The sequence below is a fragment of the Canis lupus genome, chromosome 5 (assembly GCF_003254725.2).
Source record: "Canis lupus dingo isolate Sandy chromosome 5, ASM325472v2, whole genome shotgun sequence".
Taxonomy (NCBI): domain Eukaryota; kingdom Metazoa; phylum Chordata; class Mammalia; order Carnivora; family Canidae; genus Canis; species Canis lupus.
In genome coordinates, this window is record NC_064247.1 from 10,132,982 (window position 1) to 10,205,070 (window position 72,089).

At 36.6% G+C, this 72,089-nt stretch overlaps 5 protein-coding genes across 5 annotated transcripts; all 5 read left to right on the forward strand.

Annotated features, from left to right (window-relative positions):
* Positions 1-6,605: 6,605 nt before the first annotated feature.
* On the forward strand, positions 6,606-7,538 carry LOC112671141 (olfactory receptor 145-like). The gene has a single exon (XM_025465127.2). The coding sequence runs from the start codon at positions 6,606-6,608 to the stop codon at positions 7,536-7,538; it is 933 nt and encodes a 310-aa protein (XP_025320912.1).
* Positions 7,539-22,268: 14,730 nt separating this feature from the next.
* LOC112671499 (olfactory receptor 145-like) lies at positions 22,269-23,202 on the forward strand. The gene is given in 2 exon segments (XM_049109821.1): positions 22,269-22,583; positions 22,585-23,202. Coding segments are annotated over 2 exon segments (933 nt in total).
* A 7,333-nt stretch (positions 23,203-30,535) lies between these two features.
* LOC112671498 (olfactory receptor 145-like) lies at positions 30,536-31,471 on the forward strand. Its single transcript, XM_025465771.3, has one exon. The coding sequence runs from the start codon at positions 30,536-30,538 to the stop codon at positions 31,469-31,471; it is 936 nt and encodes a 311-aa protein (XP_025321556.3).
* A 23,296-nt stretch (positions 31,472-54,767) lies between these two features.
* LOC112671501 (olfactory receptor 8D2) lies at positions 54,768-55,693 on the forward strand. The gene is given in 2 exon segments (XM_025465773.1): positions 54,768-55,068; positions 55,071-55,693. Coding segments are annotated over 2 exon segments (924 nt in total).
* A 10,117-nt stretch (positions 55,694-65,810) lies between these two features.
* Positions 65,811-66,743, forward strand: LOC112671502 (olfactory receptor 8D1). The gene has a single exon (XM_025465774.3). It carries the CDS (start codon positions 65,817-65,819, stop codon positions 66,741-66,743), a length of 927 nt encoding a protein of 308 aa, XP_025321559.1. The 5' UTR covers positions 65,811-65,816.
* The last annotated feature ends 5,346 nt before the right edge of the window (positions 66,744-72,089 follow it).

The window sequence follows — 72,089 nt, forward strand, 5'->3', positions numbered from 1 at the left end:
TGTTATATGTCACTATGTCTAGATAAATTTGGAAGAAAAAAATTCAAATTCTTGTTACATTGACATAAGGGTAAGTGAAAGGAGAATGCAAAATAATTACCAAATTTTTCTTCCAGCATATTAAAATGTATATTTTTTTCAGGTTTAAAGTGAAACTAACATATATACATACATACATATATATATGGTTTGCCTATATATGGTTTCCTATACATGGTTTCCATATATATATATATATATCAAGGATCTTAATTTGCTTTTAAAAATACTCATATGTGGAATTTAAGAAGCAAAACAAATGAGCATGGAGGGAAAAAGAGAAGAAAACCAAGAAACAGGTTTTTAAGTATAGAAAACAAACTGTTAGTTATCAAAGGGGAGGTGAATGGGAGATGGTTTAAATAGGTGATAGGGATTAAGGAGTGTACTTGCTGCGATGAGCACCAGGTGTCTTATAGAAGTGTTGAATTGCTAAATTGTACACCTGAAACTAAATTTACACTATATGTTAACCTACTAGAAATTAAATAAAAACTTGGAAAGAAAAAAGAAAATAAATATTCCTAAAGCCTTCTTGGGATATTCCTTATAGCATTTTTTTTTCTTTTAAATTGATTCAAATATTGTCTAAGACAAAAGTCCCCATCAGAGGGAGCTGTTTACTTAGATTATCGCTGAAACATTAATTTCCAATTGGTAGGGACCTCCTTGGACCACATAACTCTATACCTTAATTCTTAGAGAGAAATAAAACAAATTAATATTTCACACTGTTACGGTTTTGATACAGAAGAAAATTCTTACTTTTAGGATAGTTGTGATTGTAAGAAGGCTTTCCCCTGAAGACCCAAGTGTTCCTTCTCACTTTTACATTCTAAATTGTGTGGAAAATTTATGAATTAGAAAATCTCAGAGGCAACATATTTTTCCTAGAAGTGTCATGATAGGACAGTTGATGCTCAAAATAGAGTAAATCCTAGATTTCTGCACTTCTCTTTGTTTTTTTTTTTTTAAGATTTTATTTATTTATTCATGAGAGACACAGAGAGAGAGGCAGAGACACAGGCAGAGGGAGAAGCAGGCTCCCTGTGGGGATCCTGATGTGGGATTGATCCCAGGATTCCAGGATCACGACCTGAGGCAAAGGCAAATGTTCAACCACTCAGCCACCCAGGTGCCCCAATTGCACTTCTCTTTGAATAATACATATACTGTCACAGTGTGGGATTTGCTAGGACATGTTTTTGAGCTCTATTGTCCAGAGACCCAATTGTTCATTTCCTTTACACCCCAGATTTTTATACTTTTTATCTGCTCAGAAATTTCATATTATGACAAGTTTTGAGTACAGGAAAGAGTAGCTTCTAATCATGGCCACTTATTTTGAGCAGGGGATAGGCATTAAATGTACTGGTCACACAAGTCATGGATTAGCAGGTCCCTTTTCTGGTTCTTCATTTTTACCAGATTCCAAGAGGAAAAATAAAGTCAAGCTAGTCAGCTCTTAATCATAGCTTCCATTTGCAGTTTTATATTTGTACTTCGAGATGGGGAGTTTTGTTTTTTATAAAGATGCCCACAAAGAGAATGAGGTGTCTCCTTTAATACCACACACAGTAGTCATGTTTTCTAGCAAGATTTCTAACCTCATTTCATATAATTAATAATCTATTTTTTACCTTGGTCCATTTCCAAATAGTTGCATCTTGAATCCCCTAATTTTGTGAGTATAGAAGTTTCAAAATCATATGTGGTATGTTGGAAAGATCCTAAACATGGACTTTCAATGTAGATCTTTATTATAGATATAGAGAATGAAGAAAGACCTTTAAAAGACCTGTTATAGACTGAATGTTTGTGGCTTCCTCAAATTCCTGTGCTGAAACTCACCCCTTCGTGTGATGGTATTAGGAGGTGAGAACTCTGGTAGATGATTGGGTCATGAAGGTAGAGCCTTCATAAATGGGATCGGTGCCCTTATAAAAGACATATCAGAAAGTTCGCTTTTCTCTTTGATCATGTGAGGACAGAGCAAGAAGACAAGCAGTGTATGAACCAAGAAGAGAGAACTCATCAGAGATGAAAATAAATTTCTCTTGTTTATAAGCCACCAATCCATGGATTTGTTATAGCAGCCCAAACAGGCTAACACATACCTACATGGTCTTTTCCATCCTTCTCCCTTTAGAGTTGGCATTAAGGAAGGCACTTGATGTAATGAGCACTGGATATTACACGCAACTGATGAATCACTAAATTCTACTCCTGAAACTGATAATATAGTGTATGTTAACTAAATTGAATTTAAATAAAAAATAAAAATAAAAATCCATAATTGTGGTAGGCAAAAGTCATTGTTTCGTGTTTGGAGCTATTTCTTATTTTGAGTCATTTCTTCTTTCTCAAATTTACACATTTGGAGAAATTCAATCTGATTACTTTTTTTAATACTAAGAGAATTCTCTCAACATAAGTAAAGAATGATGCCCTTCTCCCCTTTCTTCCTTACTAAGTGTGTATGTAAATACATGCTTTGCATTCTTCAGATGAATAAGAATTCAGAATTCTTCAGGAATGCTCTAATTTTCTCTCCTTGTAGTGTTTCTGTCTGTATTTAATATCAGAGTAAAGCTGGCCTCATAGAATGGATTTGAAAATTTACCCTGTTCTTTAGTTTTATGGGATGGTTGAGAAGGACTGGTGTTAATTCTTCTTTAAGTATTTGGTAGACTTATGCTTGAAGCTTGGATTTTGATTGTTGGGAGGTTTTAGATGATTGAGTTCATCATGATTCCAGTTACAGTTCTGTTCAGAATTTCTGTGTATTCAAGATTTATTTTTGGTAGGTGGTATGTTTCTAGGAATTTATTCATTTCATCTAGATTATCCACTTTTTGGTGTATAAATGTTCATATAATCTTATGATCCTTTTCTTTTTATTTCTGTGGCATCAGTTTTATTGTCTCCTCTTCCATTTCTGATTTACTCGTCTGAGCCTTCTCTCTTTTTTCTTATTTAGACTTGCTAAGGGCTTGTCAATTTTATCTTTTAAAACAGCTGTTGGGGCACCTGGTTGGCTCAGTCGGTTAAGCATCTGCCTTTGGCTCAGGTCATGATTTCAGGGTCCTGGGATCGAGCCCCATGTCAGGCTCCCTGCTCAGTGAGGAGCCTACCTCTCCTTCTCCTTCTGCTGTTCTCCCTACTTGTGCTCTTTCTCTCAAATAAATAAAATTTAAAAAACAGTTCTTATTTTCAGCAATTTTACTATTATTTTCTATTTGATGTATTTCTGCTTAATTTGTTTTCTTTCTAGCTCCTTGAGGTATAAAGGTAGGTTACTGATTTAAGAATCTCTTCTTTTTTTAAAATGTGTTCATCATAATAGATTTGCTTAATATACACGTGTAACTTTAGCACACACTGTCAAGTATTTTCCTATTTGGTCATATACTTAGATACATTATTGGGGCTGTAGTTTTGATTTAAAGAAATATTTCTGACATCTTGCTTTTGTCATTTAAAAAGGCTTTATTGAATACATACATGCATTTTGTGTCTATAACATTTTTAGTTAGAGCTACTTTTTAATACTTTTGTCTTTTAACTTTTGTATCAAAATAAAAAAATGTACTCACCACTTTTATAATACTATAATCTGTACTGTTTTATGTGTTTACCTTTATCAATTTGTTTTAGACTTTCTTAAGCTAACATGACGCTATTTGGTGTCCTTTCTTTTCAGCTGTTCTTATAAGGCAGGCTTAGTTGTGATGAACTCTTCTAGCTTTTTGATCATCTGAGAAAAAATATTTTCTCTCCTCCTTTCAAAAGGATGCTTTTGCTATTTATATAATTCTTGGTTGATGCTTTTTTTTTCTTTCAGTACATTAAATAAATCATCCCACTCCCTTCTGATCTGCACGATTTTTATTAAAATCCACTGAATTTGCTGAAAAAGCCACTGATATTCTTATGGGGGTTTCATTGTATGGGATAAGTTGCATTTCTTTTGTTGCTTTCAAAATTGTCTTTGTCTTTGACTTTTCAGTAATTTTATTTTTAATGTGTCTTGTTATGGATTTCTTTGAAGTCATCTTTTTGTGCTGGGAGCGGGGACATTTTTTGTTTCCTAGATCTGGATGTTCATTTCCTTCCACTGATTTCAGAGTTTTTAAGCCATTATTTCCTTTGAGAGATCTTTCAGGTCATTTTCCATCTCTTCTTTTGGGATCCCTATAATTCATATATTCCATCTGATACTGTCCAATAATTCTCTTATTTTCTTTACTATTTTTCATTCTTTCTTCTTTTCACTACCTTAATCAATACTTTCAAATCATTTTTTAAAGTTCTATGATCCTTTCTTTTGTGTGAACTAGTCTGCTGTTTTAACCCTCCAGTAATTTTTCAGTTCAGGTATTCTTTTCTTCAGCTACATGATTTCTGCTTGGTATCCTTTAGAGGTTTCTGTCTCTTGCTTGATATTCTCACTTTTTTCATGTATTGTTCCCTGACTGCAGTAAGCATTATTATGGCAGCTATTATGAATTCTATTTCACATAAATGATATATTTCCATTTCTTTAGGGACAGTTTGTGGTGATTTATGTTGTTCTTTTGGGAAATATTTAGACTCTCTGGGCTTGTGTCTGGCCATTAGACAAAATGTTCACCTCTCCTAATCTTCACGGATTAGCCTTGTCCTAGAGAAGACCCACACGACAAGCCCGGCCAGATGGTGGGAGCCTCTTACTTTTCTTTTCATTCCATGCCACTTTCTTTGTTCTTTTTTTCTCCATGGCTTCCGGAGTATGTCAGGTCCCATCAGCACCCTAAAACAAGCAAGACCAAAGCCAATTCCTCAGGAAGCCCTGTAATAAGTTGAGTCATTATATACATTATTGGAGGGAAAATGTTTTCTACTGGTAGCTCTGTGCTGAGTCAGTGGGGTATGAGTGGTGGGTAGATGGGTATGGTGAGTTCCAACCCAAAATACTGTTTCTGTTCTCTCTCACCTTGTGTAGCTAAACTATACCATGTTCCATGTCCCTTCACCTTTCTGAGACCTACTGTGCAAAATCTAGTCTTATGGATAGCTTCTAAAAAACTTGAGGCTTTGGATATATGGTATACCACTTTCCTTTTCCAGGTAGTAGCTTGCAACTGGGGAAATTTGTCCCAATTACATGTGGTATGTCAACATAGGTATTATAACAAGAGGGTATCTTGAATTTCCCTAACAGCTTCAATATGTCTGGTTTCATGCATGAACTGGGTGCAAGACCTTCTTAGCTAGTTTCTAGATTTCATATGAAGGGAATCTGTACACAAATTGTTTTTGAATCAGAAAAAGAGGTATTAAGGCTTCCTCTTCCACCATCTTGCAGAATGGGAAAAGGGAGTTTATTTTTGGCTCTTCCTTGAGAGGATATAAAATCCCTACAGTGAAGAGAAAACTTGAGAAAATTATTGAGTCCCTGAGGAACTGAAGATAGATTATGGTCCAGGGTGTTTATAGAAACCCACAGTTTCTGATTATACTTAGAAATTTTCCTTGGGGAAGACACTGAGCAAGATTTTGCCTTGTTTACAACTGAGTACATTATATAATTACACTCACATTAAATATTCTGTGACTTACCAAGCGGCAAAAATGATTATAATAAAGACTGGTTTTGTCTGCTGAGGGTACTAAAAGTCATAATCAGAAACTATGATCTATAGTTCTAAAAGATATCTAAAAGGGCATATCAGCAAATAAGCAGGGCTGCATTCTCTTTGAATGAAAGGAACCAAATCCTCAGAGCCTGAAATTGCCCTTCCATGACAATGGGTAATGACAATGATAATGAAGACCAGTGTTTTCTGGCCTAAAGTGGGTGAGTTTCTGAATTTCATTTTTATTCATGTCTTCCTTTTTTGAGATTGAAATCTGAGGATCTAAATTTGCCACTTTCTCAGTTTCACACTGAGACCCAAGTGAAATTGACAGAAAAATCTGCCAGGAGTAAGGGATGTTTAGAGATATTGTAGGGGGTGGTCAAAGAATGCATTCTGTTGATAAATTCCCTCTCCATGGGCAAGACTCTTGCTATTCCAGATTTGTGGCTTTTACTCTGTGACATGGGGCAGTAACTTCTTGTATACTGGCCCTTTAGTTTTGGATCAGAAACAATCTACTTGGTTTCCACCACACCAAGTCCAATCTGCATTAGAGGCCAGCTCCAAGTTTCAGTTTTATTGGTGAAGAGAGGGCTCAAGTAAATGAAAATGATTGAAGAAAGAAGGATAATTATGTCCTGGTGCAAACTTCTCACTTATCTTTTGTTTTTTTCCAACAGGTGTTTATATTTGGAAGCATTTCCCTTCACTCTATAGGCTAAGCTTTGAAGCTCTTTGTTACTTAGCTTACAAAAACTAATAAAGGGAAGTCTGAGTCACTCAGTATCATGATAATGGTAAATGAGTCTATGGGGTCCAGGTTGGGCTAGTCTCAGACCTTTCCTGTGTATACACCACACTTAGGAGAGGAGAGATGGTGGGAAAAGCTGGGTTTTTCTCTGTGTAACTTTTTTCTTTTGTGCTCACAGATCCCATTAGAGAAGAATGGCTCTCAGAAATGCTTCTTTTGTGACTGAATTCATTCTGGCAGGCCTCACAGACCTACCAGATCTCCAGCTCCCCCTTTTCTGCTTGTTTCTACTCATGTATGTGGTCACTGTGTTGGGAAATTTGGGCTTGATCATTCTCATCAGGCTGAATTCACACCTCCACACCCCCATGTACTTTTTCCTCTTCAATTTGTCCTGCATAGACCTCTGTTATTCTTCTGTGTTTACACCCAAAATGCTGATTAACTTCACATCCAAGAAGAATATTATTTCCTACAGGGGGTGCATGACCCAACTTTACTTTTTTTGTTTTTTTGCTATTTCTGAATGCTATGTGCTGACATCCATGGCCTATGATCGTTATGTGGCCATCTGTAACCCACTTTTGTATAATGTTGTCATGTCTTCTAAAGTGTGTTTCAGTCTTATGCTTGGTTCATATTTGATGGCATTTTTAGGTGCCATGGCTCACACGGGATACATGGTGAGACTGACCTTCTGTAATGCAAACACCATCAACCATTATTTTTGTGACATCCTCCCTCTATTCCAGCTCTCCTGCACCAGCACGTATGTGAATGAGCTGGTGGTTTTCATTGTGGGGAGCATCGACATCATTATGCCCTGTGTCACCATCTTTGTGTCTTATGGTTTCATCCTTTCCAGCATCCTGCGCATCAGCTCCACTGAAGGCAGGTCCAAAGCTTTCAGCACTTGCAGTTCCCACATAATTGCTGTTTCCTTGTTTTTTGGATCATGTGCATTTATGTATCTTAAACCATCTTCTGCTGGGTCTATGGATGAGGGGAAAATCTCTTCTATCTTTTACACCAACACAGTTCCCTTGATGAACCCTTTAATTTACACCTTGAGAAACAAAGATGTTAAGCTTGCCTTGAGGAAAATCCTGAGTAGGAGACAGTTTTAATCAGAAACAATGTCTTTCTATGCAGTTAGTTACACAACAGGGAGCTTGTAGGTGTTTAATGAAATATTTTTAGTGGTAGTCTCTTCACCTATTTTTTTCTGAACATGGTAAAGGAGATTTGAGTCTTCTCTCTATAATTTACTTACGGTCTTTATATCTAGGTATTTTTTTCATTATTTAACAATGTCTTCACTTTTTTCCTGTTTAGCAACAGGAATGTATTATTTGAGTTTTTAAAATTTTTCATTTTGAACTTGTTTTTTTCGCTAGAAAAAGATGAATAGTCCTTAAATAATTGAATTGAGCAATAATAGAGTGACACTGTACCATTGGGGTTGTTGTTCTCTAATTTGCAATTAGAAACACAAATCAGATAGTGTATGTACACTCCTGTTTCTTTGCTCTGATTGGCAAGGATAAGTCTTTTTCTTTTTTTAAAGACATATTTTAGAAAGGGTGGGCAAGGAGAGATGGAGAGAGAATCCCAAACAGACTCTGTGCTGAGCATGGACCCAATATCAAGATTCTGAGATCATGACCTGAGCTGAAACCAAGAGTTGGACCCTTCACCAACTGTGCCACACAGGTGCCCCAAGAATATGTCTTTTTTTTAAATGGTAGAAACTGAAATTTCCATAAAAACCATTATTTTAATCTGTTTTGCATCTGGAAACCTTTTTCAGCAGGCTTCTTTTGGCAAAGAGTTGATTTTCTTTGTTTTTATTTTTATATAGTCAAAGTAGCACATAACTGATCAACAAAACATATTTACTGTAAGGATGGGAAAATGAAGCTCAGAATAGTTAATGTTTCACCCAAAGTCACACACCTGTAGAAAGATAAGATCTAAAGTATCCTCTTAATCTTCTGATTTTGACTCTACTACTCTTTGTGGTATGCTTTGCTTCTACTTTATAGATTTTGTTTAAAAAAACAAGGACTGTGAAAAAACATTTCTAGTTTGAAGGTTGATTCTGCTTTGTTCCAGGATGACACATGGATTTTTCTCATGCTGGGTGTTACATTTTTGTTTTTTACTTAGAAAACCATATTGTTCCTTCTTTTTGTTGGGAAAGCGAAGGCCCTTTGGGCTAGTATAATGTGGAGATGATTGGTTCAAATAAGGATATTACTTATCTGCAAAATTAAACTGCTAAATTTTATTACATCAAAATCTGGCACCAAAGTACTATAGAATAAGATACTTGGTACACAATACAGTATAGAATAATTAAAAATTGAACGTGGAATATTTGCAAGTTTTTGTATTTCAGAGATCAGGACATGGGAAATAAAGGAGCACAGAAATGTTTTATTAGGTCAGGATTCAACAAGACATTTGACCAGTAAATAAGAGGTCCCTCTCTGAGGATGTTGGGTATTAGAAACTACATTTTGAAATTGTATCATTTGTAGGAAGTACCACACATGTATTCCACCATCCATATCTAAGATAGAATTATAACACCCAGTGACTACAACAGTAGTATTTTGCAAAATGAAGACAGGGAGCTGTGGCCACATTTGGCACTAGGGTGAGAGAGGGCATCAGCTTCAGAGGATAGGATAGTAAAGGGTAATTGGAACTCAAGTTAGGAGGAATGAATTTACAAGGTAAAATGATGGATAAGGAAAGCCTTTACTATGACTCTCCTTTCCTTTCCGGAAGGCCCCAGAAATATGGAGATCACAATATTTCTCTGGTTAGGATCAAACTGTGGGTCATTTGATATTTAAAAATGTAAAATTTACAGGGCTTGAGGACCTGGGGACAGCTAAATCACTTCTGGGTTGTTGTTGTTGTTGTTGTTGTTGTTGTTGTTTTTGGCTTCCATAATGCTATTCCCATATGGATTTTAAGGTACAAAACTTCAAATTTCAGCTGGGAGAGAAATGACAACTTGAAGGAAACATTTGGTGAATAAACCAAACAGTGGCAATATCTTTACTGGAAAGAATGTGGATTTTTCTTTTAAGGGCAAGAAAATGTCATTTTAAAGATCATCAATACGATATATCAAAGTGCAGTATAAATATTTTATAAGATACCTTTAATAATATTCATTATTTACCATTTTCCCAGCTACACTCAATATTTAAGTATTTTGAAATTTAGCTTAGGTGGTTTGTTGGCTTGTTTTTTTATTTTTTTTTAATTTTTTTTTATTTATTTATGATAGTCACAGAGAGAGAGAGAGGCAGAGACACAGGCAGAGGGAGAAGCAGGCTCCATGCACCGGGAACCCGATGGGGGATTCGATCCTGGGTCTCCAGGATCGTGCCCTAGGCCAAAGGCAGGCGCCAAACCGCTGCGCCACCCAGGGATCCCGATTTGTTGGCTTGTTGAATGTGCTCTATGTGACAACCAAAAATGGCAAAGTAACAGACTGATATAAAGGCAGATTTTTGTAATGCAGCAGAGTAGAGTTACATCTTACATGTGGATGAAGTCTAAAATTTGTCTCATTGGGTCAATGACATTACTCCTGAAATTTGATTATGTCAGCAAATGTCCACATTGGGGACTGACATGATATTTTACTCTAAGAGTGGCACACTTCTTGGTTTTTCTCTCTAGTATTGGGACATTTCACTATGTATTCAGTCTGAGGCCAGATGAAGTGATTGGTTTGCATACAGTGCCTTGCTGCATCTTTAAATACTAAAATCTCATTCAATGTGGGAAGTTTTATACTTGGAGGCAGAGACTCCTGTCTTCCTCAGTGGGTGGGGTAGCTGGTGGAATCACCTGTGCTCTCTCTCACATAAGGTCAAATAGATACACTTAAAAAACAAAGAAATGTGCAAGACTTTACAGTTGCTCTTAGGAAGAGTGTGATATTGCAGTGTTCTCTGCATGTTGTGTTTGTCAGTCTCTGTGTTCCTTGGGGAAGAACTTTGAGGTCAGTAAGGAAGAGGATCCAGTTCCCACTTCATAGATGTTGAGACTACTGCTCACAGATGTCCATGGCTTGTTCCAAATCATATCTAATAAGTGTCCAGCTGAGCTTATGACTTGAGTGTTTTGATTCTAAATCTTGGGTGCTCTTTGTATTATACAGAATTTATTATAGTTTTAAAAATCAGTGAGACTTGAACACTGTAAAACCATTTCTAACACAAACTAAAGACAAAATACTCAAATAAGAAAAATGCCCAGAAAGTATCTTTCATATTTCACAGTTGACAGTTCTGTTGCCTGATTGAGAAAATGTGAAGGTATTCTTAATTAATACAGGCCTATACAATAAATGGAAGCATGTGAAGCACATAGAGCCTATAATAATCATTATCATTAGGTGTGTACTATGTCCCAGGTTTAACAGTAGGTTCACACCCTCATTATCTTACTCGGTCTTGACCTCAGTGGTATTTGGTAGGCGCTACTCTGATTAGCTCACTGTGGCAGAGATTGCTAGCTGTCCATCTCCTCTTCCAGGACCTACATCCCCATCTTGCAGTGAAGAGTGGCATGTACGGAGTTCTAGACATGATGGATACCACCCCAGAAACAAGATATATCTTTTCCCTATTCTCCTCAACCTTCTGTGAGCTGGGTACAGATGACAATGAGGCCCTATTTGGTGATAAAGCTGTGAAGAAAAGCTGGAGGATGATTGTTACAAAATCAGGATGGAGAATGGAAGAATAGGTGCTATTAACAAGTAGGGAGAATTGAGGGCTCTCTAGTATGTGCTAGCGATATTCTATTCTTATGTCTGCATGGTGATTATAAGCTTTTAATCTTATAATCATTAGTGAAATGTCATTTTTAGAATTTTTTATGTATTTAAGCTAAATTCAACAATATATTAAAATTACATAACTTTGATTAGAACTCCTCTTAAACCAAACATTCAAATAAGCCATAAGCAAAACATGAGAGTGAAGTCTTGAGATGCCCTCTGAGTACAGGTTGGCTGCCATCGAAAAGAACTACCATATGTAGTGTAATACTTAACAGAATAATGCAGACCAGTCCAGGGCAGAGACCATTTATAAACCCATGAAGAATTTCCATCAGTGTCTGTGGAAGTAAGAGTGAATATACAGTCCCATTATACGGATTGTAGTATGTCATGTGTCATTATGCTTAGGTTGGTGATGTGGCAAAGAGAATATAGCTCTCATTCCATAGCATCCATCTCACATAACTTCATTTTCTGAATCCTCTCTACTTTCTTCATAAAATCTTTCCTTAAAGAATTTTTTTCCAGCATTGTTTTTGATACCTGTAAGAAAACCATTTGAAAATATATAAATATGGCAACATTTAGGCATAGAGAAAAGACTGCATCATTCATTGGAAATATTATAAAACATAGTGATTGAATCAGAATCAGGTATCACAATTGTAATTCAAGTTCAGAGATGATCAGCAATAACTTTGTGTTGAGTCTCAGCATATTGAGTGAGAGCATTTTATAACCTCACCTGCCTAGATAAGCATTGTTCTTGGAGATCAGGATAGACCTGAGTCTGATGGTGTAAATGTGTTATATTCAGGTAAAGTGGAGAGTGAATAAATCAATGACTCTTGATCTTTGTATATATATACTCTAATTGGGATTTATCTTTCTAAAAGTAGGTTACTCTTTGGACTGGCCATGAATTCAGTATAAATTATTTAATTTATAAAAGTGATGGTGAAATGTAATGATGAAAAGATCAGTAAAATGAGCAGTTTGGCAGTTACTGCTAAGAAAGATAAAAAAAAAAAAACACACATGAAAAACTAAAACTAAAGGGACAATTATATAAAATAAGGGCCAAAACCAACCGCTCACTCCTCCTTGATACTGAGATTAGGAAATATGAACAGATTAACATTACTTTGATAGAAATCAGTCTTGAATATCTGAATTGATTTCCCAAACTAGTAAAAGTCTACTTAGGCTGTGATTCAGTGGTGTTTTTTTCATTTGCTTTTTCATTTAGTTAGGCAAGAGTCTTCTAATACTCACTCACCAAAAAAAAGCACTTAATTTGTCCCAAAATTTTGAAAATTCTTCCTACTCTTCAAAGAAACCTCAAGTTATAGGTATTTGTATCAATGAATTGTGAATCTTGTTTACTGAAACTGAAGTGTGGAATTGTAGCTTGTAAAAATGAAAATAGAATTTCTATGTATTAAATTGTGGGTTAAACTGTACAGAATGAAAAATTATTTTCATATCTTGGAAAATTGGTATTGTAGTTGATGTACCTTTGACCCTTGGCCCATACTTTTTCTCTTGCCTGAAATCACTACCTCCTGACTTTCCCTATCCTATTACCCTCTGGTCTTAACTTTTTCAGGAACATTTTCCAATTCCTTAAGACTAGATGAAGGTTCCCTGCTTTGGCTTGCATCCCATCGGTGTTTGGTTTTACCATACCATTTATCACATTGTATTATAAATGTTTTTATTCTACTCTTTGTCAATCTCAATAAAGTGGATTTTTCCCCCCTTAAAACAAGTGGATCTTTGTGTGGAGCATGTACTCAGGAAGCATGGATAAAACAAAACCATGTTTTAGTGCTTGATACCAACTATGTTCCAGGCACAACAAAGAAAACGGAGTTGAGTAAGACTTTCCACTTTCTCACCCCTCTAAGAAGAGTAGATACATGTCCAGTGAGAATGGTGGGTGGAGCTGACCTACAATCTGAAGGTCTCAAGAAAGTGGTCTTGTCTGTTTCGTCAGGAAACCTACTGCTATTGGCCAGACTCAGCAACTACAAATCATGTTGTATTAGATATCTATTAATTTGCATTTTGATTGTTATTGGCTAGCAAGACATAGTCCTGACATTTGTGGAAGTTTGCCAGACATTTATGTGCTGACATGTCCATGCACAAGTCATAGATACAAATACATATACATATACATGCATATATATGAAAAACTGCTTGACATTCTTATATTCCCAAAATAGCATTGGTGACTCTACTCAAACCAATCGATCACAATGTAAGCACTTTAGCTAGTTTTATATTTCAGTCAAGTGAGCTTCAGTGACTGGATGTTTGATTGAAGAATCTCAGCTTCCAGTGAAGAAGATCCTAGGCATCTCTTCCCAGAAAATATCTCCATCCCTTACTAAAGTATAAGATCTCTAGAGGTAATGGTTACTTCATTAATTGTTAATTCTTCATTTTCTAGTACCTCTTAGGTGCTCCTCTAATTCATTTGACTACTCAGTGGCAGAACTATAGGTATGGTGTGTATAGTGGTTGTTGTGAGTTGCAAGATGGTGGCGTTTGAGTCAGCGTACTCGAAATTTAATGTGGTGCTTCCTGATTTAGTATTTCAGATTTTTTTCTTTGCACATAGAATTAATTGGTAGCTTTAAGTAAGTACTGAGATTCATGAGACTTAAAACAGGAGTTTTCTCCTTAATCAGAATATATGACTTTATTCAAACAGATAAGCATTAGTAAACATTTAGCAGCTCTGCAATGAAAAAAATAAAAACATGGCTTTTATATTTAGTTTTATTTAAATGCCACTAAATTTAACAACATTCATTTTATTAATAAACTGAGTTTCCATATTTAGGTCATTGTTTCATTTCAATCTTTTCCTCTACTTAATTTTGACTTAGACCTGTTGTCAAAATATTAACTGAGAACTCTAAGGCTAAATCTGTATCTATATTTAGAACTTTCTGGTTAAAAATTAATTTCTTGAGGTACAATAGGTTATAAATACTTCATAAAAATGAATGGTAAATTGAGCAGGGAATTAAAAGAGAATGAATATTGAACAGCCAGCTTCCCTTAGTAAGAAATGAAGAGGCAGATGTGTTTTGTTTCTCCATGAACCCAAACAGTTTTATAGTCATAAATTTTCTCTCATTTTGAAATAAAAATATGTTCTTTAAAAAAAGGGGGGGGTGGGGTGGCACCTGGATGGCTCAGTCATTCAAGCATCTGCCTTCAGCTCAGGTCATGATCTCAGCGTCCTGGGATCGAGCCCTGTATCAGGCTCCATGCTCAATTAGGAGTCTGCTTCTTCCTCTCCCTGTATGTGCTACCTCTTTCTCTCTCTCTCTCTCAAATAAATAAATATTTAAAAAATAAAATAAATATATATTATTTATTTAAATAGTAGCTCTTAAGCAGACTCTCCAAATAGAATATTTTAGTCAGTAAAAGTAAACTTGCATTTTAAGAGACTTACTCATAGTATCCACCTTGCAGCTACCTGGCATCTAAGAAGAAGCAATCTGAAGAGAGGAAAAAAAAATCCTATGTCAAGAAATGTGTTAAATATTAAGAATACAAAGGTAAATTGGACATGGACCCTAATTCATTGAGAAGGTTGTTTAAAGTGAATATTTGGAAAAGTATCTTTTCTTAAAGGTTTTATTTATTTGACAGAGAGAGAGAGAGCAAGAGTGAGCACAAGCAGAAGGAGGGGCAGAAGGCAGAAGGAGAAGCAGAGTTCCCTCTGTGCGGGGAGCCTACCATGGGGCTCAGTTCCAGGACTTTGGGATTATGACCTGAGCCAAATGCAGACACTTAACCGACTGAGCCACCCAGGTGCCCCTGGAAAAAAAATATTTTTAAGGCAGTTTATTGGCCAGTGCAAAACTCCTAAGGTGATACTTTTGGCATGATTGAGAGTACAGAATAGGCCAATGTACTGAATAAAAACAGTAAGAGACAGAGTTGAAGAAAACAAGGACAGACATGTAACATGGGACAAGATCATGGTGGAAATTGTTGGTAATTTTGAAACTTGGACATTTACTAAATGAAAAGGAGTACCAGAGATTAAAACATAATACATAATATCCATATACACATAAAACATCTATATAATATAGACATAACTACCCTATATATCACAACTATGACACTACCTTGATTTGGGAAACTGTTGTCTCTTACTAGCATTAACACAAAGCTCTCTAATTAAATGCTTGCTTCATCCATTGCCTCCTACAGTTTATTTCCTACAAGCAACCAGGATCATTTTTTATTTTTCAAAAGATGCCTAATGCAAATGAGCAGACCTAGTGTTCCTTCTCTCCTTTTTTTTTTTAAAAGATTTTATTTATTTATTCATGAGAGACAGAGAGAGAGAGAGACAGAGAGACAGAGAGACAGAGACACAGGCAGAAGGAGAAGCAGGCTTCATGCAAGAAGCCTGATGTGGGACTTGATCCCAGATTCTGGGATCACACCCTGAACCAAAGGCAGACACTCAACCGCTGAGCCATGAAGGCGTCCCCCTTCTCTCCTTTATCATGAGTTATGTTCTAGACTGTTTAGAGAATTTATGATCTAACACATATCAGAGGCAAAAAGAGTTTTCCTCTAAGTGGGTTATTGGTAGGACAGTTATACCCAAATACCTTGAACTCCAGATTACTGCATCTCTCTTTAAACAATACATGTATCATGACACTGTAGGATTTGCTAGGGCACATTTCTGATTCCTATTTTCCAGAAATGCAGTTGCTCATTGCCTTTACTCGCAGGATTTCTATTTTTTTGATCTATTTTTTAATACTTAATAACTTCCACTTGAAGCCTTCTTATTTTTAATCAGACCTTCTTCAGATGGGAGCCAGGATTGGTACAAGGATATCCCTGAAGGGAGCCCGGAGTCTTTTTTTGTAACATAATAAGAAGTGGAGTGTCTTAGCAAGAATTTAAACCTCAATTCCCACCATTTGCTTCAACGTGGATGGAACTGGAGGGTATTATGCTGAGTGAAATAAGTCAATCAGAGGACAAACATTATATGTTCTCATTTATTTGGGGAATATAAATAATAGTGAAAGGGAATAGAAGGGAAGGGAGAAGAAATGGGTAGGAAATATCAGAAAGGGAGACAGAACATAAAGACTCCTAACTCTGGGAAATGAACTAGGGGTGGTAGAAGGGGAGGAGGGCGGGGGGTGGGGAGAATGGGTGACAGGCACTGAGGGGGGCACTTGACGGGATGAGCACTGGGTGTTATTCTGTATGTTGGCAAATTGAACATCAATAAAAAATAAATTTATTATTAAAAAATAAATAAACCTCAATTCATGTAATTAATAATTTTCTGTTTACCTTCAATCTTTTTCTAAAATTCTGCATAATGAAATTCCCTTTTATTACTTAATTTAGTCTATCAGTTTCAAATATTATATGGGGAAGATTCTAAACAAGATAGAAAGCTAAGAAGATATATCAAAGAAACCTAAAATTGAAATTTTATTTAGCCACTATATAGTACATCATTAGTTTTAGACGTAGAGTTCAGTAATTCATCAGTTGCATGTAACACCCAGGGCTCATCACATCACATGCCCTCCTTAATGCCCATACCCAGTGACTCCATCTCCCCACTCACGTCCCCTCCAACAATCCTCATTTTTTTCTCTATAGTAAGAGTCTCTCATGGTTTTTCCCCCTCTCTGATGACTTCTCATTCAGTTTTCCCTCCCTTCCCCTATGATCCTCTGCACTGTTTTTCATATTCCACAAATAAGTGAAACCATATAATTGTCTTTCTCTGATTGACTTATTTTACTCAGCATGATACCCTCCAGTTCTATCCACATTGATGATAATGGTAGATATTCATCCTTTCTGATGGCTGTGTAATATTCCATCTGAAACTAATGATGTAATATACAGTGGCTAATTGAATTTAAATTATAAAAATAAAATCTGTGAGTTTAAACCAAAAAAATAATAAAATAAAATTTCAAAAGGTATAATCTTAATTTTGATCCATCAGACATTTATTGCCTAGCAATCTGTTCCATCTCTCTCTTTTAGGAATTGTTATGGAAAAAAATTGTGTGTGTGTGTGTGTGTGTGTGTGTGTGTTTGTGATTGTGGTAGCACAAGTTATTTTCTGTTTGGAGGCACTCTTTACTTTCCACAGTTTGAAACATTCAGTATCTGATGCTTTTTTACTCTCTCTTATAAAATGATGCTCTCCTCCCCTCACCACATACATACAGTAGCATATGTGTAAATATGTAGCTATATATGTTCCTTTTTCCACATACAAATACCAATATATTTATAACATGAGTTGAATATCCTAAGGCAATTGGGTTGATTTAAAGCTTAAAACTGTAAATTCACTTTAAAAATAACAATTATACTCTATATTTAAATCAAAAAACACAATCCCTATTATAAATATCTTTTACAAGCTCTTTGTTGGTAGTAGATTGTATGGATGGTCTATGCAATAGGTATTCCTTCTCCAAGTATTCTTTTTTTTAAGTATTTTATTTATTTATCTGAGAGACAGAGTGTGTGTGAGTGGGTAGAGAGCCAGAGAGAGAGGGAGAAACAGACTCCCCTCTGGCCAAGGAGCCTGATGTGAGACTCGACCCCAGGACCCTGGGATCATGACCTGAACTGAAGGCAGGTGCTAACTTACTGAGCCATCCAAAGCAACCTGATCCAAGTATTCTTAATGACAAAAACTTCTTCTTCTTTTTTTTTTTTTTTATAGAGGCTGAAAAGGGAGATTCTCATTTCTGTCAGTTTTCCTTGCAGCTGGGTTGGCCATGTGCCATAGCCACATGACTGCAAAGAAACATTTTATTGGAATTTGGAGATGATTTACTTCATGCTATAGAGAGATATATGAAAATAATTCTTTTGGCTTGTTGCTTTCTTTCTTCTTCAGATATATTGATGTTTAGATGTGATCTTGGAGCTATGGCAACCTTTTTGTGACCATGAGATGACAAGCCTGAGAATGAAGGCCAACAAACTGAGGACAGGAAAATGGAAGAGACTGAATTCTTGATAAGAGTGATTTGTTGCTGGAACAAACCTAGGATAAACTAGTTTTAAACTTATTGCTAGGTGAGAGAAATAAGCTCCTGTTTAAAATGGGGTTTTAATTGGGCATTCTGTAACTTGAAGCTAGAAACTTTCTAATTAGATTGAAGGTTGCATTCCCAGGATATTAAATAAAAAATATGTTACTTAAACAAATGAACATTTTTGTGAGATTCTTATTCCTTTTTGGGAAACACTGAAGAGAGAAACTGTAATTTATCATGATGAGAAGGTGAGTTTGTGCGGATTTACATGTAAATTTTAACCATTATCTTTGGTTCACCTGGACTGTGATCATTGTTCAGTATACCCTATGGTCTTTGAAATAGAAACATCCTCCAATATTTTTTCTTATATTTGTAAGAAGGCTACATGTTTGTGCAACACTTAATGTGGGGGCACCTGGATGGCTCAGTCAGTTGGGAGTCTGCCTTTGGCACAGGTCATGATCCTGGGATCCTGGGATCAAGCCCTGCATTGGGCTCCCTGCTCAGCAGGGAGCCTGCTTCTCCCGTTCCCTCTGCCTCTCCTCCCTGCTCATGCTCTCTTTCTCTTTCAAATAAATAAATAACTCTTTAAAAAGAAAACACCTAATGTGAGCAAAATACTTATTAAATCAATCAAGGGATCCCTGGGTGGCGCAGAGGTTTGGCGCCTGCCTTTGGCCCAGGGCGCGATCCTGGAGACTGGGGATCGAATCCCACGTCAGGCTCCCGGTGCATGGAGCCTGCTTCTCCCTCTGCCTGTGTCTCTGCCTCTCTCTCTCTCTATCCCTCTCTGTGTGACTATCATAGATAAATAAAAATTAAAAAAAAATAAATCAATCAAAATAGTTCTTTCAAGGCTTCCTAAATATAACTCTGACTCGGTTTCTTCTTTAATTTTATCCAAGACTTATTCTTAATTTTGAGACTCATACTTTTATTACAAAATTTCAACTGCCCAATGGGTAATGGAAAACGAGTGAAGGCTCTTAAACTAAGGAGAGACAGAGCTTAGCTTTTGAAGCTTATTCTAGCAACAGTGTAAGAGGATCACGACAGAATAAGAGGAATTATATGGAGAGATGCTAGAATAATAGGAGGTACTACAGTTGAGCAGTCTGATTCAGTTAAAATCTAAGAGGATATGTGGTGGCTGAGGGACAAGGACGGAGGTCATTGTGGACACATTGCTTAGCATGTGAGACATGTGGAATGTTTTCTGAAGGTTCAGGCCAAAGAACAACATGATTTTCAGAAATATTATTGAATTTCTTCAACATGCTCTACACTGATCTTAACCCCAAAAGCAAAGTACTAAGCAAGACAGAGGAGATGTTCGTCCTTATAGAACTTGTATAGTTTATAGGAGAACATAGGAATTAAGGGGAAAAAATGTCGGGATCCCTGGTGGCACAGCGGTTTGGCGCCTGCCTTTGGCCCAGGGCGTGATCCTGGAGACCCGGGATCGAATCCCACATCGGGCTCCCGGTGCATGGAGCCTGCTTCTCCCTCTGCCTGTGTCTCTGCCTCTCTCTCTCTCTCTCTGTAACTATCATAAATAAATAAAAAAAAATTTAAAAAAAAAAAAAGGGGAAAAAATGTCTGATGAATATTATGATGTATTCATGAGGACATAAATAATGATCACTGACATTTATTGACTATTATATGCCAGGCACTGTTCTAACCATATTACTAAAGGGAGAGAGAGAGAGAGAGAGAGAGAACAAACTGCTGATTCTCAGAGGGGAGGAATGAAATAGGTGATGGAGATTAAGGAGTGCACCTGCCATGATGAGCACCCCATGTTGTATGGAAGTGTTGAGTCACTATATTGTACACCTAAAACTAGTATTATGTTAACTAAGTGTAATTGGTATAAGAAGGATAGAAGTAAAGAGGTCCAAAATAAATGTTCAGATTAACAAGTAGCTCTTTATAAGATAACATAATAAAATGAAATATATTCTCAAATAAATAAATAAATAAATAAAAACTTTAAAAATATAAAATAAAAATTTAATTATCACACCAACCCAATGAAAGAAATTCTATTTCTATCATCCTTATTTTACAAAAATGAACCACAGAAAGAGAAATTAAGTAACCTGCCCGAGGTATTACTGTAAGAGTGGAAGTAGGCAGATAGAATTCATACACATACCCTCTAACTCCATTGACCCTATTGTTTTCTGTGATGAAAAGAAATTGATAACCCCAGTTGCTGAAATGTTGCATAAAATGATAGCAGATCAGGTAAAAATTTCCAATAGGTTATTAAAGTGTAAACTTGAGAAGGAACATATAGTATTGCAAATTTTTTTTATTATTATTTATTATTTTTTAGTTAAAAATGTTTTGCAAATTATTTTAGAGATACTTCAGGAGAGAGAACAGGTGAGTTATTCTAATACTTGAAAACTTTGAGGTCTAGAAATAAGGAAGCCTGGAGGCAGAACCCTTTCAGAAAAAAATTCCATTTAGGATATGAGGACAAAGAAGGGATAGAACAACACAGTAGATTTCCCTTCAGAGATGAAGGTAAAGGGGAGATGGGACTTTACTTTGAATCTAAGGATGTACAATCCCTAGAGAGAAGTGAAAATGAGTGAAATATTGAGTCCCTTAGGAACTAAAGACATGTCATGGCCCAAGGTACATGTCTCCTTATTCTTTTACACATAAAATCTGTTCCCTGAGGAAAACACTAAGCAAGCCTCTACCCTATTTATAACTAAGTGCATTATATCCTGAAACACATTTTAAACTATGTCCAATCAAGTAGTAAGTGTGGTAATAATAAAATCTTTATTTTTCTCTGCTTCCCAAGTAGACTTGAAGTCATAATCAGAAATTATGATCAGAAATATTTCAAGGGTATATCCGAATTTAAGTCAGGCTGAATCCTATTAGAACCAAAGCCTCAGAGCCTGAAATTGCCTTTCCAGGACCACAGGGGTAAATACCAGGGATAAGAGAACATGGAGCTTTTCTTACCTAAGGAGCGTGAGTATCTGAATTCCATTTATAATAACGCATTCTTTGTTTTGAGATGAAAGTTCAGAGCTCTGAGATATGCCACTCTCTTTCCTATTTTGTGCAGTATTGACATTCAAGTGAAGTTGGCAGGGGAATGTGTTCGAGGAAGATAAGAGGATATTCAGAGATTAGAGGGTTCAGTATCTCCACCAGTAAGTGCCCTCTTCAGGGATGGAACTCTCACTCCTGGATTTATGGCTTTTACTCTGTGACTTGGGGCAGTAACTCAGCCTCCCCTGGACTCTGGTCCCTTATTTAGGTCAGAAGCAGTGTTCTTTTTTTTTTTTTTTAAGGATTTTATTTATTTATTCATGAGAGACACAGATAGAGAGAGAGGCAGAGACACAGGCAGAGGGAGAAGCAGACTCCATGCAGGGAGCCCGATATGGGACTTGATCCTGGGTCTCCAGGATCATGCCCTGGGCTGAAAGCAGGCGCCAAACCGCTGAGCCACCCAGGCTGCCCCAGAAGCAGTGTTCTTAATTCTCACTCCATCAAGTATAATTTGCACTTGAGGCCAGCACAGGGTTGCTACGGTTTCTGCCACTTATTTTACGGGTGAGGAGAGGGTGAAGTGAATGAACAAAATGGTGAGATGTGAGAAGGATAATTCTGTCCTGGTCCCAACTTCTCTCTTCTCCATTGGTGTGTCCAGAGGTCCGTCGTTGGACCTGCCTCTCTAGGCTAAGTTTGAGATGCCCTTTGCTATATTTATCTTATAAAGGCTTTAATAAAGGGAGAGTTAGAGTCCCTTCATATCATGGTAGTGGTAAAATTCTTTGGGTCCATGTTGGGCTAGTCTCAGGCATTCCCAATATACACACTCTCTTTTGTATAAGATCTTGCAAGAAGAGTTGAGTTGTTTCTTAATGTAACTATTTTTCTGTGCAGACAGATCCCTTTAGAGAAGAATGCCTCCTGGAAATGCTTCTTTTGTGACTGAATTCATTCTGGTGGGGCTCACAGACCTACCAGATCTCCAGCTCCCCCTGTTCTGCCTGTTTCTACTCATGTATGTGGTCACTGTGCTGGGAAATTTAGGCTTGATCACTCTAATTGGGTTGAATTCACACCTCCACACCCCCATGTACTTTTTCCTCTTCAATTTGTCCTTCATAGACTTCTGTTATTCTTCTGTGTTTACACCCAAAATGCTGACTAACTTTATATCCAAGAAGAATATCATCTCCTACAGGGGGTGCATGACCCAGCTTTACTTTTTCTGTTTTTTTTGGCATTTCTGAATGCTATGTGCTGACATCCATGGCCTATGATCGCTATGTGGCCATCTGTAACCCACTTTTGTATAATGTTGCCATGTCCTCTAAAGTGTGTTCCCTCCTTATGCTTGGTTCATATTTGATGGCATTCTCAGGTGCCATGGCCCACACTGGATGCATGCTGAGACTGACCTTCTGTGATGCAAACACCATCAACCATTATTTTTGTGACATCCTCCCTCTGCTCCAGCTCTCCTGCACCAGCACGTATGTGAATGAGTTGGTGGTTTTCATTGTGGTGGGCGTCAACATCATTGTGCCCACTGTCACCATCTTTGTGTCTTATGGTTTCATCCTTTCCAGCATCCTGCGCATCAGCTCCACTGAAGGCAGGTCCAAAGCTTTCAGCACCTGCAGTTCCCACATAATTACTGTTTCTTTGTTCTTTGGATCAGGTGCATTTATGTATCTTAAACCATCTTCTGTTGGGTCTATGGATGAGGGGAAAATCTCCTCTGTCTTTTATACCAATGTGGTTCCCTTGATGAACCCGTTCATTTACAGCTTGAGAAATAAAGATGTTAAATGTTCTGTGAGAAAAACTCTGAGTAGGAGGCAGTTTTGATCATAAACAGCGTCTCTAGTTAGTCAAAAGACAGGGAGCTTCTGTTTTTAATTACGGTAATTTCATTGGCAACCTTCTTATCCCATTTCTTTCTTATCATGTTGAAGGAAAGGAGAATCTTCTCTCTATAATTTATTTTTACTTTTTTTTCCCCAACAACATCATATTTTTACTTTTTGTAGAGTAGGCTTCTTTCTTCTCCATTTGCACACTTTCTTCTCCCCTTTTTTCAGTTAGTAATAATATTAAGAAATAAGCTTATTATCTATTTTTTTTCTTTATCATAGTGAACTTTTATTTTTCTTTCTGGAATATGTTTATTGCATGGATTGGAAAGTAAAGCTCAGAGTAGCTAGTGACTTACAGCTGTCTGTCTTCTGAATGAAAAGTATAGACTAAAGTCTCAGCCTTCTGGTTTCAAATCTACTACTCTGTAGTGTACTTTGCTTCTACTTTATTCTATTACTTTTTGTTTCCATAAGCATGGAAAACAAGAAAGCATTTCTGATTTCAAAACTGACTCCGCTTTGTTCCAGGATGATACATGAATTTCTCTCAGGATGGGTATTGCTTTCGATTGTTTATTTGTTTAGGAAAACATTCTGATGTTTTTCTTTTTTTCCCCTTGGAAAAGGGGAAGCTCCGCTGGCAAGTACAGTTCAGAAAGGACTGGCTCAAATGAAATGTTACTTTTTCAAAATTAAAATAAAATGAACTTGATGATAGGAATTAAGAAATATACTTGTGATGAACACCAGGTGATGTATGGAATAGTTAAATCACTATATTGTACACCTGACACTAATAATTATGCTGTATATTAACTAACTGGAATATAAATAAATAAATAAATAAATAAATAAATAAATAAATAAATTTAAAAAATAAAATGAATTTGGAATGTTCATGCATACTTGTAATTCACCGAGCAAGACAGAGGAGAGAAAGGATCTCAGAACATATAATTAGGCCATGGCTCAACAAGACACATGGCCAATAAATAAAAGGTCTCGGTGTACAGAATGGTCATGGAGGATTTAGAAACCACATTTCAATCTCAGTTTTAATCCTGCTCTATACTGTGCTGTAAAAATATAGTCTATAAAGCTTTCATAAAATTTATAATGTACAGTGAGCATACAGCAGTAGTGTTTGGTGGAATGAAGGGTAAAAGCGGTAGTCACATTTGTGGGACCAGGTAGATAGAGGTCATTTCAAAAGATAAAGCAGTAAGTAGTAATTAATACTCAAGTTAGGAAGAAGGAATCTGGAAAGCAAAATGATATGTGGTAAAAGTCCCTTCTTATGATTCTCCATGTCTTCCTGGAAGGCCCTAGAAATATGAGGATCACAGGATTTCTCAAGTTATTTGATATTAAAAAAACAAAAAAAAAAGTTAACCTCCCTAGGACTTGAGGACATAAAAAAAAGAACTAAGTCACTCCTGTTTTTTGTTGACTTCTAGATGCTACTTCTTATGAATTTAAGATATAATACCCTCAAGTTGTGATTAGGGAAGCAACAATAATTTCAAAGAAACTTTTGGTGAATAAATTAAATTATGACAATGTCTTTTCTGTTATAGGATGTTGTTTTTCTTTGGAGAAAAGAGGCCAAAAATTTTTATTCTAAAAATCCTTGATCTAAACTAAGCGACAATGTCAACATTTTGTAAGATAACTAATAATATTTACAATTTTACTTGCTTTCTAATATCCACTTAAGATGTAGATGTCATGAGGGATGCCTGGGTAGCTCAGTGGTTGAGCATCTGCCTTTGGCTCAGGCCATGATCCTGGAGTCCAGGGATCAAGTCCCACATTGAGCTCCCCTCAGGGAGCCTGTTTCTCCCTCTGCCTGTGTCTCTGCCTCTCTCTATGTGGCTCTCTTGAATAAATAAATTAAAATCTTAAAAAAAAGTTGTAGATGTTGTGAAAGTTGGCAAGACTGGTATGTTTGCTTGTTGTAGATGTTTGGCATTGCTAAACTTACGCTTTGCATGACTTCTCATACCACATCTCCTTACTCCATTATTAATATGCTTTTCATCTAAGTTTTATTTATATAAAATGGTTGATCTAAGTTGGTGTTTTATTTCATTCTTTTTTTAAGATTTATTTATTGTTCTCTCTCTCTCTCTCTCTTTTTTTTCGAGAGAGAGAGGGAGGAGGAGGGGCAGAGGAAGAGAGGGAGACAGAGAATACCAAGTAGGTATCAAGCCCAGCATGGAACTCCAAGAAGGGCTCAATCTCACGATCCTGAGATCATGACCTGAGCTGAAATCAAGAGTTGCATGTGCAACCAACTGAGACACCCAAGCACCTTACTGTCCCTTTTGATAAAATTGTTTTCCTTATTGAGACTGAAGTGCATCTACATAAGTAAATAATATTTGTGCTATTTTTGGGACCTCTGTAGATATTGCAGAGTTGCATCCATTCTGTTATATATTTAATCACTATTTGAGGTGGCCCCAAGAAAGTGTTAAACCTGGTCACTAAACTTTCATTCAAGAGGACTGAAAATACAAATTAAATCTGTTGCATTTAGAGAAGGTAAAATTTCTTTCAAATTAGTGTCCATTTTCTTAGATTATTTTTGAAAAAAGTAACTACCAAAAGTTTAAATAAAACTTGTAAAATCTATTTTGGCAAAGTTTAAAAGAAAGAGACTTAGGGGGGCCTGAGTGTCTCGGTTGGTTAAATGTCTGCCTTCGGATCAGGTCATGATCCTGGGGTCCTGAGATCAAGCCCCCATCAGGCTCCCTGCTCAGCTGGGAGTCTGCTTTTCCCTCTCTCTTTGCCCTCCTCCACCCCCACTCATTCTCTGTCTTTCTCAAATGAATGAATAAAATCTTAAAAAAATAAATAAATAAAGTGACTTAACTGTAACTTTTAGTTAGAAATCAAGCTCCCTGTGTCTATTTGGACTTCTCTCAAAGGAAGGGAATCAAGTCAGGGTGTTTTACACATAAAATGTAGAGTTTTCCTTAACAATTCTTGCTTTTTTGAGTTATCTGAATGGCACTAATGAAATAATGAAAGTATGTATGACTGTGTTGAAATTGGACAGCTGAGCATTAAACAGGTAAGCCACGAGATTCACCTGTGCCTGTGAACTAAGAGCTGTTTCTAAGTCAGTGTGAACACTTCGAGTTTCAATGCCTAACAGAACACGGTCCTCTTAGTTAAAGAAAGTTCCCTGATTACATCCTGATTTTGGTTAATCGACACTTTCTCTAAGTAAGCTGTCGTTGCTGTTTAGGATTAAATTTGGAATGATCAGTGTGCACAGTAGTTAAGGACTGTTAAAAAAAAAAAGTAAAGAGGGTTTTGAGTTCCATGTTCCCTTAATTTCTGAACCCCAAATTTTTAGATCTCCATCATCAACTTCTCTTTATACTGCCTTCCTATACACATACACACACACACAGTCTTCAGGTCTTGTGTTTTATGATTACTATGTAACAACTACAGCATGAGATGCAACCCACTTTTAAAAAAAGTTTTAATTTAAATTCCAGTTAATTAACATACAATGTAATATTGGTTTCAGGTTCATAATATAGTGATTCAACACTTTCATACAACACCCAGTGCTCATCACAACCAGTGCACACCCTAATCCCCATCATCTATTAATCCATCCCCCCCACCTACCTCCCCTCGGATAACTTTCAGTTAATGTGTTGTTAGATTCGGGTTGCTAGTATTTTACTGAGAATTTTGTATCTATGTTCATCAGGGATATTGGCCTGTAGTTCTCTTTTCTCTCTCTCTCTTTTTTAAGCGGTGTCTTTATCTGGTTTTGGTATCAAGGTAATGCTGGACTCATAGAATAAATTTGGAAGTTTCCCTTCTTTTTTTATATTTTGGAATAGTTTAAGAATAGGTAGTGGGGCACCTGGTGGCTTGGTCAGTTAAGTGTCTGGCCTCGTCTCAGGTCATGATCTCAGGGTCTTGGGATCAAGTCCTGCATCAGGCTTTCTGCTCAGTGGGGAGTCTGCTTCTCCTTCTCCTTCTGCTTCTCCCTCTGCTTGTGCTCTTTCTCTCTCTCACATAAGGAAATAAAATCTGAAGAAGAAAGAGAAGGAGAAGGAGAAGGAGAAGGAGAACTCTAAAAGTTTGGTAGAATTCGCCTATGAAGTCCTCCAGTCCTAGACTTTTTTCATTGAGAATTTTTTGATTACTGATTCAATTTCTTTGCTGGTTTTTGGTCTACTCAAATTTTCTATTTCTTCCTGTTTCAGTTTGGGTAGTTTATATGTTTCTAGGAATTTATCTGTTTCTCCTAGGTTATCCAATTTGTTGAATAAAATTTTTCATATTCCTTTATACTCCTTTGTATTTTCATGATGTGGTTATTTCTCTTCTCTTGTTTGTTATTTCATTCACTTGAGCCCTTTCTTTTTTTTTCTTTATAAGCCTGGCTATAGGTTTATCAATTTTATTTTTTCAAAGAACCAACTCTTGGTCTCATTGATCTATTGGTGGTTTTTTCCTTTTTTTTTTTTTAATCACACTTCTTTCTGCTCTAATCTTTATTATTTATTTCCTTCTGCTGGTTTTAGGTTTTTGGGTTTTTTTTTTTAAAGATTTTTATTTATTTATTCATGAGAGACACAGAGAGAGAGGCAGAGACACAGGCAGAGGGAGAAGCAGGCTCCTTCTAGGGAGCCTGATGCGGGACTTGATCCCAGGACCCCGGGATCACACCCTGAGCCAAAGACAGATGCTCAACTACTGAGCCACCCAGGTGCTCCTGGCTTTAGGTTTTATTTATTATTTTTCTAGCTCCTTTAAGGTATAAGATTAGGTTGTTTACTTGAGATTTTTTTTGCTTTTTCCTATATTGCTATACACTCCCCTCTTATGACCACTTTTGCTTCATCCCCAAAATTTTGGACCATGGTGTTTTCATTTTCATTCATTTCCATCCATTTTTTATTTATTTTTTATTTCCTGGTTGACCCATTCATTGTTTAGTAGGATGTTCTTTAACCTACATGTATTTGTGGTCTTTCCAGATTTTTTTCTTGTGGTGGACTTCTAGTTTCATAGCATTGTTGTTAGGACGGATGCATGGTATGACTTTAATCTTCTTGAATTTATTGAGAATTGTTTTGTAGGCTAATATGTGATCTATTCTGGAGAATGTTCTGTGTGGTCTAGAAAAGAATATGCATTCTGGTGTTGGAGAATGGAATATCCTCAATATGTATGTTAAGTCCATCTGGTCCAATGTATCATTTAAGGCCACTGTTCCCTTGTTGACTTTCAGTTTAAATGATCTGTTCATTAATGTAATTGGGGAGGGGGAGTAGTTTTATACATTGCTTGCAGAGATATGAATTATTATAGTATTTGGGAAAAAACATATGAAATTAATTAAAAGAATATTATGGGAATCTTTCCCACTGAAATAAAAGTATTGTATATCAAAATGTATGCACAATCATGACTATTTTATCATTGCTTTTGGTGATAAAAATGGAAAAATTATAGAATTCTATCAATGTGGTATTGTTGTTAAAGTTATGACATGTCCAAACATAGAATTTTGGGAGATTTTAGTGAAATATTATTAAATGACAAAAGCAAAAGGTAAAAAAAATATGTAGTTTTGGGCAGCTCGGGTGGCTCAGTGGTTTAGCGCCACCTTCATTCCAGGGCGTGATCCTGGAGATTCCGGATCGAGTCCCATGTCAGGCTCCTTGCATGGAGTCTGCTTCTCCCTCTGCCTGTGTCTCTGTCTCTCTCTGTCTCTCTCTCTCTGTCTCTGTGTCTCTCATAAATAAATTTTTAAAAATATGTAGTTTGTAGTCAATTGGAAAGCCCTTATAAATCTATTTGGTTATATCAGCATTTAGGAAAATAAGGAATGATGTTATAAGTTGTAAACATAAATGACTGGGCATGATGGATGAAGGGGAGCTAAAACAGGAAAGAGAGTGCCAAGAAAAAGGAACAGAAGGCAATGGTGTCTAAAAGATACAAACCATTAATCATATGATCAAGTATGCCATGATGTTAACAATATATATGTGTGGAAGGATATGTATGTACATGTATTATTTTTATAGGTATTTAAAATATAATTAGCTATGTGTTAGCATTTGTCTCTAACAGCCAAAGAGGCACTATGAGAGAGAAAAAAGATCTCTACCTCATTTATTCCAGAAGAATATGCAATTTTGAGTAGAATATGAGCTTCCAAAGACATCAAGATATAAGCATCTTCATCCATGTACAGTTTTATACACCTGCCCTTCCCAAAGGGTTTAAACTATGGAGTCTCCTGGGAAAGTCCCTGTATCAAACCCCTGAGACCTCCAAGCTCAGAATAAGATCATATACATGATGCTCTCTGTTATTATGTTGAAAATCAAGAGAGCTGTTAATATTCTTTTATTTATTTTTGTAGTTTAATGATCACCTCTGGGTAAAATCATTATTAAAAATAATGATCTTTGTCTGAATGAGTCTCAGAGCAAGTTGAAGACTGAGATTATAAATGCTCTGAGCCCTCCACACAAATGGAAGTCAAAGTATTTGGTTGGGCTCTATTGCCCTCCATAGCAGCAGAACTTTCTTTTTGGAGATCAGTGCTGGAGAGAAAACCACAAGGTAGCTGTGATGCCACTAGGGAAAGAAGAGTGAGCATTGAACCCTTATGTTTTTATGTTTTTCAAAACCCAGAGCTATGGAAAGTAATAAACTATTCTGCTATTACCAGCTCTGGCCCTGGGCACAGCTGATCACAGGATCTGCATAGGAAGAAAGTAGAGATTAGATATAGTGCTGAGCTAATGGGGTTTGCAGAAGGATTGTCTCCAATCTTTTCTGCCCCTTAGAGAATTTCCTATGAAGGAGACCCAGCTTCCATTCCTGACTTAATGACTTTTCTTACTGTGTGTGCTTGGGAAACCAGAGTCTCTGCACTCATGATCTCCTACACAGTGTCCGATCTGGATCTGTGGCCAGCACAGGTAGCCAGTGTGTGCTGATTAAAGATCAAAAGTACAAACTGGAGTAAATGAAGGAATAAAAAATACAAGTGACAAACTAAAGCAGAGAAAAGACAAATTTCTGCGCTTCTTCCCCTCTTGAAATAATTCTCCCATTGTTACTTGAAAGTATGTTGATGCCTCCCAGATACTTGTCTTCCTTGTATGAGCAGAGCCAGATCCAGCTTTCTGTAAAACAGCTAAACTTCAGCAGAGTCTTTTGGCTTTTTGGCTCCGGATTGGACTGGGCATGGGATTGCATAGGAAATATGGATTCTTTCTCAATGTGATTCTACTCTCCTATCTTTCAGATCCTACTGGAAGAGCATGGATATGGGAAACAGTTCCTTAGTCACTGAGTTTATCCTTGTGGGTTTAACCAAATATTCAGAGATTCAGCTGCCCCTGTTCTTCCTTTTCCTAGGAATCTACATTGTCACTGTGACAGGAAACCTGGGCTTGGTTGCTCTAATTGGACTGAATTCTCACCTTCACACCCCCATGTACTATTTCCTCTTTAATTTATCATTTATTGATCTCTGTTATTCTTCCGTCATCACCCCAAAACTGTTGGTAAACTTTGTGTCAAAGCTGAACACCATCTCTTACGCAGGATGCATGACGCAGCTCTTTTTCTACTGCTTCTTTGTTAGCGCAGAGTGCTATGTGTTGACAGTAATGGCCTATGATCGCTATGTGGCCATTTGCAAGCCCCTGCTCTACACAGTCACCATGTCCCCGCAGGTCTGTTCTCTGCTGGCTATGATTGTATATATGGGGGCATTTATTGGTGCCTGGGCCCATACAGGATGCATGCTGAGGTTGACCTTCTGTGATGCCAACAGCATCAATCACTACATGTGTGACATCCTCCCCCTCCTGGAGCTCTCCTGCACAAACACTCACCTCAATGAACTGGTGGTTCTCATTGTTGTGGGCTTTGATGTTGGTGTGCCCAGCCTCACTATCATTGTCTCCTACACTTTCATCCTTGCCAGCATCCTCCATATCCGTTCCACGGAAGGAAGGTCCAAAGCCTTCAGCACTTGTAGCTCACATATAATTGTTGTTTCTGTTTTCTTTGGGTCAGGGGCATTCATGTATCTTCATCCTTCTTCTGTTTTGTCCATGGACCAGGGGAAAGTGTCCACGGTTTTCTATACCATTGTGGTGCCTATGCTCAATCCTCTGATCTACAGCCTCAGGAATAAGGAGGTTAAGGTTGCCCTGAAAAAAAGCTTGAATAGAAAAACATTTTCCTGAGCTGGAATAGTATTAATTATTATAAGAGAACGAACATGGCTTTCTTTTAAAATTGTTTTTGTTCCTTTATAGAGGTTTTTTTGTGTTGAAAGAAATTAAGTATAATAGAAAGAGTGTTGGACATGGAATTTGAAGGCCCAGGGTGAAAACTCTGCAAAATGGGGGGCATCATATTACTTTATAGTGTTATTGGGATGAATAAATTAATGCAAATAGATGTTTGTAGAATAGTATTGGGGGCCCAATACTATGTTCTCTCCTCTCTTCCTACTTATTCAACCTCCCTCTTTCTTTCTTCCCATTGTTTTCCTCTTATCCCATAGAGAGAACATTCACAGACTGTCTTATCTTCCTGCGATCTCTGTCATCATGAATGGCACTATCTTCTACTCAACTGCTCAGACTCCGAACTGGTGTCTTCCTTGATTCCTCTCTCTTTGCTTGTCCTCTATATCCAATTTATTAAGTACTGACAATTCTTGTTCTCCTCATGACACTATCATTTATCATCTGAAAACTGGCCTCCTGACAAGTCACTTCCTCTCTTGTCTTTATCCCTTGAAATCTGTTCTCTGCACTGCAACCAGAGTGTTCTTTCCATGCTTACCATAAGATCTCATGTACCTTAGTTTACTCTGTTCCTGCAGTTGTCTTCAAGGTAAAACAAAGCTCCACATTATGCCAAACAAGGATCATATCTTGATCTTGGTCACATCCCTAGCCTGACTTTCTGTCATCATCACCTCCATGCCTTTATTCTAGTAGTCTACTAAACTCACGATGAACTTTTCCAAATTTAATAAATGCTTGTTCTTTTGCATGCTTCCCTACAAGCTCTGCTCTTACCAGGAACACCCTCATGTACCCTCTTTGCCTCACTCAGCCTGTCCATCCTTTAGGTATTAGATTATCCAGAACCTCTGGGAAGTCTTTCTGGACAGAAGGTAATGTTAGATGACCTTCAGATATATGCTGGTAGCATTCTGTGTAGACCCTATTGAGGTATGGATCCCTTTGTACTCATATTCTTTTTCCCTTGAAATGTACAATCTGACTCTACTTAATTATAAGAAAACTTTAAGAAAGTCATTTGCAGGAAAATTTATAGTTAACCACAATGGAGTAGGTTATGTAAGAAAGACATATTTATCCAAGTTGGACTCTTTAAAATGTTAGGAAAAACATTTGAGAATGTTTAGGGTATTTAGGAGGTTTCTTCTTATCTTTCCCTATCTTTCCTTGAAAATTCATTTTTGCTCATCGTCCCTCCATGGTTGGTTGGCTATCCTTCTATCTATCTATCTATCTATCTATCTATCTATCTATCTATCTATCATCTATCTATCTATCTATCTATCTATCTATCTATCTATCATCTATCTATTATCTCTATCTATCTATCTATCTATCTATCATCTATCATCTATCTATTATCTTTTTATTTCTATTTTTCCAGCACACTCTCATTACCTGTTTCTAACCCTCTTCGTTTTCTGTTTATACTTCAGGTATCACCTGAAGGAAAACAACCGCCTAACCCATCTTATAAAGTTTAAGTGCTCTGTTTTGTATTTCCCAGAGTGAAGTAGTCAGGCCTGCCACAGTAATGAGAACAATTTTAATATGCTTTTGTAATTGTCTGATTATATGTCTTCCCTGTGAGGAAAGGCACCATGTATATCTATTCTCTCTTATACCCGTAATGGGTAGCAGAGTGTATAGCACTTAGTGAAAGCTCAGCAAGTATTGGTGGGACAAACATATGCTGGCCTATTTGATTTTAAATTTTGAGTCAAAAAGGGGATTTGGGGGGAGAAGAGTCACTCAAAGAATTGTTAGCACTTCTCCCTCCTAGAGTGATTTTCTTAATACTTTGCTTTCATATTGCTTTTCTTTTCCATCTTCTCTTAAAGCACAGTGATGAAAAACAGAGATTGAGGGATCCTTGGGTGGCGCAGCGGTTTAGCGCCTGCCTTTGGCCCAGGGCGTGATCCTGGAGACCCAGGATCGAATCCCACGTCGGGCTCCTGGTGCATGGAGCCTGCTTCTCCCTCTGCCTATGTCTCTGCCTCTCTCTCTCTGTGTGACTATCATAAGTAAATAAAAATTAAAAAAAAAAACAGAGATTGATTTGGTTTTATTTAGATGGCTGTATGTATGCAGGAACTGGGGGAAGGGAGGCAGGGAAGGAACTGGGGGAGGAGTTGGGCAGACTTCTAGCAGCAAAGTAGAGTAAGCTCACAGTTTCTGGTGTCAGACTACCTGGGTTTAAATTTCAGCTCAGTCATTTGCTAATTATGTGATTCTGAAAAAGTTACTTAACATTTCAAGATATCCATTTCCTCAACTTTAAAATGAGAAAAATAATAGTATTTATTTAAAAGGGTTTTTGCAAAGTTTGTTATCCTTTTGCTTGGGATGCAAACTATAGTACATGGGGTGTAGTTCAGTGTTCGCCACCATATAGTAACTCCATTTCATTTCAGAACCTCAGATTAAGTAACCTGCAAGACAAGAGGCTTGGTTGGATTATGCCAGGTATTCTATTTATTTAAAAAATCTGTGTTAATTGTGTCTCAATTGTTGACTTACACACTAATAGGATTGAACTGGATTAATAATTTACTACTTGGGTATGTGATAGAATCATTCAGGAAACATTTACAATTATGATCTCTTGGTTCCATCTCAGACCTACTCAATCAGAATATGTCTGTGGGCAGGATTCAGGAACATGCACCTTAGGATTATTTTCAAATGATTATGATATTATTTGTGTAGATAACTGGTGATTTAGAACTTTCCACTCTTAACATTCTGTGATTCTAAAATTGTCTCTGGACAAAGGAATATGTGGGCACTTATAAACTTTACTGGAAAGGAGATTTTGTGGTGTCAGGTTAAACTAAGTGATCAATGTTCTCAGCATATAAGTAAATGGCAAATGATGAAATATGGTTAACAAATACAAGAAAAAAATTCAGCCTTTATAGAAACAAAAAAATGTAAATTTAAAACAACAGTGAGATGTAATTTTATTCTATCAAATTAGCAAAGATCAAAAAACTAGATCCAGTACTGGATGGGACTATAGACAAAAGGCATGTTTTGTACTTGTAATAGGAATGAAATGTATGATTTATTTTGGATGACAGTATTAAAAAAAACCCTATGCTTGTTCACTCTTTGACCCAGCAATTAAGCATTAGGACTTTAGTCCAACAATATAATGAGTGATGTGTACAAAGATTTCCTTACTAGTTGTGGGGGAACTTGAATGAATGCCTTCCTGATGTGACTGAGTATGCAAACCAGACTGTCATTCTGGCACTTCATTTGTAAAGAATTCATTTAGGGTGCCTCAGTCAGTTAAGTGTCTGACTTTTGATTTCGGCTCAGATCATGGTCTCAGAGTTGTGTGATTGAGTCCCACATGGGGCTCTGCACTGAGCCTGGAGTTTACTTGAGATTCTCTCTCTCCCCTTCCTCTGCCCCTCTCCTCTGCTTGCACATTCTCTCTCTAAAAATAAATAAAATACTTTAAAGAAGAATTCATTTATAAAGGATTTCCCATGACCAAATTAATAAAACACCATGAAATTGTGTACTCATGAAATTTACTGTTGAAATCAACTTATGATTTTCATTTATTAATAGACATTTTAACATTTACTTACATTTTAAACAGACTTCTTTTCTTATTGTGGAATTTTATTCAACTTTTTATTGGTCTGAGAATACAGTAACCATTCCAAACCACAGGAAATATATTAAACAAGGGGAGAAATGGAAGGCGACATTTTTTACTTAATATTTATCTGATAGCTAAAAGCTATCTCTACATCTCTTTTCTTCCCAATTCCTCCTGGGATTTTCCAGCTGTAGTGGCAAAAAAAGTAAGCTATAATTAATTTGCAGGCAAGTACGTTGACTGTTTCACCCTTTATTTCTTAATTATAATAATTAAGTCTAAAACGTATGAACAGGGATGAAGATGTTAGGCTGTGGCATATTCTAGAAACTTAAAAATTTTTTAATGAATAAATTACAATATATATGGACATTCATCTAAGTATTGCTTGTGTGAAAGGAGAAACATAAATGTTCAACAGTAGACAATTGATTAAACAGCATGGAAGAAGCATTCAATTAGAAACTGTAGATTTTGAAATTTATATTGTAGAAAACATTAGCATGAAAAAATGTGTATGTACTATATACATTGCATGGTAAAGAAAGCAAATTGCAAATATTATGTAGAAGATTATCTCAGTTTTCAAAAAAATGCATTATATATGTGTGTGTGTGATGTATTAATATGTGTATACACACATATATATTATGTACTTACGTATATATGCATGTTTTTTCTTGGAAAATTTGCAGATTTACTGAGATTAACTATTGCACTTTGTATTATTTTTATATTTTCCACAATGGTCATGTATTAGTTTTAGAAAGAGAGGTACAAAAACCCTATAAGATGACAATGCAAACTATAAAACTGGAGAATGCCTGGATGACCTAGGGTTTGGCAATGCCTTCTTAGATACAACACAAAAGGCACAATCTACATAAAAAGAATTGATACACTGGATCTCATTAAAATTAAAAATTTCTGTTCTTTGAAATATACCACCGAGAAAATGAAAAGACAAGCCACAGACTGGGAGAAAATATTTGTAGAAGACATATCCAATAAAAGACTTACCCAAAATATACAAAGAATTCTTAAAACTTAATAAGAAAATGAACACTTTGGTTTTAAAAAATGGGCAAAAGACTTGAACCTCAAGAGAAGATATACGATGGCAAATAAGTATAAAAGGATGCTTAACATCATATGTCATTAGTGAGTTGCAAATTTAAACAATAATTAGACACCTGTTAGAATGGCTAAAATCCAAAACACTAACAGCACTAAATACTGACAGGAATGGGGAGCAAAAAGAACCCTCATTCATTACTGGTAAAAATATAAAATGGTATAGTTACTTTGGAAGACAATTTAGTGGTTTCTTACAAAACTGATTATACTTGAACCATATGATTCAGCAGTTGTGTTTCAAGGTACTTACCTAACGGTACTGAAAACTTATGTCTACACAAAAACCCTCACCTGATGTTCACAGAAGCTTTATTCATAATTGCCAAACCTTGGAAGCAACCAAGATGTCCTTCAAAAGGTGAATGGATAAATAAACTGTGGTACAGCACCAAAAGACATGTGCTGTCATGTACAAAACACATGAAACAGCCATAAATGCATATTACCAAGTGAAAGAAGCCAATCTGAAAAAGCTCCATACTGTATGATTCCAAATGTATGACAATCTAGAAAAGGCAAAAGTACAGAGATAGTAAAAATATCAGTAGTTACCACAAGGGTTTGGGAGGAGGGATAGATGCATAGGTGGAGCACAGGAGAATTTTAGGGCAGTGAACCTACTTTGCATAATACTATGATGGTAGTTACATGCCATTATACATTTATCAGACTCATAGCATCACAATACAAAATTACCCTAATATAAGTATGGACTTGGGGTGATAAGGATGTGTCAGTTTGGCTTGCCTGTTGTAATAAGTACACTACTGCAGTGCACTATGTAGACAATGGAGGAGGTTGTGTATGTGCATGGATAGAGGTATCTGGGTTCACAAATGGGCTGCACTTTCCACTCAGCTTTGCTGTGAACCTAGAAGTGCTCTAAAAAATGAAGTCTATTAAACATGAAAGAAGACAGTGCTAAGAGGAGAAGGAAAGACAAGGCAGATGTTAGAGGATGAACAAGCAATAGAACTACATGAACTACATTGAGGGACTTAGTTGGGCATGTTGATAAGCTGCGAGGAAGTAGCCTGTAGAGAAGGGAGAAGCTGAGCCTTGAGAATGAGCAGGGACGATTGCCTGAGTAACATATCCTGCAGGCACAGGAGATCATGTAGGAAGCTGGATTATCCTTGGATGGGAGTGGACGCCTTTGGTACTATTTTTAACACCTCCATCCCTTTGTCTTTCTCCATCAAATAAGAGAAAGGGATTACCACCCACTAGTGGTGGTAAAGAGATGGGACCTCTGCAGAGGGAGGGGAAGGTTTAAAATAAACCATAATGGGTGCTGAGGTGACAGGGGGTTGGGTTAGCTGAGGTCAGAGGCTTTGTGGGCATAGACTTGTAATGCTCAGCACCGGTGGTGAATGACTGGGAAACTCCATTTACTGTGAAAGAAGGGCTTTCAGAGGGAGGAAAGCAGGAAGCCTGTAGCTAGGACTGTACCTGTGCCCTACTTGGGCATTCACATCCTAATTTATATACTAATAATGCAACTCAATGAAAATTCATTTTGTACATTTTTCATGAAGTGATGCTTAGTTTTCCTAAATCACCGAACGTATGCAATTTGACAAGTTTGTGTGAAAGTGGTGGACAGCAAATGTGCCCTAACGAATAGATCTATTTAATAGTGTTCATATATTTTTTAAGATTCATTTATTTATTCATGAGAGGCACAGAGAGAGAGAGAGAGAGAGGCAGAAACATAGGCAGAGGGAGAAGCAGGCTCCCTGTGGGGAGCCCCATGTCGGATTCAATCCCAGGACCCCGGGATCATGACCTGAGCCAAAGGCAGACGCTCAACTACAGAGCCACCCAGGTGCCCCTAATAGTGCTTATACTGAATCCATTTGTGCAATTTAAGATTTACTTTATTTAACCATGAGTGAATTACCTGTGATTCTCCACCCCCAAATCCCCCACAAGGCACCCAGCATTTCTTTAAGAAGGCACTCTTGGAAATTAAGTCTCCAAGGGGATTTCCTGTTTTGTGGGATGAATTATTATCAAAGATTTGCTCTTAATGATAAAAATAAAGGCTAAGTAGCAAATAACCACTGTGCCATATTTTTATATGATAAAAATAAAGAAATACAATAAATACAGGACAACACAGCTATCATACATTTCCATAACTGTTTCAGGTATAAATATTATGCTGAAGGGCCTAAAATGAGCTCAGTGCACAACAGACATCAATGCACATAAACTCTACTTACAGCACTTATTGTTCAACTCTATTGTGTTATAACTGTATTTTTGTGTAACAATACACGGACTTTGTTTTCAGAGCAGCATTGACCAGTGGAGCATTTTTACTCTAAAATGTAACATTTGGGGGATGCCTGGGTGGCTCAGCGGTTGAGCACCTGCCTTGGGCTCAGGGCATGAATCCGGGGTCCCAGGATCGAGTCCCGCATCGGGCTCCCTGCAGGGACCCTGCTTTTCCCCTCTGTCTATGTTTCTGCCTCTCTCTGTGTTTCTCATGAATAAATAAATAAAATCTTAAAAAAAAAACACTTAACATGCAAATCTCATTTTTAAGGAGAATCTTTACAAGTCAATGAGAATGGAGAACTAGAAAAAGGAGTCCAGGAACCAGGGTGGGGTGAGGAAAGGGCATTTTATATAATGGAAGAAATCCTGAACAATCAGAACTCAGCTACAGCCCTTGTTAGCTATGCAGAATCAGCAAGTCATTTTATTTCTCTGAGTCATGCTATGATCATCATCAACAGCCTAAAATTTTGTAACATGACAGTTATATTTCTCAGTAGAAGTTAATAAGTTGGCATTTACCTTCATTCATTAGTTTCTTGTGATCCAGGTAACTGAATCTTTCATAGTTTTGGTGTATACTGACAAAAATAACATATGGGTCCTGAAAATTGTGGGAGCTTGAAATCTTGTTCATCATAAGAGTTCTCTAGAGTGAAGCCTCCTGAAGGTAGGAAGAGTTATTCTACCTCCCTGACATTCACCCCATCTTAGGTGAGGCTCCTTTTAGGGAGCAGAAGGGATAGATGTTGTGGAAGAATTTAATAAAGAAAATAATAATGTCTAAAGAAATTTCTCATTAGGAAATAGAAAATAAAAGTAGCTCTCACACTCATTTCACTTGAACATTAGAATTTGCAATTTCTTGCAAATTTAATTTCTTTGAGATGGAATCCCTTTGGAAGTTGAAATGGAAAAGGAATTATCTCTGCATCTTGCATCATTTACAGAAGAGGCCTCAAAAATTCCCTGTGGAAACAAAAACTTAGAATAAATCCATGAAGTATTCATCCCCTTCAGGACACAAATGAGACTTACCTTGTAGGGTTCTTTTTTGTTTTTGTTTGCTGAATAATATTGGATCTTCTGTTGTACACAGGGGTTTGGGAATAAACATTAGGGACTCATTAGATGAACTGCATTTGGAGAGGGAATTCTAAAAGAAAGTTCCACAATCAAGGGTTGGGTATTAGCAGACTACTACTCTTTCTTGCCTCCTTCTCCATCATTTGTTAAATCTTCTTATTGTCTGATGGTTATTTCATAGTTAAAATTAATTGACTTTTCCCTTGGTTAGTGAGCCTGTAACCAGACTGCATATTAGTTATTTCTAGAATGTTATGGCTATCAATCTCTATACTATATTAAATGAAAAGATAGTTTGTTGGCCAAATAGGGAGACATAAGGGATAATTAAATAATCATTACATTTATAACAGAAGATTCAGAGCAATATATACTAATAAATTAGCATACAGAAATGCATTCATTTATTCACTCAAATAATAATTATTCAGCACTTCTTAACTATTTATCACTATGTAACTAGCCCTGTGTTCTAGGTTCTGGGTACAAAGATACATGAGGAAAGCAGAAGGTCCTGGCCTTCTCAGAGCTTACCAACTAGTCAGTGTTTCTCCACCCTTCAAAGCTGTGTCCCCTGAAATATTTTAAATTCTTCTTCATGTACCCAGAAAATAAGAAGTTTTTACAGAATCCAAATTTTTGTAATCTCTATTATGAAAACAGTAGGCCTATGGAGTATGTCTTTTCAAATAGCACATATTTCATAAGTAACTCCTGTTACCTTGCATCTAATTAGGAGTCCTGCTATCTAGTTAGGAACAACATCCAGTTAGTATATATTTTACTTGTTTAATTTGTAACAGTTATTATTATTTCTTTGCTTCCCCTGTTATGGGTCTCTTTCTGTCTCTCGAATATAATAACAAGGATGTAGTAGGTCTAACATCCATCCAACTGATAGATTGTGCATGAGGAAGAGAAATTGGGTTTGTGAGATTGACAAATTAGGGAGAAAGAGCCAGAATGTATTGTTGGCTATGGTAGGTCCATCCACTGTAGGGGTCATCTAAATCTCCACTTGCCATTTGTTCTTCTTTCTCTACGCTTTGTAATGATCTAATTCACCTTATATAACTCCAACAATCACTTCTATTAAGGCAACTTTCCTCTTTATTTTGCTGGCCCTGTTCTTTCCAACTCACCATCACCACTCCATTATCACTACAGCTACCACCATCATAACCATTTAATAAGTTTCTGTGGTATGACAAATACCTTATCAGATTCTTTGAACACAGCACAATTTTTTTTCTATGAAAAAACTTACAGCCTAGAGGGAGAGACAGTAAAGCAAACACACAGGCAAATTCAATACACTGTAGAAAGTTTCTCCAGTGGTGTAGAACACATGGATGCTGCGGCTGGGGAGTCCAACTCCGTGATGGAAGACTGAAGTCTTCTTGAGAGGATAACAGGCATGTGGAGTTCAAAGTAGGTTAAGAATTTGTCTACTTATGTTTCACTATTTTTTATCAAAGAGGTCTTTCCCCAGGGTCTATAGAACATTAATTTATTTTTATATTTTGCTAAAACTTGCCCACTTATTAAAGGAGCAGCCTTAACAGTGTTGGGATGGGAAGAGGGGTGCATTTTCATGTATCTGATGGTACACACCAGAATGAGGGTTGTGTCCTCTTTCTTCACATCAAGTTAATTCACCAACATTCTCCCAAACTCATTGCTGTTAGTTTTTTCTCATTTTTGTTAATGAAAATGCCATTCTCCTACTTTCCAAAAAATCAAAAAACATGGTCATTTTGAACTTCTTCCTCATGATCTGTATCTTATATTTTCCATGTTATGTGAAGTCTTCTTGTGTCTCCCAATTTACAATGACCTTGCTACCTTACTAAATAGGTTTTCTGCTGACGCTCTGTCTCAAGTTCTCCTCTGATTCAATCTGTACCTCTCCATAGTGGTGGTTGTGGTTCTTCTTTCTTCTTTTGCAAAAGTAGTTTAATTATGTAATTCTGCTATCCAACATTCTTTAATGACTCCTCATAACGTTAAAGGCCAGTTCTAGGAAAGAGCAATCAAATCCCTTGGTCCCAATTAAAATAGAGTGGCTGTTCCTCTTCCAAAGTACCTTATGTTTTTCTGCCTCCATACCTTGCCTCATATTGCTTGTGTTTTTCTTGACAATTTCTACTGGTCAAATCACCAACTTCAAGATTTCTCTCTTTAGACTTTCCATTTTATTAGTAAACTTTCTTCTAAAGTGAAGATATACTTAGTATTCTTCTCACTGTAGCCCTTCTGTAGGTAGAAGTTATTGATGCAAATCCTGGGATTTCAAAGGTCTAGAGAATTCCAGCCTGTGTGATATTTCATGAGTGAGAAATAGCTCAGGTCAGTTTTCCTCTAATTGGCTCTTCCTTCATCTCCATAGATTGACTCCTACAGGAGAATGATAGATGAAAATTACTCCCTGGTGACAGACTTTATCCTCAAGATTTATCTAACAAGCCAGAGTATTTTAGCTCCCCCTCCTATTTCTAGAGATCTATCTGGTGGCTGTAGTTCTCAGGCTGAATTTGATTATATTAATTTCACTAAATACATACTTTCATACATTCATATGATATTTACTCTTTAGTCTCTCTGACATCGATGTCTATCACTCTTCTGTCTTTGCCCTCAAGATACTCACGAACATTGTATAGAGGAAAACCTCCTATCCAGGGTGGCTGACGCACCTTTATTTCTTTTGTTTCTTTGTCATTTCCAAATGTTATGTATCAACAGCATAGCATATAATCACTATGTTGTCATTTGCAAGCCACTATTGTATGGTGTTATATTGTCCTTTCAGACCTGTTCTCTGTTGGAGTTTGGAGCATATGTGATGGGATGTCTGGGTTTCCTAGCCCACACTCTCTATGGTGAGACTGCCCTTCTGTGATGCCAGTATCGTCAACCACGATCTTGACATACTCTCTGTGCTCAGTCAGCTTTCCTGCACCAGGACCGACAATGAGATTATGGTCTTTGTCCTAATAGACATGAACATTTTGGTGCCCATCAGCACTGCTTTTATCTCCTATGCTTTTATCATCACCAGCACCTTCCACATCAGCTCTACAGAGGTCAGGGCTAAAGCTTTCATTCAGAACCTGTAATTCCCATTAATGGCTGTTTCATTTTTCTTTGGGCAGTAGGATTCATGTGCCTCCAACCTTCTAATGTAGTGTCTATGAATCAGGAAAGTGGCATCAGTCTTTGATATAAATTTTGGGTTCACATCGAACTCATATATCTACAGCTTGAATTCATTCATTCTTTCTTTCCTCAATTTTTTCTCCTCCTTGTCCTCTTAGCTTTTTTATTTTTTTAAAGATTTTATTTATTTATTCATGAGAGACACAGAGAGAGAGAGACAGACACATAGGCAGAGGGAGAAGCAGGCTCGCTATGGGGAGCTCGAAGCCAGACTCAATCCCAGGACCCCAAGCTGAAGGCAGATGCTCAATCACTGAGCCATCCAGGCCACCCTCCTCTTAGCTCTTACAAGTATAATTATGTAATTGCAACATTAGGGAAAAAGAAATTATTATTACTTTGTCTTTTGCTATATATGGCATCTATCTCTGGGACAAATATTGTAGGTACTATAATTAATTAATTGAATAACATCACAAAATATCAATCTTTACACCAAAGTGTCTAGTAGTCTTACGACTCTCCTTTTCTAAGTATGTCTTTGGTATCAGTAGTGAAACATATAACACAGACAAAATTCCAAATTCTCCCACAAAAGTGAGAGTGAACATGGGATTTTGTGGTTTACCACTTCCATACTTTTTGTTTTTTTTAAATAATAGCAAAATTTTTACCAACTTCTGTTAGCCTTTAGAAATTATGAGAGGACAAAATATAAAATGGCAGCCAGTGCATGCATGTATTGAAAATAAATTTTGTGATGAATACTGCCTTTTACAATTTGCTTTCAAGTTCTCTAGCATCAATCTATCTTCCTTCATAGTTCTAAGTATCTTTTTGTTAACTCTATTATACCATTTGATACAATTCATCATGAATAATAATTATTTCTCTGCTACCCCTAATAGATCATGAATTCTTGGTGAGCACAGACTCCATCTTTTCACCTTTGCATCCCTGGTGTCTGAGAAAGTTTGTACTGAAGCCATTAGATATTTGATTTTGTTAATACTGTACTATTAATAAAGTCATAATATTTCTCACTTCTGAAACATAAAGGTTGATGTTTTCTCTGCAAAATGCAGTTTGGTGAAGATACACAAATTGCCTAATAAAAATATGACAAATAAATAAAGTGCTTATAAAGTTCCTAAAATGTCTATCCTTGCTTCTAATCTTAGTTCTTTTTAATTAAAAATTTTTAATTTTAAAAGTGAGTTTTAAATTTTCATGAAATCAAGATAAATCATAATTATTTTTTATTTTTATGGATTGAGAGCATGGATTTATTAGAAATAATTTTAAAATTGCTTCAGTTACATATCTTAAGGCACAAATACAATATATGCAAGTATTTGCTAATTTCTGAGAAAACTCCAGTTACTTTGCAACGTACTAGGTAAATGGTATTTGTATTAGAGGTCGATTTGAAATAAGAAGCTGATTTTCAAATATTAACACATGGTCAGTGTATTGCTTTTCTCATTCCCAAGAGAAATTGTGCAGAGGAACAGAAAGCAAGAAACTTTATTGAGGATAAAAAAAAGCAGAAAGAAATTAAAAGAGTGTTAGAACTGCAAGAGATGTTTTATTAACACTGGTAGCAGTTTGCAGGTGATATATCTCTAGGGTAAAGGTAGCTGTTTGCTTTAAAACATATGCTTATTTCACAGTGTAAAAGAAAATTATTTTGAAAACTATCATAAAAGTCCCAACACTTCTAAATTCATCATCCAGGATATTGATATTTTATATTAAATGTAATTCTTATATTTGTCCAAAAGCAAGTCAACTAATATATACCATGTAGAAATTTATAAGTTGGCAGAAGATGATATAGCAAAAATTAAAAATGGCAGCCAATGTGTATGCATATTGGAAGTAAATGCCATTAGGAATACTGCCTTTAATAATTTGGCCTATCCAAACACTAGCATTTTCTCTTGGCATACTACCTCCTTCTAGTATTCTAAAACTCCCCTCCCCCACTAATATTTCCAATATCTCTTACCTTTGTACATTTGCTTCATGTCATCCCATTCCTTGTAGTTCTTTTGTTCCTTCATTCCAGGCAATAACCCTTGGATACCAGGGGAAAAAAATTAAAATTGCTCATTAGTCCCTCTTCTATTGGGCATAGTTAACCTGGTGATCAGATCAGTAACTAATCACGTAGTAGAAATTGCTACAAATTCATTAATTTTAAGACATGTTACTGCCTTCAACACCAAACTTGTGTTTTAAAATATTCATTTTGTCTCCAATACATTTTATTTCTTACCAGTTTAGAGCTCAGTGAAAAAGAGTGATGTTATGTATTATATTCTTGAGCTTTTACTAGAGAATACAAAAACATTTGGTTTAAAATGATTAAAATCAGGGATACCTGGGTGGCTCAGTGGTTGAGCATCTGCCTTTTGGCTAGGGCATGATCCCAGGGTCCTGGGATCGAGTCCCACATGGCGCTCCCTGAGAGGAGCCTGCATTTCCCTCTGCTTATGTCCCTGCCTCTCTCTATGTATCCCTCATGAGTAAATAAATAAAATCTCTTAAAAATGATTAAAATCATGAAAGAAGAAAATGAAACACTAAAGAGAGCAAGATATTATTTAAAAATAACACATAGGGGCACTTGGCTGGCTCAGTCAGAGAACATGGGACTCTTGATCTCAGGGTTGTGAGTTTGAGCCCCATGTTTGGTGTAGAGATTACTTAAATAAATAAAACGTTTAAAATAATAAAAATAAAAATAACAGATGAAATTTGAATTAAAACTAGTTGGAACTTCTTTTTTTAATAGCCAGCTTTTGATTTTGCTGTTCTTCTTTGCTCTCATCTCTAACTCTATTGTTCTCTTTTCTAATGTTTATTATTATTTTTAAAGATTTTATTTATGGGGCACCTGGGTGTCTCAGTCAATTAAGCATCTGCTGTTGGCTCAGGTCATGATCTCAGAGTCCTGGGATCAAGCCTCATATGGAGCTCCCTACTCAGCAGTGAGTCTGCTTCTCCCTCTTCCACTCCCTCTGCCCCTCCTCCACTGTGCCCTTGCTCTCCCTCTCTCTGTCTCTCTCTCTCCCTCTCTCTCTCTGAAATAAATGAATAAATTTTTAAAAAGATTTTATTCATTTATTTGGGAGAGAAGGAGTGAAAGAGAGAGTGTATGAGCAAGGGGAGAGGGACAAGTAGACTTCCAACTGAGCAGGGATCTCCACCCAGGGCCTAATCTTAGGACCCTGAGATCAAGACCTGAGCTGAAGGCAGATGCTTAACCCACTGAGCCACCCAGATGCCCCCTAATTGGAATTTATTACTGTTTTAAATAACAGGCTTATTTAATTTGCATTTATTATTGACCCTTACATATTTAAATTGATTTTTACTATTACTTTTTGCTTTCTATTTTATTTATTTATTTGCTTTCTATTTTACTATGCTTTTGTTCTGCTGCCTTTTTTCCTTTCCTTCCTTTTATTGCATTAATCATGTTTTCTTTATTCTTCTCCTCTCTTCATTGCAAATTATGGATTTTATCTCTACTTATTTAGAGATTGTCCTCAGATTTTACCATGTGAACTTAAATTAACAAAGTCTCAAATAATCAGTACACACCTTCCACAGTAAGACTTTCAGACTAGAGGGGGGGAAACTTACACAACTCCCAACCCTTACCCCAATCCAGCCATGTACTATTTAGAAGGGACAACTATAAAATTAAAAGACAAAGAAAAATGAAAATAAAAGACTAGACATGAAACACACAAGGCAAACATCTAACACCCAGCTTAACTAAGTTAATACAAAGCAAAGTAAACTTTAAGTATGATTGTTAGAGATTTTAAAAAGCCATTACATAATGACACAAATACCAGGATATAACAGTTTTAAACTTGTATAAACTTACCAACAAAGCTTCAAAATATATCATACAAAATATAACACACTTTCAAAAAGAAATCAACAAATCCAGAATCATAGCGTGAGATTAAAAAAAAATTTTTTTTTAAGATTTATTCTTGATAGACATGGAAAGAGAGAGAGGCAGAGACATAGGAGGAGGGAGAAGCAGGCTCCACGCCAGGAGCCCGACGCGGGACGCGGAACTCGATCCCGGGACCCCAGGACCGCGCCCCGGGCCAAAGACAGGCGCCAAACCACCAACCCACTCAGGGATCCCCTCATAGTGTCAGATTTTAACGCACTTCTCTCAACTATTGATGCATCAAGCAGAATCTAAAAAGGAAATAGCCAATTTCAGCAAGAAAAGTAACAACCTGGACCTGTAGATATTATGCATAGGACCTTGCATTTGTCAATAAAACATATATTATCTTTTTAAGCAAATGCAGAATATGCTTCAAAATTCGCTTAAGGACTGGTCCTCAGATTGAGTCTCAAGTAAGAAAATACTCTGATTAAAGTTTAGTGCAGATAGAAATAAAAGAGAAAAATATACTCACCCCTCCTGTCTTTGGAATTTTATGAAACATTTCCGAATATTTCATAGAGCAAAAGATTAAAAAATAAAAATTATTTGGAACTGAATGATAATTAAAACACATATACCAAGACATGTGAGGTAAATTCTAGAGTATACAGACATTAAAGCCTTAAATTAACCTTGTTTAAGAAGCCATTTTGAAATCAAGGTGCTTAGGTTACAATGTATAAATTAACATAAATCCAAAGAAAAACACTATAATAATAAGATAATATTACCAATATAGTAATATAATACGTTAATAATATTTATTAGAAAGCAGAGCAATATAGTAAGAAATGAGAGTGAAGAGGAACAGCAAAAACAAAAGCTGACTATTTAAACAACAAATAAAATAAAAAAATTTCTAGCAAGGTCCAAAAATCAATAGCTCTTGATAATAAGAAGATGCAAATAAATATTAAGCATCAAAAATGGAGAAATAACTTAAAATGTCAGATACAGTAAAAACATATTGAGGACACCATGAATTTTACATAAAAATTTGAAAACAGATGCAGTGGGTAATTTTGTGTAAAAACATAACTTATCAGAAACTCATTTAAAGAGGTCTGAATAAACCTATAAGCAGTAAAGAAATCAATTTTATATACGTGCTGCCGAAGCAAGCACCTAAGCAGTAAAGAAATTAGATTAGTAGTTTGAAATCTCTCTCTCCAAAAATGCTTAACTAGTTTTACATTTAAGTTCTCACATAAATACAAAAATAGATTATCTCTAACTTATGTGAACATCTTTGTGGAGCAAAAATAGAGGGCTAGCTCTCTCAAACTGTTACAATACCATTCATATCTCAACCATAAGAGAATAGTATGAGAAAGGAATATTAAAGGGAGACCTCACATGTTTGGAAGGGTTAGAAATTTACTCGCATTTTACAGAATTATTCAAGCTCTCTGGCATTTTTGTCACAAAGTATGAAGTTGGGTTTTGAACAGGTGGCATAAGCTAATTAAAATACTGAAGTCATCAAAAGGGTATTTTAATTAGATCTGTTCCAGAACCAGCTGTATTTAAGGCCCTATGTTCCCTTATTGATTTTATGACAGCAAACAGATGGACTATTTAATAGAAAAAAAAATTCAGGGGCTTTCCCAGACAACAAATTCTTTGGGGGCTATCTGAGAACATCAAGAGTTCAGGCAAAAATATTTGCTAAGAAGAATAATATTTGGCAAAAACCTTTGTAAGTTCTAAGCTCTTGTAGAGTATATTTTTACTATTGATTTTTACTAACAGGGACCAATCCCTTGCATAATGAGATATTTTTGAGATTGTACAGACCTCTAATTTGTTTTGTTTCATGTTCATTAATTGTGTAATGTACACAGAGCCAAATCTTGAGAGATTTGTCAACCTTTGGGAATTAGTTGTATGTTTTTAAGCTCCACTTCCACATTTGCAGATAGTATTAGGGTCCAGTTTTTGAATGTTTCAAGGTAAGTGGATATCATCTTCTTGGTAGATTAGAGAAAAAGGCTCTACAGATTTGGATTGGCTCTGTTTAAATCCTCTAATCATTCTTCTTCCAAATAGTAGATTAACATTATCAGTTATATGGCACTAAATATGTACTAGTTGTTTTTTTTTTTTTAATAATCTCCATTAACTGAGAAAACATTTCTGTAAGATGGGTTTTACAGATGAGGACATGGAAACATAGGTTATATAAATTGCTCAAAGTCCAACAACTCCAAATGACAAGGCCAAGATTTGATCTGAGGTAGACTGGCTCTAGAATGGTATTAAAGTTCTAATCGCTATGTTGTTGTATTCATTTTTTTTTGAGGGTGCATTCATTTACTTTTTTAAAAAAAAGATTTTATGTATTTATTTGAGAGAGAGCAAGAGCAGGTGGCGGGGAGGAGGGCAAAGGGAGAGGGAGAAACAGACTCCCCGCTGAGCAGGGAGCCAGCCTCAGGGCTCAATCCCAGAACCCCAAGATCCTGGCCTGAGCAGAATGCAGACACTTAACCGAGTTACCCAGGCGCCCCTATTCATTTGCTTTTTTAAACAACTGCAAAAAAAATTACATTGCAAGATGGGTAGTTTGCTTTGAAAAGTTTGCCTGGAGTAGGTAATCTTGAATTTTAGATGTACTTATTTATTTACATTACATGTACACTGGATGACTTAATTTTCTTAATTTGATTTCCCGTTATCTGCATTGGGTTTCGATGTTTCCTATCAGTGAGCCAAACAATTTCCACAGAGCCCAATATTTGAATGCCTTTTTGTCCTGAAATCTGTTGTGTTGGCTTAACTGCAAGATCTTTCTTATGCAGATGGATTTTGCTAGTTAAATGGTGTCCAATCAAAAGCATAATCTGCAAATGTAGTACTCACTTGTCAAACTTAAGCTGTTGGGCTGTTAGCCCCTGGTTGTTAGAGTTTAAGAAATTGGTAAAGATATTTAGATGTGGAAAGGTCTATGTATTCACTTATATTGACAGCATTTAATGACCTCATCCTCATGTTGCTCCCACTGCTGGTCTGGGCAATTTAATGCCATAGCTCTTCCTAAAGAGAGCGAAAACAGAGTTGGCATAATTGCCAATACAGCTCCTTCTTAAATCTAAATCATAATATCCTGTTATTCATAGCCACTAATAAGCACCCAGCTCTAGACAATTCTTCCAAGTTTGCTGTAGGAACCCTGGGACTCTCCAGACCCCTTTGCTTCTTGAATTATGACTTTTAAAGTTTTTTTGCTTTTCTAGTAGAGAGTGCTCTTCTCCATGAGACCCAAGAACAAACACTGTTTTTCTCATTGAATACATTCCCCCAAGCTCCCATTTATGCTCCCTGGGTAAGGGTGCCTACTGCTTTGGGGATCTTTGGAATGATACAAAGTAAACTTGGAAAGTACTTTATAAATGTAAGAAATAATAAAAAAATAAAAACAATAGTAACTGATAATTACATAGTGGCTTAAGGTTTTTCAAAGCTCAGTACAGATCTTTTTATCTTCATAACTACCTTTTTTTTCGCAACTACTTTTTTTGTAGGAGAGAGAACAAAGATTCAGAGAGGATAAATCTAGTCACACAGACTCTAAACTGAGTTCTTTTAGCCCATTCTACCTCCAAATAAGATGCCTTTCTACTTATGTCACCATAGGATCATAGGGTAAATGATTTGAAATTAACAAAGATTTTATTCTGATGAAAGTCATACAGATGTTCTGTAACATTTACTTTGGATAAATTAATAAACACAGGAATATGTCCTTTCCTCAGTGTTTGAATTCTATGAAAAATTAAACTTTATTCTCTAAATCCAGAAGATTGAACCTTATGAATTCTATTTTCTTAACAAAAATATCTACTTCATTGGAGCTCAAAAGACTGCTACATTCCCAATAATATTTGAGACTGTAGTAAATAATATTTGGTATCTAGTAAATTTCATTATTGTTTCTTTTTTTTTTAAAGATTTTATTTATTTATTCATGAAAGACACACAGAGAGAAAGAGAGAGAGGCAGAGACACAGGCAGAGGGAGAAGCAGGCTCCATGCAGGGAGCCCGATGTGGGACTCGATCCCAGGTCTCCAGGATCACGCCCCCTGGGCTGAAGGCGGCGCTAAACCGCTGAGCCACCCAGGGATTCCCTATTGTTTCTTGAATAAAGTTACATTGTAGAGAGGAACCTAACAGTGGGATTTCTCCAATAACTATAACATTTTATTCTGGATCCTACAACAAATTATTTCAGTAGATGTCATCTCAGATTTATATAGATAACTATATCTAAAAAGTAAGAGTATGCAGGAAGAACTGTCTGAGATTTACATATCTCTGTTAAATAAAAGAAATAAAATTTTATTTTAAAATTTAATTTAGGCACACATTTGTATTTATAATTATTATACATTATATATTATATATACTTAATATATATTTATATTTTAATCCTGGATGTTTTATTGGTAATTTGATAAAGGATCTGTTGAGTAATATTCTTATATCCTTAAAACACTAGGTTCTTTCCTTAGATATTCATTTATGCTTCTCAAGGATGGGAGCTGACACTTTTCTGTCCCCACTACACTACCCCCACACTCTAAAACCTCAATAACAATAGCATTGTAGGCCACTAACCACAGGGGAGAAAAATTGGGAGGTAAACAAAATAGTGTCTTTCTTTTCCTTCATTTGGTGTAATAACCTCTCATTTTCAGTGATATCTCACATATGTAAATACCTTATTATCCTTGCCAAACTTTAAAGTGCTTCATTTACTGAATTACTTTGATAGGAAATTTAAATATTTCATTTCATGCTCCCTTGCCTTTTTCAGTTGATGAAACTGAAAATAAATAAATGTTCTTTTGGTGATTCAGAGCAATCATTTTTATGCACAAGAACTATTTTGTGTATGTGCCTGTGTTTTTTTTTTTAAGATTATTTATTTATGAGAGAGAGAGAGAAAGAAAAAGGTAACAAGGGGAAGAGCAGAAGGAGAGAAACAAGTAGACACCATGCTGAGTGTGGAGCCTTATGCCAGGGGTCCATCTCATGAGCCTGAGACCATGACCTGAGCCAAAACCAAGAGTCGGAAGCTTAAAGTACTAAGCCACGCAGGCACCCCATGTATCTACGTTTTTATGTGTTCACATTTTCCTGATTCCTAGGTAACTATGCAGTGTGAGGAATATTTTTTACTTTTTTTTTTAAGATGGTTTTCTGGAGGCCTCTTTTCTTACTCTTAAACTGTTCTTGCTATCCTCAGCTTTTTAAAAACAGTTTTCTCATGTCTCCCTTCTTTTAAACTTGCTGCCTTCATTCTGATCTCATCCATGTTTGTTAAAATTATTTCTTGGGCAGCCTGGGTGGCTCAACGGTTTGGAGCCACCTTCAGCCCGGGGTGTGATCCTGGAGTCCCTGCATGGAGCCTGCTTCTCCTTCTACCTGTGTCTCTGCCTCTCTCTCTCTCTCTCTCCCTCTCTCTCTCTCTTTCTCTGTGAGTCTTTCATGAATAAATAAATAAATAAATAATAAATAAATAAAATCTTTAAAAAATTATTTCTTAAAAATAATAGGGCACTGAGAGGACCAATGTCAGCTGAGAACAAGCAAACTGTAATAAATGGCTATTATGACATTTATATTGATGTCTGCAAGGTGTTTTTGCTTGCATGTAGTTTTTTGGCAATATTGAAAAATTTAAGTCACTACATAAATATCTCCAGAAAGGTGAAATATTACTTCACATTTGTTGCTTTCCTCCATCTATTGAGCTTCCTCAAAACCTAACCTAAAGGGCTTTGTTTGCGCTGACACATCAGCAATTTTAGTCTCCAAATCAGCAGGAATACCTCTACAGTCAGAGAGAGATAGATCTGTCCTGGTTCTGACCTCTGGAAAACCCACCCTGATGGTCATAATTTCCACATTATTTGGGTTTATAGAAGGAATTTTAGTAGTTTATGTGTGAAACTATTAAAAAACTATGGTATCTACTAAGTGAATCTCAACCCCAAATCCCCCACCTTTCTCCTGGCTCACTTCCATGGAGTATTGTCTTCTATATGAGTAATGACAACCTAAGACATTGGTCTTATTCTCATGGATCCTTGGAGAAGTTCAGAGCATTTATCTGGTGATGGTCACATCTTATCACCATTGCTAATTGCTAATTGGGCTGCATAGAGATGTATCCTGACAACTCCCACTCGGTTTCTGTTAGGTTATTATCTAATTTCCTGAATTTAGAAACATAGCTCTCTTCTCATATGTTCTTAGAGCTAATAACACCCTAAAGAATTAAGCCTTTAAATCCACACATATTGAACACCCTTCTTATGTTGTGGAAGTCATAGAAAAATAGACTGCAGCAAAGTTTCATAAATTTTTGTTTGTGATTTTTGTTTGTGATGGAAGATGATCACATGTTGCATATTTTTCACGCAAAATAAAAAGCAAACTATATATCACTCTGGAGTTTTTCTCTATTGATATATATTTTTTTAAGATTTTAATTATTTATTTGAAAAAAAGAGAGAGAGTATGAACAGGGAGAGGGACAGAAGGAGAGGGAAAAGCAGACTCCCAGCTGAGAGCCAGCCCGATGCAGGGCCCGATCCCAGGACCCTGAAACCATGACCTGAGCTGAAGTCAGAGGCTTAATTAACTGAGCCACCCAGCAGCCCTGTTCTATTGATATTTTTTCTCATTTTAGAAATTGGAATTTAAAGTCATATCAAGGTCTAGATACTGCATATAATCTCTCTTGAGTATCATGAATTAAGGAAACATTTTGTACCATTCAACATGCCTCAGTGAAAAATGATCAAACTTGATTCCTCAGATAATAAGAACATATCACATGAAAGCAGGAAATCCTTTTCCCTGGATCCTCTGCTTTCACTTTAGGGAAAACTAAGTCCAGGAATGAGAGATCTTCCAGTTCTGAGCTGTAGTTTTTAGAGAAAGGCCAGTGAGAGTTTGGCTTTTAATTATGGACAACAGGAAAGAGGAGGGAGGGAGGCAGCATTTCATTGATCATTTAGGAACTACATGTGAAAGCCAATTTTCTTTGCTGTTTCTTGAACATGAAAGGTTTAAAATATAGTCTAACAATAGCCTTTGGGGGCCACCTGAATGGTTTAGCGGTTGAGCATCTGCTTTTGGCTCAGGTCATGAGTCCCACATCTGGTTCCCCTCAGGGAATCTGCTTCTCCCTCTGCCTATATCTCAGCCTCTCTCTTTGTGTCTCTCATGAATAAATAAATAAAATCTTAAAAAAAAAAAAAAAAGAATAGCCTTTGGCCCCATGTTTCTGTCAACTTCATCTACATTGAAAGGAATTTACTGGCTAATTGAAGTTTTCCATCCATTGCACAGAGTGGGAGAACCAGGTTCTGAACTGATTAGAGCTATTTCTACAATTTTGCCTTTTGTCTACATCATCGCTATAACAGCTTTTTACATTTCTAAGTTCTCAGTTTTAGAGAATACTCATCATGTTGATACATATAGATGGGTTGAAAAATTGAAACAGACTACTTTTTCATCATCAGAGCTTGCCTCAAAGCCATGTTGCAACCAAGACTGGAGTTTCTGTTAATATATGCTCAGAGAAAGAGGATGAACAATCTTCTTTTAATGATATTAATGAAAAAGTAATTAGGTTTTGAAAGTTTGTGCTTTCTTTGAAATTGAGGCTGTTAGGGACTTAAGCCTGGGTGCAAAATGAAAAGTTTCTGACTTAGGAGCATTTGAGAATGGTGGGTGGAAACAAGACTCTGGGTTACACTTACGGTCTTTGTCCTTGACCTTTTAAATCCTTGGAAAGGATCAAGTCTTGAGGCAGATGAGGGATGGAACCATTCAAGACATAGTATATCATTTGGATTTGGGAATCAGAAAAAAAAAAACCCTCTAATGCACCTATTTTCTCTTATTTCTTTCTACAGATAATATCTTCTAAGAAATGGCTACTTCCAATCATTCCTTTGTGACTGAATTTATCCTTGAGGGGTTAACAAAATGCCCAGAGCTTCAATTTCCACTTTTCCTACTATTCCTTGGAGTGTATGTGGTCACAGTGGTGGGGAACCTGGGCATGATCCTCTTAATTGCTATCAGTTCTCAACTTCACTCTCCAATGTATTATTTTCTTGGTCATTTGTCATTCATTGATCTCTGTTACTCCTCTGTCATTACGCCAAAAATGCTGGTGAACTTTGTGTCAGAGAAGAACATTATCTCCTTTCTGGCGTGCATGACTCAGCTTTATTCTTCCTTATTTTTGTAATTGCAGAAGGCTACCTTCTGACCGCCATGGCGTATGACCGTTATGTAGCCATCTGTAGCCCACTGCTTTACAATGTTATCATGTCCCATAGGGTCTGCTCCATAATTATGGCTGTGGTATATTCACTGGGTTTGTTTGGGGCTACTGTCCATACTACCCACATGTCAGTGTTGTCCTTCTGTGGGTCTCATGTTGTCAGTCATTATTTTTGTGATATTCTCCCCTTATTGACTCTCTCTTGTTCCAGCACCCACATCAATGAGACATTGTTGTTTATTATTGGAGGAGTTAATACCTTAGCACCTACACTGGCTGTATTCATCTCTTATGCTTTCATTCTTTCCAGCATCCTCCGTATTCGCTCTGCTGAGGGACGGTCCAAAGCCTTTGGCACTTGTAGCTCCCATATCATGGCTGTGGGGATCTTTTTTGGGTCTATCACATTCATGTATTTCAAGCCCCCTTCTAGCAATACTATGGAAGAGGAGAAGGTGTCCTCAGTGTTCTACACCACTGTGATCCCCATGCTGAATCCCATGATCTACAGCCTGAGGAATAAAGATGTGAAGAATGCACTGAGAAAGGTGGTTGGGGGAAGGTAGTCATGCTGACAAAGGGCATTCTCAGAGGGAGCAAGAGAAAAATGAACCAGATGAAAAGTGGTCATGGGCTCCATCTAATTTCTCTCTTCCAGTGGTAAAATTTACCATTATTTACAAAACAAACATTTTATACTTGAGAATAATTGAAGCATTTTTAGAGATGATTAAACAATACAATTTTTTGTAGTCAATTTAATCCTTGGAGATTTTGTGTGTATTAGAGGAACAAAATTTGACAGAAGAGGGAGAACAAATCAAAATAAAAGAGAGTATCTTGAAGGTAGTAATTATTAATACTATTTTCAATATTAATTTTGAAAGTTCATAATAACAATAGAGTGAGTTAAGGGTTGTATTTGAAGAAGTGTGATGTTAATTGATTAAAAATTACTGGAGAGCAGGAGGAGAAGTGTCTTTCTTTCTTTCCCTCTTCCTTTCTTTCTTTCTCTCTCTCTTTCTCTCTTTCTTTCTTTTTTTCTTCCAGATGAACATAGGGGAAAGGAAAGAAAATAAAATAAGATGAAAACAGAGAGGGACACAATCCTTATGAGAGACTCTTAACTAGAGGAAACAAACTGAGGGTTGCTGGAGGGGAGGGGAATGGAGGGATGGGGGGAACTGGCTGATGGGCATAGGGAGGGCACTTGAAGGAATGAGCACTGAGTGTTGTATGCAACTGATGAATCACTAAATTCTACCTCGGAAACTAATAATACAGTATATGTTAATTAAATTTAATTGAAATAAAATATTCTAAAAAGAGAGAAGGTTGTATTTAAATTTACTCAGAGAAGGGATTGTTTTCAGCCCATAGGGCTTTATAGTGAGATGTTGAAAATATCAAGACAGAGCTGTGAGGGCTGTAGTACTCAGGGTGAAGAACAACTTGTAGCTGGATTGTGGTGTGTGTAGAGGATGGTGGGGTGGTGAGGAGGGAGAGAAAGAAAGGGGAGACTAGTTTAGGGTGAAGATTAGGGGAAGAGATGTCATTATCTTAGTCTTAACAACATATATACATTCAGTACAGATCAATAGTAACTATCTTGAAGTCCCACATTGCCTCTCTTGAAGGCCATTTCTTAGACTATGACTATCTGGCACACAGTCTAGGAGAGTATGGCTCTAATTTGGAGAGCTGAACTAATTTTTAGCACTGTATTAGGATAATAATTATAATGACAATGGTATTTATTTCTCCCTAAATTCTATAGCTTTTTCCTACCCTCTCTATGAGTCCTAGATTTTGATCCTGTGATTTTGGCTATGTCCAACATTTCCGTTTGGTTCAGGGACTCAACCTTCTCAGAGAACAGAAACACAGTCTCCCTGGTGATTTCTTGCATTGGGACAGCCTTCCAGGCATTAGAAACCTCCAGATCACTCTACTCTGGAAAATAGAACTCTCCCTTGGGAGGTATGTGCATAAAGCAGCTGAGAATCAAGCATAAGATTTAGCATTTGGGGTTTTTGTCAATGACTTAAATGAGAACATCAAAGAAGGTTTTAAAAATATTTTATATATTTATTTGAGAGAGAGAACACGAGCAGCAGGAGGAGCAGAAGGAAAGGGAGAGGGACAAGCAGACCCTCGACTGAGTGCCAGAGCCTGACACTGGGCTTGATGTGGGGCTTGATCTCAGGACTCTGAGATCATGACCTGAGCAGAAGTCAAACATTTAACTGACTGAGCCACTCAGTACCCTGAGAATATCAAATAAATTTTTAATCAGTCTTGCAGATCTGTGAAGCTGTGAGAACAGTTAATTTAATGGATGACAAAGTCATGATTCACAAAGACCTCTGGAAACTGGAGTGATGGATATATTTAAGAAGATTAAAATGCACATGGGTAATATAAGATTCCATAGTTTTTTCAACACAAATGAAGAAAGTAAGGGAGAAAGTGGTTAATTGCAGAAAATTAAGGGGTTTTGATGCCAATAAAATCAATATAAGTAAAAAAAGTTAATGTTATCTTGTTTATATTAGGTGCACTTTGGTCTTTAGAATGAGAAAAATCCTAGTCATTATTTGTACTAAAGTGATCAGATAACTTGCGTTTAAATGCAATTTATTCAGTGGCTACCAGTTTTCAAGGGCCACTGACCCCTTGTGTATTCTCAGGAGGATGGCCATGATGAAAGACTTGAAATCTTACATTCATTAATGTATTCATTCTCTCCGTCATTCATTTAACAAATATTTCTAAGCCCAGTACATGTCTGACAATATTGTCTTACAGGTGATAAAAGAATGAACAGAAAACACAAAGTCCTTTCCTTCATTAGATTTAGATTTCATTTCATAGAAAGACGATAAACAAGGAGACAAAAATGCAATATCCTGGAATGCTTTCTAAAAAAAATCACAATAAGAGGATAGAGATTTAAAAACATACATGGGGGTATAGTTAGCTTACAGATAGAAGGGCTGAGGTTTTTAGCTGTGGAACTTGTTTTTGCCATAGGGCATAACTAGGTTAAGTGGGAGAAAGTTACACAGAGGCACACTTTTTCTCAAATTAAGTGACTTTTTCTCACATTTCACATTTCCATACCCCCACCATTTGTATGTGGGATGAGATCCTATACTGCCTCCAGTCTCAGTTTGCTAATTTTTTGGTCCATACACAGCTTATACCTAGGAATATGAAATGCATGGGAATGTGTTGGGCCCTGTATGAATTTCATGACCTTACTGCAACACATTACAACAGAAATATATTCTCTCCTAGTTCTGGAGATCAGACATCCGAATTAGTGTTACTGGACCAAAATCAGGTGTTGGCAGAGCCTAGTTCCTTCTGGAAACTCTAGAGGGAATCTGTTCTTTGCCCCTTCCATCTTCCGGTGCCACCATTTGCCTTAGATGGTGGTTGCATCACGTTAATCTCTACCTCTGTGTTCATATTGCCTCCTCTTCTGCTGTGAAAAATCTCCCTCTGCTTTTACTTCATAAGTACAACTTTGATTGCATTTAGGGCCTACCTGGATAATCCAGGATACTTCCCCATCTCCAGATCCTTAATTAAGTCACATCTGCAGAGTCCTTTTTGACATATAAGGTAACATTCCCAGTATTCAGGGATTAGGAGGTAAATATCCGTGGGAGTCATTTTTCAGCCTACCACAGGCTCTTCAGGAAACAAGGATCTATGAGATTAGTTTAAAATTATATATTCTGTCTGGAATTCTTAGAGGTCTGGCTGAAGCAATAGCATGGAAAAAATGGCTCAAATTCTCTTAGTCATAAAACCACAAAATGTTACTGTAATTCTTTCCGGATACATGTCTAAATGCCCAGAGAAAGGTTATTTATTGAGTCTAACCTATTATCAAAATTTGTCAATATATAAAAATGATATCTTTGTTTCATATTCTATATCCTAAAGGTTCATTAGGGGCATTGATGGGTTCTTAGTAATTAGTACCAGTACTGGAACCAGTCATAATGATCTTACTTCTTTTTGCTCATAGAATTGTTTGATTCCTTGGATTGATTAAAAGTAGAGTCTCTTCCATTTTATTTGACCTTTTTTTTTTTTTTTAAAAAAAGATTTATTTATTTATTTATTCATGAGAGACACAGAAAGGCAGAGACATAGGCAGAGGGCCAAGCAGGCTCCCTGCAGGGAGCCTGATGCCGGACTTGATCTCAGGACCCCAGGATCATGCCCTGAGCCAAAGGCAGATAGATGCTCAACCACTGAGCCACCCAGGTGCCCCTTATTTGACCTTCTTGATTTTAGTTGGGTAGTTTCTTTTTTTTTTTTTTTTTTTTTTTTTTTTTAGTTGGGTAGTTTCTAAGACAGCAGGAGTAGGTCCTATGTGACATACTTAGCCAGCAACTCATCTCCACCACTGCTTTCATGCAGAATAATTTTGTCCAGGAAGATATCTGCATGGATGAGAAGAGAGAATATATACGAATGGCAGAAGATTAATTATTGATATGTCCTGGGCTATCTTTGAGTTGCATTGTAGAATTTATTAATTCCTACTTATAGTGCTTCATAATTTACAAAATTTTAATTTTGTGTCATATCTCATTTTATGACTTCCCTGTGAAACAGATAGGGTTATTTTACAGATGAGAAAATTAAACACAGATCACAGGCCACGACTGGAGTTGGAGTCTCTTGAATGTCAACCCAGGGCTTTTTCTACATCCTCATGATGAACAATTATTGGAATGAAATTGGGTGGGGGAATGGGTTAAATAAGTAATGGAGATTAAGGAGTGCAGTTGTTGTGATGAGCACTGGGTATTGTATGGAAGTGTTGCATTACTATACTATACTCCTGAAACTAATATCACACTGTGTGTTAACTACCTAGAATTTGAATAAAAACTTTAAAAAAATTTAACATGACTTCTGAATAAAAGGCTAGCTGAATCACAAAAAATGACCTTCTGCTTTTGGAATAGGTCTTCCTTATTTTAATGTTATAGCACTAAGAAATTTGAAAAATATTTTGCTTAAGTCCTGTTACTTTATTGATGAGAAACGAGTGTCAGAGAGCCTCACTGACTTCCTCAGAGTAACACAGAGTACTTTTCTCAAAAGAACATTATATACACCCATGCTCAAAGGAACATTATCTAGAAGAGCCAAAAACTGGGAACAACCCAAGTTCTATCAATGAATAAATGTATAAGCAGAATATGGTATGTACATACAATGAAAAATTTTTCAGCCTTAAAAGAATGGTTTATGTATACAATGGAATATTACTCAGCTATTAGAAATGACAAATACCCACCATTTGCTTCAACGTGGATGGAACTGGAGGGTATTATGCTGAGTGAAGTAAGTCAGTCGGAGAAGGACAAACATTATATGTTCTCATTCATTTGGGGAATATTAATAACAGTGAAAGGGAATATAAGGGAAGAGAGAAGAAATGTGTGGGAAATATCAGAAAGGGAGACAGAACGTAAAGACTGCTAACTCTGGGAAACGAACTAGGGGTGGTAGAAGGGAAGGAGGGCGGGGGGTGGGAGTGAATGGGTGACGGGCACTGGGGGTTATTCTGTATGTTAGTAAATTGAACACCAATAAAAAATAAATTAAAAAAAAAAAGAATTCTAACACTTGCTACAACCTGGATGAATCCTGAAGACACTATGCTAAGTGAAATAGGCCAAACACAAGAAGAGAAATATTGTACGATATCACTCATATGCAAGTACTTTGAGTAATTGAATCCATAGAGTCGGAAAGTAGAAAAGTGGTTGGTAGAGGCTGGGAGAGGGAGGATGGGGTATTATTTCTTAATGAACACAGAGTTTCAGATGAGGGTGATAAAAAACTCCTAGAGATGGATGGGGATGATGATCACATAACAGTGTGAATGTACTTAATGCCATTGAACCGTACACTTAAAATGGTAAATTTTGTGTCAGATAGATAGATGTACTACAATAAAAAATAAATAAATAAAATAAAGGACAAAAAGTTGAATCAATTTAGCATTAGGGAAAAATTACATTTCATTATTTTCTCCTTTTTTAAAAAAACCGACTGATGAAATAGTAGTGAAGAACCAGTAACTGCCTGCAGACTTTTGAGAATCATCGATGCAATTTCTCTGTGTTTCAGAATCCCCATTGGTAACTTGAAAACATAAAATAAGAAAGCACATTTACTACTCTTGGGAAATATAGCAATGGGAGGAGGGTGAGAAGATAATATCATTTTTGCAAAGGGTTATTAAATAGTGAGCACAGCAGTAATCTCTAGGCTCAGTAGGTCTTTAGGGACCTGCGTGTGCAGGAGAGTTAAGTATTTCTACTGATATCTGTGTGCTTAATAAACCTCAAATAAAATTTGCATCTCACTTTACCCTCTTGCTTTTAGGACTAGAGAAGCTAAGTAGGATTTGCTTCAAGATCCAGAGAGTTAGTAATACCAGTTGAATTTCGACTTTTACTTTCAGCCAATCAAATAATTCAGTCATTGACATATAAATGTGCATGTTAGACAACAGAAGAGGCTATTCTCTTTCTTGGCTATAGCACAGATCTGTGTTATGAGCAAAATAAACAATGCCTAAGAACTTCAATCTTTGTTCGGAACCAGGTAAGTGGCCAGTTTCATTTGTGGCAGTTGTACTCCATCTAATAGAAGGGTAGTTAGTGATTAGGAGCAATGCTAACCATATGCAATGTTTTGGTTTTACCAGGAGCACTTGCCCCACTATTCTTTCTACTTGGTTATGTCTTCCATTCATGTTGCCTTGTCTCTTCTTCTTTATAAATTGGATCACAACCTACTGCAGAAATGATTCCCAGTCTAAGTTCATCCAGCTCTTGTGTGGAGAATGTCACTGGACTTTCCATGGGACTCTGAAGGTTTTCCTTTCCTGAAGTGCTTCCTATCTATGTATTTATTCATTTTCCTTGTCTTCTTATACACCAGCCCACACAACAAGTCTCTTAGAGTTATAGATACAAAGGCAGATACAACTGCAGGTAGAGTATTAATTATTGGACAGAATATTAAACATCCCTCCCTACCCCTCATATATCTTGAAGGAGTATTCTCATGCCAGTATAAAATAGATTAAGAGCTCTTTCAGCCTGTTTAGTTAATGCTCTGTTTCCTGCTGGTTTTGGAATCACTTGCCAAAGTGCTTTACACCTTTTGAGATAAAGAGCCTTCTATTCTCCAGCTCCCTCCCAGAATGACTTAACACTTCCAATCCCTCTCAAAATTTCCAAATCTAGAGGCACAAATGTTTTAAAACCTAACCACTCCAAATGCTTAAAATATTTTCACTATTCATACCAAGGTGAAAGATCTAGGATGAAGAAGAAACACATGCCTTTCTTCATGCCAAGGCAGTATATTTCTGTCTTTTCGTATTGTATTCCTTTCTATAGTGAATATATTTCTTTTTTAAAAAATTACATTTTAATTAGCCTTTTTATTTTATTTTAAAGATTTATTTATTTAAAAAAGAAAGCACAAGCAGGAGGGGGAGAGGAAGGGGGGAGAAGCAGACTCCGCACTAAGTGAGCAGCCCAACACGGGGCTCAATTTCACAACCCTGAGATCATGACCTGAACCAAAACCAAGAGTTGGTCACCCAACCAACTGCACCACCAGACACCCGTAGTGTTTTTAGATAATGAACCTTTCAATTCATTATTTTAGTTATCACAATATTTTTTTGAAGTGGGTATTATCATTCCCACTTCACAGATTGAAACACTGAGGTTTATGTTAAATGACTTGCCTCATGTTGGAAAGTGATCTACAGTGAGGTCAGCCCTTAATATAAGCCTCCTTTGATATCAAAGCTTTTTCACTGGCTTGCTGAACAGGATCTAAGTTCTTTCTTGTTAAGCTCCTAAAGGAGCTTAAAACATTTTCATTATCAAATAAATATAAATACTGAGTTAACATAGTTGAACAGATTTCTTTCTACTGCACTATTCAGAGCCTTTAATGAACATATGTTTATAGTAGACCTCCAAGAGAGGCAGATGGAAATATCTGAAAATGGAAGCACATCTATTGGGTTTCTTTTGTTCTTTTTCTTCACAAGACATTGTGAGCATTGCCTGGGAAATGTTGCCTTAGGCTATGAACAGAGTGCCACAATGTGCCCCATTAAGGGTGCTATGGAAAATGTCCTTTAAATAATTTTGAGTACACTCAGTATTCTATTAGATAGCAGGTTCTTCAAATGCCAAAAATAAATGTTTTTCTTTTATGTATTTCCTTTAAGCCACAGTCAGTGTTAGGTAAAATTATGAGATCCAGAAGTTTGCATTGGATTTCTATTAGGCTTGTTTTAAACTACTTCAGGGTGTATGCTGTCCCCATGTTCTTCACAACACATGAACCCTATGCTCCTGTTCTTTCACATCATCAAGATTTGTCCTTTCCTGGAAGTTTTGAAATCTGAACCATCTATAACATCCATCTATAACATCTCATAATGTCCAAATCTCCTTGTCTGTCTGTCTCTTAAGGCTTTGTAATAAGTTAGAAAGCAAGAGATGTTAATAATAGATTTAGTCCATCCTTTAAGGAAAAGCAGAAGAGCTTGGTGGAAAAGAACATGGAATCTGGCACAAGATTCCCTAGTTTTAATTCCTGACTTTACTCCTAAATTCTCTGCACCACAGTATTTTATCTGTAAAATAGGGATTAGAAATAGTACCTATTATTTCAAGGGTTCTTGAAAACTTAAGTAGGATAATATATGTAAAGCACTTAGAAGCAATATACAATCAACGAGGAAGAGGAAGAATAATCATTATCATCTCTGGTCTCCTTTTCTGTAGGAAGACTACCTCCTCTAGGTATTATAAATGCCCTCACAAAATTCAAACATGTATCCTCAGTAGTTGTCAATAGGAAGCCTATTTCATTCCCCTTGAAGAAATGGCAGCAGAGCATTTCAGGAGAATCATTTTCTGTCTTGCTTTCTAAGCAAGCACAATCTGTTTTGCTGTTCAGTAATGACTATTAGACATCATCCTGGGCCCATTTCAGGAGTTCCTTTTGGAAATTTCCCACCAATAAGCCTTTGACCCCAAGCCTGGGCTCTTTCCCTACTTTCCTTATTGAAACATTCACATTCTTTGGCTCTCAGATGACTTTGGCTTGTTCTCACATCACCTAAGACTCTACTCTTTTTCTGACCCCCAGAGGAATTTGTGGGCCACATGTTGGCGAGAGAAGTTAATTGAGTAATATTCTGACCAGATTTTTTTTATGAAGAACAAATGCATTTAGTGAAGTACATACTATGTTCCAGGGACAATATTAGCATGGTAATATTTCTTAAGTTGGTGGATTTATTTTTCATGCTCCTAAAGAAAATAATTTAGCACTGTGATACTGGTGGTTTAACCAAGAGGACTAAAAGATATATGATGATTCTGTGCATATAATTAGGCTCTGACCATCCTGTACCTCATGTAAATCTCCTGCACATCTCTACATTCTCAAGCTACTGTTAGAACTTCATTTTCTCATCAACGTTCTCTAAATTTCACTTATAGAAATATTTTCAATCAAGACTGAAAATCTGGAATCTATAAGTTAAAAATATCAAATATATGTGGCTATTTAAAGATTTTAAAATGTATACAGCAATGATACCACAAGTGAAAACAATTCTTAAGCAATAAATCTGAAAAAAAGGATTCAGAGGACAGTTTAACTTCTGTAATAGACAATTTAAGAAGAAAGTAATAACACAATTAGCAATTTATAGATCAAATTCGAATGGCCAGTGTCCTATGAAAATCTGTTTATTTTCATTAGAAGATAAAAAAGGACAAATCAATAAATAATGATTCATCATGTAACAACAATCAACACATTGGCAAAAATGGCTAATGCATATTGCTAGTGGGGATGCAGGAAAAAGGACACTCATGTATTGCTACAGAAAGTGTATATTACTATAGTTTTCTGGAAAGCAACATTGTACTATTTATATGAAGTAAAAATTTATAATCTCTTTGACCCATAAATATCTCCCTTGGGACATTACTTCACGGTAATAAAACACTGGTATGTGTATGTACACTTTTAAATGACAATGTATTTGATAGTAGCATTTTTTAATCCAGGAAAAAGTTAACTTATCAATAAGAAGATGTAATAGTTAGTGGTATATCTACACCACTGAATATTATACCACTGTTTATGTTCATCAGTTGTTTTGAAGGAATGTTGTAAGAATTTTTTTTTTAATTGAGAAGGGAAGATGCAAAAATAAATTGTGTTAATAATAGTATTCTACATTCTAAGCAAATTACAAAATGTGTATGTGTGTGCATGTGTAATATATACAAGCATAGCAAGTTAACTGGAAAGAAGTTAATTAAAGGCTCTATGAATGGAAGGGGGAAACAGGGGAAAATAAACAGTACATACTAATATAAACATAGGAAACAAAGGAAAACAAAAAGTACATACTAATATAAACACAGGACAGGGTGCTTTAGGGAGACAGGACCAGAGATAATGAAAGCTGTGATTCAGTATCTGTTTCTGGACTTTCCTTTTGCAGGTCTGGTTTTGTTTAGACAGAGAGTAAAGATCCACTTTAATATACTTCTTCTTTTCCAATTCCACAGAGATCTCTAAAGAAGAATGGTTGCAGGAAATCATTCTACAGCATCCGAGTTTGTGTTAGTGGGTCTAACACAGCAGCCAGAGCTCCAGCAGCCTCTCTTCCTCCTGTTCCTGGGAATCTATATCCTGACGGTGGTGGGGAACTTGGGCTTGATTCTCCTGATTACCCTGAGCCCTTCCCTTCACACCCCCATGTACTACTTCCTCAGCAGCTTATCATTCATCGATCTCTGCTATTCCTCTGTCATTACCCCCAAAATGCTGGTGAACTTCTTAGGGAGGAAGAATATGATCCTTTATTCTGAGTGCATGACACAGCTCTTTTTCTTCGTGGTCTTTGTAGTGGCTGAGGGTTACCTCCTGACCGTGATGGCATACGATCGCTACGTTGCCATCTGTAGCCCCCTACTTTACAGTGTGGTCATGTCCCCGCGAGTGTGCTCACTGCTGGTGCTGGTTGCCTTCAGCCTGGGCTTTCTCTCCGCCGTGGCCCATACAAGTGCCATGATGCAACTGTCTTTCTGCAGATCCCACATCATCAACCATTACTTCTGTGATGTTCTTCCTCTCCTCAATCTCTCCTGCTCCGATACACACCTCAATGAGCTTCTGCTTTTTATCATTGCGGGATTTAACACCTTGGTACCCACTCTGGCCGTCTGCATTTCCTATGCCTTCATCTTCTACAGCATCCTTCGAATCCGATCCTCAGAGGGCCGGTCCAAGGCATTTGGTACTTGCAGCTCTCATCTCATGGCTGTGGGGATCTTCTTTGGGTCTATCACATTCATGTATTTCAAGCCCCCTTCCAGTAATTCCCTGGAACAAGAGAAGGTGTCCTCAGTGTTCTATACCACAGTGATCCCCATGCTGAACCCTTTAATATACAGTCTGAGAAACAAGGATGTCAAGAAAGCATTGAGGAAGGTTTTGGTGAAGAAATGAGTCTTGCTTTTGGAGATTTATAGGTGGGAGAAATTAAGGTTTCAACAAAGTATGTCCTTTTTTGTTCATTTTTCCTTGTTAGCCTGTCATGATATGTATACTATCTGGACTTTTAAAATACTTCTCCATCTGTAATTGATTCCATTTTCTCAATGAAATGAAAAGGAGTTTGGTAAAGCAAGTTTTAGTGTTCTTATTTTGGGGCAGGAAAACTGAGGTTTAGACAGTTTTATTTTTTCCTAACTTACTGTGGTAGAAGAGGAATGAGAATTCTTATTTTCTCCAGTGTTAGTCTTCCCCACCCCCCCAACATCCTGTGTTTGCTTTATGGAATACCTGCTGTGTAGGTGGTGCTCAGTTGTTCCCTGACAAGAATGCTAATAGATATGTAACTTGATCCTAGATCTCCATTAATTCTTGAGGGAATGAGACAAATAGGCAAAAGAAAGAAAGAAAGAAGTTTGTAAAAACAGTTATGGAACAAGAATGGCAATTCTAGTCAGTAAGTCTCACTCAAAATACTCTTACTTTTTTTTAATTCAGCATATTCAGAATCTCTTCATTTCTGTTCCATTTCTTTGTTCTCTCTCTCTCTCTTTCTTTCATGATACAATGGTTCTGTACTAAGGGACCTCTGGGCAGATAGTTTCAGGGCTGTGTGGGGTTTCCACTACCTGTTGCAATAAAGTTTGTGAAACGTGCCCCACAGAGAGGGTAACCCCCACATTTGTTTCAGTTGGAGATTGTTCTCAGTGGATTCCTGAACTGAACTGTGATGTTTCTGAGCTTGTGCCCTCACTGCACAAGTAAGTACCACACACTCTAGATGATGTCTTTCCTGGATTTCCATACATTTTAGGTCTCATGTGTTCTGTTTGTTTGTTGTTTGGAGGGGAGGCTATAATGAAACATGCCTCTGATGCTTTGCAGTCCTCACTTGCTTTCCTCTACCTCTAAGGAATGTTCTGTGGAATTTCTAGAATTTTAACTTCCATCTCATGTTGCTTCTCCTCACTCACTGTTACATGTTTAACCAGCAGTTGAAATTAGCTGCCTTTCTCCCTTTACTTTTTTTTTTTTTTTTTTTTTTGCCTTTGCCAAAAAAAATCTCTAGATTTCATCTTGGGAAATCATTCTACCTGAGAAATGTGAAATCAGTAGGTCTAGATCTGCCCAAATTTCACTGCCAAATTCTAACAAAGCTTATTTATCTTCAGCTTCCTCCTCTTGACCATCCCCACCAAGAATACACCTTCCCACTGGTTTGTTTAATGAGATCCTGAACTTTACCATGGTCTTGGCCACCTGTTCCTTAATATGTCTTCTCTTCCCTATGCCTTGCTCCATATATTTCTTTCATGATTTCTCAGGATCCAGGTAATGTCTGTGTCTACTCAGACATTGCCACCCTTTAAGATTTTTCTGTCTTTAAAGCAAACATGTACTATTTACTGCTTTTTAGTGGTTTTGATATTGCAGTGAATAGTTTCCTGGATTCAGGTTCTTGGCCTTCAAATTATTTTCTACCGCATAGATTGCTTTATTTATTTATTTATTTATTTATTTATTTATTTATTTTTAAAGATTTTATTTATTTATTCATGGGAGACAGACAGGAGAGAGAGAGGCAAAGACATAGGCAGAGAGAGAAACAGACTCCATGCAGGGAGCCTGATGTGGGACTCGATCCCAGGACTCCAGGATCATACCCTGGGCTGGAGGCAGGCATTTAACCACTGAGCCACCCAGGCGTCCTATCTACCACAAAGATTTAGAATCCCTTCCCTATCCTTCCCTCCTGTCCCCTTGCTCTATTTATCTCCCTCTATTATTCTAGTTTAATTAAATGTTTTACTTTATTTCTTTTTTATAGTATTTCTGTTATGCAGAAGCAACCTTTACAAATAATTCAATTTCCTCTGCAGACTTGATTCCTATAAGTAGAATCTTTCATCCAGATCTTTAGAATACCTTCTTCTTCTTCTTTTTTTTTTTTAAAGATTTTATTTATTCATTCATGAGAGAGAGAGGCAGAGACACAGGCAGAGGGAAAGCAGGCTCCATGCAGAAGCCCAACATGGGACCGGATTCCAGGACTCCAGGACCACGCCCCGGGCCGAAGGCAGGGCTAAACCGATGAGCCACCCAGGATCCCTAGGCTACCTCCTTAGTCTTTAGGTTTGCAATAATTTCACTGAGCTGTTTTTCTTTCTCAATATAAGATACAATATCCTTTTTATGGTAAGATCCCAGCCCATTTTTATTGGTTTATTAATGAAATCTACCATCCTAAAGGAAAGCTCTTGATTAGAGACAAGAAGCTAAAGCCCTGGTCAGAACTTTTGTATTTAAGAAGTTTAGGGACAAGTTGAGCCCATTCAGTGGAAGCTGACTCTTGAGCCTATGCATAAGCCACAAGAATTCAAGGTTAGGTCCTCCACAGTGCCATGTCTGGATCACAAAGGCAAATTGAGGCCACATAAAAGAGTGATACAATTTAAAGCAGCCTAACAACCCTGTCATACTAATCTTGGAACTATTTCTTGAAGACATGGCTTCAAGATAGAGTGAAACCAACAATTAATTGTCCAATAAAAGTTTATATGAAAAGATTCTCTTCTCCCTATAATGAAATAATTACCTGTCTGGGAAAAAGCTTCCTCTGTATGTCCAAGTTGAAGCTGCAGCAGTATTTGCTTGTGCAATTGGTGAAATTGGCTTAATTTACCAACCTACATTTGACAAGGACCATAGGACACAGGGCTTTGTGGAGGCTTGCTTAACTCACAGTTTTCAAGGGACTTTTCCTCTGTCTTTGCTTAAGGCTCAGCACTCGCAGTGTGGCCTCTGGAGAAGTGAATGGACACCTGCAGAAAATTATTCATTCACCTTTGAACAAACCTGCTGCATATTGCACCTATGAAGGTTAGGATTCCCCCTTGTGGGGGCTTTAGACTCATAACCATTTGCTGGGATCTTATTAAAGTTATGCACAAACTATAAACTATAAAATATTGCAAAATACGTGTGACTTCATGCCACTGAATCAAAATCCCCTCTATCAAAACCCCAGAACTCCTATGTGCACTTTTGCTCCTAAATCTACTTCTCCTGTTAGCTTCTTTATAACCATGACCCAATATACAAAATACAGTAGTTTGAGAAAGTAAAATATATAGCGCTTGTTCTGCATTAATAGAAAAGGTAAATAAGCAATCTGTTGAGTGAAGATCGAAATATCTTTATTTTTTTCGAAATATCTTTATTACATCTTTATTAGTAGTAAAGATATATTTTGGGGCAGATGAATTTTTCAAAACTAAGCTCTAGAATTTGGCAAACTTATTTCCTAATCATAGAAAGGACAGGATTTCTGCAAGTCTCCACAAAGAGGTTGAATTGCATGGGAAAGAGTAACCAAGAATATATTCTTTTTGAAAGTATGCTAATTTTCAAAAAGAAAGAAATCATTTCTTTTCTGAAACTCAGCAGTCAGATAAGTCAATGTACCTCCCTAGGAGGAGTGACTTAGGGTGTGAAACGGATCTGGAGTGTTAGAGTAATAGATATTCCCTCCTCTGGATGAGAATATCAAGAATGAAGGAAGGGTGTCTCATTCCCTTTTCATGGACTTCTAGAATTTAGAAAAACACATTCCAATCAATTCAGGAAAAGAAAAAGGCAAGTCTGTGCTGAATAAAAATAGAATAAAGACAGATAGAAGATTCAAAATTAAGTTATGACAAAAATTCTAAGTCTTATAAAAAATGACAGAAGACCATCTTTATGGTTAAAAACATTTATTCATAAACTTATTAGGATTATTATTTCCTCCAGAAGGAAAGGTCAGAACCAATAGAAATGAACAAAAGGATTTTAGCTGACCAAAATAAAAATATATAAAATCTTCTTATAAATTCATACAAAAAAATTCATATTCCATAGGAAAGTAGACAAAAATTATTCAGTGAACAAATATAAAAAATATGAATCCAAATTAGAACATTAAATTTGTCCAACTCTATTAGTAGTAATAAAAGTTCAAATAAAACAAGAATAATATGCATATTTAAATATCTATATTACTTTATATCAGATAGTTGATAGTATATATTAAATATATTGAATTGTAAATTCTTTGTGAGCTTTTACCACATAATTGAATTCTTAGGCATGTATGCTTAAAAAATAAAAGTCATATTGGCAAAGACAGAGCTACAATGATATTTATTGCTGTACTATTGATAATTGTAAAAATGAATTAAATGACGCTCAGATATAAGCTGAAATAAAACATAGTATAAATATACAATAGAAAAAGCAGTCAAAAATAATACTTGGGATCATATCCAATGTATATTGAAATTTAAAAAGACATGCATGGCAAATGGCATGCACATACATGACTCACTGGGATAAAAAAATTCTCTAACGCATTAACAATCTTTCTTTTCCTTTTCCAACTACAATAATCATATAGCATACAAATGAATAAGGATAGTATTTTAAGGATGATTCCAAAGTCATTTTGTTGTGTGTCTGTTTTGAGTGCAGGGGTACTGGAGGAGTCTCTCTTCTCCTCTAAGCATTTTTGGACATTCTTCCACTGTATCTCATGAATTTTTATATGTGTATATACACAAAATGCACTAAGAATACAAATCCTTGAATTTTTAATTATGTTTATACCTATTTAGTGACTATCCAGATAAAGATATGAATAGACTATTAGCTTCACACCTAAAGGCTTCCTCATACTTTTTCCCAGTCGTATCCACTTCCTTCCAAGAGGCAGCACTAGCACAACTAAGTAGTTTTGCCTTATTTTGAACTTCATATGAAGAATCATACCATGTATATTCTTCTGTATCTAGCTTATATTACTCAAGAATTTTTCTAGAAGACTTATCCATGTTAGAAAAAATGAGTGGGAAATATCAGAAAGGGAGACAGAACATGAGAGACTCCTAACTCTGGGAAACGAACTAGGGGTGGTGGAAGGGGAGGTGGGTGGGGGGTGGGGGTGACTGGGTGATGGGCACTGAGGGGGGCATTTGATGGGATGAGCACTGGGTGTTATTCTATATGTTGGGAAATTGAACACCAATAAAAAATAAATTTATAAATAAAAAAAGACTTGTCCATGTTGTGGTATGTTTCTGTAGTCTCCATTTGTATGAATAAAATATATTTTATCCATTCTCCTATGTGAGGGACATTCAGAAATATGTTCCCTTTGGAGCTATTATGATTAATGCTTCTATCAATATACTTTTACTTGTCTTTTGGTTGCTATATATCCTCATTCCTCTTGGGTATATAGCCACTCCTCGGCATATACCTACT

Bases quoted from the DNA above. Each gene is read 5' to 3' on its own strand.
- LOC112671141 (XM_025465127.2), top strand. From the start codon at position 6,606: ATGGCTCTCAGAAATGCTTCTTTTGTGACTGAATTCATTCTGGCAGGC.
- LOC112671502 (XM_025465774.3), top strand. From the start codon at position 65,817: ATGGTTGCAGGAAATCATTCTACAGCATCCGAGTTTGTGTTAGTGGGT.
- LOC112671498 (XM_025465771.3), top strand. From the start codon at position 30,536: ATGGATATGGGAAACAGTTCCTTAGTCACTGAGTTTATCCTTGTGGGT.